This window comes from Eptesicus fuscus, chromosome 8 (genome assembly GCF_027574615.1).
Source record: "Eptesicus fuscus isolate TK198812 chromosome 8, DD_ASM_mEF_20220401, whole genome shotgun sequence".
Classification (NCBI taxonomy): domain Eukaryota; kingdom Metazoa; phylum Chordata; class Mammalia; order Chiroptera; family Vespertilionidae; genus Eptesicus; species Eptesicus fuscus.
In genome coordinates, this window is record NC_072480.1 from 92,056,357 (window position 1) to 92,128,445 (window position 72,089).

Sequence of the window (72,089 nt, forward strand, 5' to 3'; positions counted from 1 at the left end):
TAGGTATTAGACCCGTGTTAGAGGAAAAAGTGAGTTATAAGTGTTAGCATTTTTTAAAAGGTGAGAAGAAATAAGATATTCCAAAAAAAGGGCAAAATTATAACAATTCAAAAAATATTATCTAAGGAAAAGTTAGAGTGATCATGAAACCTGAAAGATAAGCTGAAGCAATTACAAAGCTCCTCAGTTATACAAAATAGACCTATTAATCAAAAGGTTACATCTCAACACCGCCCTCTGTTAGAAGTATTTATGACAGGCAGGAAGGATGATACGTCAAATGTCTTAGGAAATAAAATATGCATCAGGAAATAAAGTAAGTGGGAAAAATGAAGATAATGGGTGTGCAGGCAAAGGGTCAGAGCACTTTTTGAGCTGAGCACATGCATGCTGTGACCAGGAAGTTTTATGTAGATAACCTTAGAGGTCATTCATTGTTCTGTAGTGAATAAAAACTTTCATAGACTAGAATGATTTTCGAAATGGGATAATATCCTTAATATTTATTTGACACAAAAGAAATGTCTACTTCCTGTTCTTCAACAGCTAAGGAAACTAAGAGTTGGACTTCCCCCACCCCTTCATTGCTATATTTTATAATTATCGATTACACGTACCATTTCTTGAGTTATTTTTTATCTTAAATTGCACTGTTCCCTTATTTTGGAAGGTGTTTCTTGCATGTCCTTTGTGTTGGAACTCCAGAGGGAAGCTTCAGGCCATTAGAAACACGGCTTCGTCAGAGTCCCGATCCTTGGTGCTGTCCTCGCTAGGCGCACACTCCCCTCCGCTGGGAGAGCGGCAGCTTAGATCCTCCACTCCGGACTCCTGATCGCTGTTGGCGGACAGGTCTGGATCTGAGCTTTTCAAGTTGTCCTGGGTTAGGATCAGAGCGGAGTCTTCGTCGCCTTGGGAGGGGCTCCTGGACGGGAATGACTTCATGTTCCCACTGTAGTCCTGGGGAGTGTTGGCTGCGCTGTTGTCCGAGGTGGAAAACCCCGAGGGTTTGCTGGGCTCACTTGGCTTGCTCTTCACTTTGGAGCAATTTAACTGGACTTTTTGGATTTTCTCCAGCCTCTAAAAAGGAAATAATTTCAGGGAAAATCATAAATAATCTATCTTTTTTACATATGCATGCCTTTAGTAATCATTACCTTCCAGCTGAGTTTAATGTTAAGGACAGGGGATTTAGGACCTGGGTTCAAAGGTACAGTATGACTTTGGACAAAATAATTAGGTCCTGTGAGGCTTGGTTGTTTCTTCTGTAATATAAGGATGATAATACCTGCCTCAGCGTTGTTTTCTATAAAATGCAAAAACAGTAACAGGAAGGCACCTGGTAGTCAGTAGTCATCCTTTCTATCCCTATATGCCACATTTTGTTTACCCATTGACCAGGTGAGGGACATTTGGATTGTTCGGAATGCATTTTACTAGTCTTCATCCTTTGATGTCAGCGAGGGAGATATTCATTCAGAAAGCATTCATATTAAGTTATGTGTCAAAGTACTGTACAGGCAGTGCTTGGGTTACGTTGGACTCGACGTATGTCATTTCATGGTTACATCGCCATCTCCCATTTATTTTTTAAAAAGTGCCGTTATTTCGACGTATGTACATATGTGCTTTATTTTTTTTTTATTATTTACCACAAGTAAAGGTCATGAATTATCTTTCTTTTAAATTTTTTTTACTGTTTCACTTCATTACTGCTGTGTGTGTGCTCCATGTGAGTGACGTAGGTGCTTATGTAGGTGGGTTCCGACCTAGGGCGAAAATCGCCTATGTCGCGCTATCTCTGATGTAACTCGAGGACCTACTGTACTAGGCAGTACAGATCCAGCTATAGGGAATTTTGTGTAGAGGCAGAGTTCCTATAATGTAGGAATTTAGAAGATGCAGAAATTATTTCAGAGGGCAGGGTGCTGTGGTTAGAGGGAAGAGATCAGAGGAAGCTGCAGGGAGGAGGGAGCATGCACAGGACTGAAGAAATGCAACTTGGACGTGATGGTTAGAGCATTCTGGCAGGAGGGACAGTGAGTAGAAAAACACAAAGGAAGGAAGGTGTCAGTTATGTATAAGAAGCAGAGAATGGTTAAATTTGAGCAAGGGGAGTAGTGGAGAATGAAGTGTAAAAGGTAGGTTAGACTTAAGTGTGGGAAATACTCATGTGTAAGGCTAAGGAAGTTTGTTATAAGGAAAAAAGAGTGAGAGGTTTTGATTACAGTGCTTTTAGAGAGTTAAGTAATTTTTATTAGTATTTTAATAAAAAGAATACTGGAATAGATTAATAGGATCATCAGCTTTTCCTAAAGCTTAGATATCTTTGGGAAGAGTAGATAAAACTGACCCAGTGATGACATGAGTGGACTTTGAATGGCAAAGCTTTTATCACAACTCTGAAATTCTAAAAACCTAACTTGTGCCTCATTATTAACTATATATGTTCTTTAATTCAAGGTCTCTCCGCCCTATGACAAGTCTCAGGGCACTCTAAACATTCCCATCAGAATCTCTAGGCTCAGAGCTCTGGCACCAGGATTTTTTATCTCATTAAGTACTAGTAATTAATTCTCCAGAAATAATTCATTTTAGTGCTCACAAATAACAGCAACAAAAAATCCTGACCTGTTGCGGGAACAGCTGAGTAGTTCAGCGCACTGTGGAAGTGAGCCTCAAACCAGATGTCTGAACGTCTGAATGTATTCAGTGCTGCTTAGGTTTGGGCTCCTGTTTTCTGGGTGCTCACCTGGGGGTCGGGAGGGGTTGTGTTTCAGGTTATCCACTGGCTAAAAATACGAAATGTGTGGCTGCGTTTCACATATCCTGAGTCCTGACAGGCTTCCATGGAGCAGCAGTGGTTAGGAAAGTGCCTCACCTCTTCTAGGGCCTCCAGCTCTTCCTCCAGCTGCTGCGTTTCCTCCTTCACCGCCATGAGGTAGTCGGTGACCGACTGTCGGGGCTGCAGCCCCTTCTCAAATCGGTTGTACATGCCACTCCAGAACCTGGAAGGGACAGCAGGGCTCCATGAGGCAACCATGTCATACTGTGAATTCACAGGCGCAGGGCCTCTCGGGCATCTCCCATCCCCCAGTCCCACAGCCCTAATAATCACCAAGTGCAAGTCCTGGGCTCAAGAAGCCACTCAAGGTAATAATTTCGTGTTGATATTTTCCTTTTGGGGGATCAGTAAACTTCTTTGGACAGAATAAATTCATGAATTTTATATATGGTATTGAGTTAGAAGGCCTATCATTTTTTAAAAAATTGAAGTACCACATGTTACTATTTTCTCTCTTTTCTATTTTTTGGTTTAAGAAAATGGCTCTTTGTTTTGAAGTAAACTTGGAAAAAGAACCTTGTAAATTTGAGGATTTAGCTTGTTTTACCATAACCACCAAAAATTTACATTTGCATTTGCAGTGAATGTTCCCCCTTTTTATCCTACACAACAGTGCAAACTGGAATGCCAGTGAGAATCGGGGACATCGTGGGCCTACTCTTTACTTAGAAAAGTCCTTTGAGGGCAGAGACAGGGTCGTTCATTGTTTTATCCACAGTTCCTGTAACAGGGCTTGATCCTCAGTCATACATTTGCTGACTGGCTGTTAATAAAACGAGTTGATTGCAGTGTGTCAGCAGCCCTCAAAACTACTGTTTTACACAAAAACATGGAGGCAATTCTTTATATGATAGAGTTAATATTCTGCTATAAAATTCTGGGATAATGATGAGCTTGAAATAATTAAGAACAAAAACTAATCAAGGAATAAAAACTATAGAGGAAGAAAAGCTGTGAGTGTTGGGCGTGGAGAGGGAGAAGGAATGGTTTCTCATTCTATCTGCATTTGTGCTGACCCGAGTCATCCTTCTGTACCGTACAAGCCTAGACAAGAAACAAAGGACAAATATAACATACATGCCTCGTATGTACTAGGAGACTGTAGGATGCCACCCTTCTCATCCCAAAGCACACAGTCGATTCAGCAGAGAAAAAAGGTAAACTATGTTGTGAGTCTACATTTAACTTACAAGACACTTGGCTTATTCCATCCATCTTTCCTTTCTCCCCCCACCCCGCCTTTCACTTTCAATTAAATTAGAACTTACATTTCTAAGATATCATTATTACAGAACATGAACTTCTAAGATAATTTCCTATGTAGGGGAAAGTCGAGGGAGAGGAGACACTGGCACAAAACCAGGTCAGATATTAAAACATCCTCCTTTGTTGTATTTTGTGTCCAAAAAAGCCTTGAAGCTCAGTGTTTCCTGCCCTTTGGCCTGCAATATTAAACAGTGCCAGCTCTGAGCCAGAACCCTTCCTAGTAAGGTCCCAGAGGTTCACCTACTTGTACATGAAGTTGCATGGCGTTGTGGGGAGACGAAGGATTCCCTGGGTCTGACTGTGATCAGCTCTAAAGAGAGGATTCATGTAGTCAGCCCGATTCTTCCACAGGTGAGCCCATAAAGAGTATGTTCTTTCTTGAATTCTGTTGTAAAGAAAATAGGCTTGAAAATGACCTATTTTGGTTCTTTTTCTGTTTGCGAGAAAGAAACATCAGTTTGTTGTTCCACCCATTCATGCATTCAGGGGTTGCTTCTTGTATGTGCCCTGACTGGGTGTCAAATCCACAACCTTGGTATATCAAGACGATGCTCTAACCAACTGAGCTACCTGGCCAGGGCTATCTTGATGCTTATAAATAGTAGACTATGCTATAATAATAAAAGCATAATATGCTAATTAGACTGGATAGCCTTCCAGACAAAGCCAGGGCTGCGAGGGAAGCTGGTGCTGGCAGCTGGGGGAAGGAAGGCCTACTCTTGCATGAATTTTGTGCATCAGGCCTGTAGTGTAATAATAAAAGCCTAATATGCTAAGTGTCTGGTTGGCCATTCAACCAATCAACGTGTAATATGCTAATGATAGGCTAAGGCAGCTCAACCGCTCGCTATGACATGCACTGACCACCAGGGGGCAGTCGACTGGTTGACCAGTCGCTATGATGTGCCATGACTACCAGGGGGCAGACACTTCAACTGGTAGGTTAGCTTGCTGCTGGGGTCTGGCCGATCGGGACTGAGCGAGACGGGCTGGACATGCCCTGGAGCCCTCCCGCGGTCCCTCCCTGGCCCCGATTGTGCACTGGTGGGGTCTCTCGGTCTGGCCTGTGCCCTCTTGCAATCCAGGCTGCGGGATCCCCCGCCCCGGGTGCACGAATTTTGTGCACTGGGCCTCTAGTGTAATATTAAAGCTAGAAAGGGACCAGTAATTATCTATCACATGTCCGTGTTCTGTAGCAGGGAAATTGACACTTCGTTTCATGGCGTAGCAGAGCACTAATATCAGCTCCTCTGCTCTCTGTACTGAGTGTAAAATAAAACTACTATGTAATTTTTTTTACCGTAAGTATTCATAAGCTTTTATTCTTTGCCAGGTATTATTTAAATATGTCTATGTTTTCTCTCATTTAATCCTCATGGAATTCCTGTGAAATATGTCTGTCTTACAGATAAGAAAACTGGGGCTGAAAGAGATTAAATAGTTTCCCAAAGTCACATAGCTAGTGAGTGGAACAGCCGGGATTCAAACCCAAACACGTACCACTAAAGTGGCTATCCTATCACAGCCAAGCACAAAACTGTCCGGGAACACAGCAAGCTTGAAGGGCGCAGTCTGCTGCTTCCAAATCATTACCATCGACCAGTAAGCACACTTGAAGTTCCTTGCAGAAGCTAACTAGCATCCACGAGAAAAGGTCATTTTCTTTCTGTTCAGCCCATTTTATGTGAACAGACCATTTCCAAAATGAAATCTGATATTATATAGACCACAGTTAAAATCATTTTAACTTTATGAGAATTTCAAACATTTTCTCTCACTTGCAGTTCATAAATCACTTCGCTGTTTTTAAGTTTTCTACTTTACAATTTATTTAAAGTTTAAATTTCATCTATTTTTTCCCTCTGGATAGGACACTACAGTTTTAGCCTAAATAAGAGAGTTTCAAATTTGCTTTCCCAGTTATATTTACAATCCTTATGTGATTATATCAACCAAAGAGGTCTGTTTCCTTTTAAATGCAAAAATCACTTTCTTTGACTCTAGAAGTTTCCTTTCAATGTTAGTGTGCCAGGTCTGCCAGCCTGTGTGGATATCAGGAAGAAGCTGGGGGAAATGAACTTGTACCTACCTGTGTCGGATGATTCATTTATGAAGCATTATGTCAGGAAAAAGGAAAGAGCTTGAATCCGTCAGTATAGGTGTGTGGCTAAAATGGTCTTCCACGTTATGAAAGGGCATCTGAAGTTCTCAGTCACAAAATTAAATACCCAAACACTTACTTGAGTTCTCGTCTCTCCTTCTGACTGTTACATAGGAAGTTTCCGAACTGGCAGGAATATATGTGATGTTGAATGTGAATCAGAAACCGCTCATTAAACTCAAATGCACAGGGAAATTGTTCCATTAACTGCCAGACACACTCGATGAACTGGTCAATAACTGGAGAGATTTCTTTTGGATCACCGTCTAGATTGCCATATCTATAAAATAAAGTATTAGAAAATTTTTATAGCCAGTTATTTTGTTTGCTTTTTTAATTAGAAAGCTATAATGTAAATACAACACAACCATAAAAGCTACCCTAGTTCCTAAGTAAATCTTAGCTTATAAATCCAAAATCCAGAGAAGTGGAAAAAAAAATTTCAATTTCAGGAGAAACTTAGTAGTGAAAATTTCGGTAAAGAAGGGAAACACTCATGTTAAAAGTACATTAAATTTTAAAAGTACACTAAAGCCTGGCTGGCGTGGCTCAATGGTTGAGTCTCAACTTATGAACCACTGTTCAATCACAGTCAGGGCACATGCCTGGGTTGTGGGCTCAGTCCCCAGTAAGGGTCGTGCAGGAGGCAGCTGATGAGTGATTCTCTCTCTCCTTTCCTCTTTGAAATCAATAAGTATATATTGGGGGGAAAAGGGTACATTAGAACTTTTGAATAAACCTTCACTTTGTTTCAATTAGTGAATTATCTAAGCAACTTTAGAGTTTTTCACTTTTGCATTGTTTTGGAGGGAAGGAATAAGTAAAGACATCTTTAAAAAATTGTGGTTTCCCAAGTTTCTAGGGATATTTCTGTTTCTAGAACAGTACTAAAACAGCATGTAATTATTTCCACGTGACCACAGATTCTAATATACCTTTATATCGCTCACATCTTTGTTTTTTAAGAGTACATCAGAGAATCTTGAAACTACTTTCAAGAGATCAGAATCTAAATAAAGAGTAGTCTCTTACACTGTTGTTTGAATTTCGGAAAGAATACAAAAGGGGTAATTTAACTGTAATCAGGTATAAAATAATTTAGAACCTCATCTCAGCAATGGATGATCAACTTGAGGAATAGAAATGAGTAAGGATTGGTTTACTTTTTTTTTCGAGAATGGAAACATTAGATATTGTCTGGAAACTTCTCGTTTCAGTTCTACTCACCTAAAAAGGATTGCCTAATATACTCTTTCCTCATAAAACAGTTATCCATCTGGGCTTCAGCATTTCCCAATTCTTTCCATATGTCCTCTATCAGAGAGTTTAACTGCTTAGCACATACAGTCAGAACCCCAAAACTGATGGTAACAATGATATTAAGGTTACTTGTTTGGAGGCTTTAGTTCATTTGTAAAATGGAATAATTTTGCTTTCCTGGAAAAGTAAGTACCTAATTAAATTATTAGCATGCTGCCTAAATTTAAACTTTAACACAAAGGGCTAGAGTACACCAGCTATAACATTTAACATTTTGGAGGCGAGAGAACACAAGTCAGGCATTATCATCCACACCAACAAAATGCGGCTGGGGTCTCCCAAAACAGTAGCTTCTGTGCATCTGAAAGCCTAATATACGGGCCAGGCAAGGAGTCAGGCTACTTATGGATACTTTAAAAAAGCCCTTGCTAGAACCTGTGGAATGGGGAGGGTAGCCCCGTTTCACAGATGGGGATGCCGATGCTCAGAGGGGACAGACACTTGAGGATACTCAGCTGGTAAATGCCACAGTCTGCATCTGTCTGGCTGCAAAGCCTTGGCCACTGTCATGCATTTCCTCCCCAGAGACATCACCCAGGACACAAGTGCCTCAGGACAACCCAAATGGACTCCCTTAGTGAAAGATTAAAGAAAACTTCCGTAAGTCTTTCACAACTTGCAGCTTAACGTGCATGTCTGCCCTTCAGAAATGGAATATGTAGCACTAATTCTCATCAGGAGTACTCAGAACTTCATTTATCTGTGATACAACGTATACAACGAAATTTTAACTTTTTTATGAAGATACACAAAGACACTTAAAACTATAAAGCTATTGCCCCCAGTTAATTGAGAACTTAAACATTTTTTAATCCTAAGCATTTAAAACAGATTTTTAAATATTTCTTACCTGTGATTAAACTTATGGCCAAAGGAGATCCAGTCCTTTTCAATTAATACCTACACAAGGAAGAACATAAATATCATGGAGGGAGGCAAACCAGGAAAAATAAGAGATCACAAGGATTCAGAGGTTCTTGGAGTAGAAGTCACTATCTTTGGGTAACCTGCAATTGAATGAGCTCTCTTTATCCATCAGTAGAGATGCGTTTCAGAAGGGCAAAGTTGAAGGTCATCCATAGGAAAAACAAACGGGAATGGATATATGAAAATGTTAGTACCACCACCCACTGAATGCTTGCTGTGAGGCACAGTTCATGCTGCTTCTTACATGATCTCATTTCACTGTAGGGTAGGTATTATCGGCCTCTCTGCAGAAGGGGGAACTGAATAGGGGGTTAGATCCTCACCTAAGCTCACACTACTAGGAAGTGGTGCTTCTACCTCATAACCTAGCTCTACGCCAAAGCCCATCTCAACCAAAACCAACCTTCTTACAAGAAACAACTTGGATGTTTTCCCGAGAGCTTTACTCCACTTGGGAAGAATTGTAAAACCCAGAGATCTTTCCTGTGGATTAGAAGAATTCTAAAATGATGGGGGCATAGTAGGAGTTTCAGCCCTGCTTTGGAGTGAGGGGGTAATATGAGTTTCAAAAATTGTAAATGATACAGAATTATCCCATCAGTATCACCAATGCGCTAAGCTGGCCAGAGGTTTCCCCTTAAAAAAATACGGAGTGGTTGAAGTTTGTCCTGGACAGCTCGCAAACTTAACGGGACAATCTGAAAGGGCCGGTGGTGATGAAGGACGCCCTCTGGTGGCTGTGTGTGTTTCAGCACCCCTCCACTGTCCAAATATACAGGAGGGGTCCAGCCCTCTGACCTCAGTGCAGGGAGGGGCTGAGACGGAAGTGGCCGTTCTCTGACACTGAAAAAGAAAAAGCCCGAGAAAGGAAACCTGCCTCTTGTCCCCGAGTGTCAGCTAATATCCTGGATAAAGGAGATCTTCCCATAAAGACACCCCATGTGGCTCGTCTGTCAGCATCCGTCCCTAGCACGGATTCAGGACCCACTGAAGCACTTCCCACCAGACCATAGCAGGAGGCAGGAGGCAGGCATCTCCCAGTTGCCAGGAGGTCTCTGCGGTCATTTTAAGAAAATGGTTCCAGTGTGGTCAAAGCGTCTCCACTCCAGACAGCTATCCGGACATTCTGCAGTCGAAAGCAACGTGCCACATTCTGATACCCAAAGGCTGCAAAATCTAAGAGGATGTGCTCATAGCTTCAGCAGAGGCCACATAAACACAGATTTTCAACACTGTCACCCAGAGTTGTAAAGGACTACTTAAACAAAAGCAGTAAGTGGGGGAAAAAACACAACAGCAGTTTTTCCTCTCAAGGACTTTTTTGCATGCTCTATATAGAAAGTTTTACCTCCAAATTTTTACAGGTTTGAAAAGTTTTTGTTATATTCACACTACTTCAAACTTGAAATTCCTATGAGCAAGTGCGGTGTACAACTATTTTAAAAACTACTGAATATATTTCATATTAGCCCCTACATTCACATTTAATAGCACTGGTTTTTTTGTTCCAACATCTTGGACATTTACCCCTTTAAGCCTATTTCTCCTTTAATTCATCTTGCCGATCTAAGAGAAAATGATGTTGATGAGAAAGAAAAGAAAACATTGCCCACAGTTACATGCAGGACGCTGCGTGGGAAGGGGCCGACTCACCATGAAGCCCTTGAGGGTCCGGTAGTGCGGGTCCAGCAGGAGGCTGGCCACGGAGCACACCTGCGCCGTCCTGTCCCAGCCGTCCGAGCAGTGCACAAGCACGCTCGCCCCTTCCTCTGCAACTGCCTGCAAAACGGGGCCAGCGGAGCCCACGAAGCACGGCCGTGAGCACGGAAACCTCCTCAGGACGCGGTGCGGGTTCATACTTGCAGCAACGGACAAAGGAGCCAACGACTTCATTCATTTAGGGTTCCTACCCCCATCTGATCGATGCTGGCGGCCAGCGCTCTCCCTTCCCGGGGCACTAGATCCGGAAGCGACCACGAGGCCACCTCGCTGAGCATGTGCACTGCACCATCCATACCGCGTGCGGTACAGACACCTGAGACACCTGCTAGCCCACCTGTGACACCTCCCCCCCCTCCTCTCTGGGCTTCCGCCTTAAGCCTTTCTCCTATTGAAATTAGGGGTCTCCTACTGGCCTTTGCCTTTTTCAAAAGGAAAAAGACAAAAATAATAAATGGTAAAACTGTGAAGTCAGAGATAAAAGGATAAGAGCCAAGTAATGGATCCAGGGTTGGGGGAAGGGAGAGAAAACAGGTAAAAATTATAGCAGCAAGTTTGCTGCGAAAAGTATTTCTATTTGCTATCGCAAATGCGCACGCAGGATTTTAGCTGAGTAGACAGGAAGCGGACTAGGAAAGGGAGATGTTGTCACAGCACTTGGCACTGCCTGAAACTCTCCTTTTGCTCCTTTTTGGTCTCCCACCCCAGAATGTAAGCTCCGTGAGGAGACCGGCTTATTCCGCATTGCCTCCTCAGCACCTAGAAAAGCGCAGTGCAGGACACTAAGGAAACGTCTGCCGAAGAAACAAATAAAGGACTCCATCCCTGAAGTGGATGCACTCGCCTGCACAAAGAATTCTCTCCTCCATCTGGGGCCAAGCCTAACTGCAGAGAATATTCTGTATTTTACCACTTGGCTGCTGTGCTGACATACTGTCCGCTAACTGAGCACAGCGGACCTTGCTCACAAAATCGCATCTCCAGCCGGTGAACTTGGAGGTGTGCACAGCAGCTCCCCTCCGGCGGCACAGCCACGCACAGGGCAGCGGGGGAGGGCAGAGTGCGCTGGCTGGCCTGGCCCTTCGCTTACTTCTCCGCCACCACGTACCTTGGCAATGAAAGTTCCTGCATCCATGATGGCCTTAATGTGCCTTAACCAGCCAGAGTTCTCCAGGCCCCACAGAAAGTCGCTCATGGAGGGAGATTTCAGCTCACACACTGCAAGATAAATTCTGTTGTAAAAGCCAAATCAAGGCACTCTCATTATACATGTGATCATGTTGTCGGTAGTTTAATGATTCCTTCACTGTAGTATTTTCCAGAAGACTTACGTTCAGGTAAATGCCCAAACTTACTTGATTCTATCAAACCATTTCAAGTGAGACTTCTGTTTCCTTTGGCCATGGGGGATGGTGCATAAGTTTAAAAGTATTCTATGTAGCGATTAGACCCTAATATTAATGAAAATCCTGGAATATTACCATGGTGAAGGCCCAGCGGGGGTCTATTTACCCTCTTAGCATTGAAAACGGGTCACCCCGGAGCATGTGGCGAGAGGGCTGGGGCGGAAACGGTCCCATGACTGGCCCCAGCACTTTCCAATGAGCACGCATCCTCCAACCCCTGCAGTTGGGATTACCGAAGAAACGGCAGCTCTCCTCAAAGTCTTAAATGCACGTGATCGAGCAGCTTTGCCAACAACTCCCCGCAATGGGAGTAAAGCGTGTGAACTTAAAAATGAGACAGCGGACTGTGGAACTGCTTCAAGAACCTCAAGTTAGGGGTTTCCCTTTGAAAATGGAGAAAACCGAGGATCCCAATGAGATCTATATTTACAGAGTTAAGGTGTGTACGCACCTCGACGATATTAGCACAAGCAATTAACCTCTGGAGCTTATCTTTTAATTAACATAAAGCTGTAGAGCTAGTGTTCTGACTACATACCACAGATATTACATTCCAGTTATATATTTATGGGTTTTCTACTTATAAAGCCCTTTGAGGAGCCCTATAAATCAGCCACTGAAACTTAAATAATGTTCCACAGGATTTGGTTAAGTGTATTGTCTTCTGTGATGCCGGGAGCAGGGGCCCTGTTTCCTACTCCCAGCGCTGTCCGTAAGTTGCTGTTTCATCTTGCACAAGGCATTCCGCCCTCCCAGCCCCGATTCCATCCTGTTTAAAACGGGGAAGGTGTACGAGATTATGTCTAAGTACCCTTCCAACTTTAAACTCCCAGAGTCAATGTTGTGCGTTTGGAATACATAGCAACCATCAGTGACCACATTTATCAGATACCCTCCCCTAAAATATGCCAGATATGAGGGCTCACCCGTCCTTCCCACAACACAACAGCCACCAATAAAGGACAAGTAGGGAGTTCTGAGTCAGATGCCTGCAGCAATGAAGGGAATAACACGGAGATTCCCAGCAGAAGGCCCTACTTAAGAACCCATACTGCCCAAATCTCGTTTAGGCAAGATCCCCATCTCCCTTCCAGACGCCCGCCTGGAGCGGAAGCACAGCTCCAGAGACCCACTGCGCGCTGGCGACCTCAGTGCCTCTGGCTGGGAGCACTGCCCCTTGGAGTGTCGGTGCTGGCCCCTCCCCACCATCACCGGCAGGTGGGGGTGGGAAATGATCTGAGATACGTTCGTGGAGTGGAATATGGCACAGCTGTCAGATGAGTGAAACTACATCATATGGGTGTCTCAAAGATGAAATGTTGAATAAAAAAAGCGAAAGGCTACATAGTATATGTAAATTTTAATACAGACAAAAACAATATAACGTTATCTGAGGATAACCGTGGTAAGGAGGGCCAGCATACACAGCAAGCAGTCCCTGACAGACAGACAGACAGACAGACAGACGTGCACAGGACCTACAGGTCTGGATCAGCCTCTGGCCCAGGCACTCAGCAGGCTGCTTCCAAGGTTATGGTGTCCTCTGTCCTTTAAATGTGTTGTTTTGAAATAAAAAAGGAAAAAGCAATGTAACAGACACTCTGACTGGCCACAGTTGCTTCCGATGAAAGAAAAAAAGAAAGGAAATCACGTTACAACTAAATTGCATGTTTCCATGCCATCCTGCCGCTTCCCTCGGGTGTGTTAACATTGCCAAGCAGGCTTTTGTCCCTTCTCTACTTACACGCCTGTGTGTGAGCGTGGACAGGTAGTCTCCCCGGACCCCTGTTCGCTCAGCTGTGAAGTGGGGTAGTGACAGCTCTCATGCACACTGGACAACGGAGTGTAACAGGATGGGAGGTGTGGGAAAGGGCGTGCTTGTCTTTCGTAAGGTGGCAAAGGCGAGCAGGCTCCGGACGGAGCAGCCTGCCAAGGCAGGTCACGCGGGTCGGGGAGGAATCCACTCAGACGGTGATGCTCCCGGAGCAGATTCCCAGACAGCCCTGGGGCAGACCTGCCTCCGATGTGCCCCTGAGCTCGGGGAGTGCCCAGTCTGCAGACAGACCGCTGGGTCTGCTGCCCCCCTGAAAGCAAACACCCCCTGCCCTCCCAGCCCGGCCTGCAGAGATCTGGCCTGGTGGCAGCCCAGCAGTCGGGCCAGGGCCCCCCTCTCTGGGCACACCACCCAGCGGGAGGCACGCGAAACCAGCACCCCTGTGAGCGCTCCCTCCCTGGGCGCCTCCCTCCCTGGGCGCCTGCTGTTCGGTCTTTTGGTCCAACCCCAGGCCATGACCCGTGCTCAACCCTAACGCACACACATTCCACCACGTACAGCTCCAGGACTCCACTGGTCCTGCCCACCTTCCACAGGAGCCTTCTCTGGCAAACGGTCTGGCAAACACTCAGCAGGCCAAACTTCCCTGTTGTTATGGCAGGGCGCAGGGCGAGTTGGCATTCTTGCCTATTTAAAAAAACGACCAGGGGGCCTGAGGGATATCTGGCGGCTAAACTCGTAGCTCAGCCCAAGAACAAATGATCCTGTCCACCTTTTCTTCCCCACAAGGCAGGGAAATGATGGCAAGTTAAAAATAAAGACACCGGACTTCCACCTAACCCGGCGAGGCCCTGCCAAAGGTCAGCCGGGGTGTTGGCTCGAAGACAGGGCCCTAACACTTCCTGCAGGAGAGACCGCCCCAGGCCGGCCGCGTGCCCACAGCCCGCTCCTCCCCTCCCACAGTGGCTCCTGGTTCAACATGTCTGCTTTCAGGAACACGGACACTGTGGACAAGAAGTAAAACAACCTCGCCAGGTTCTTCAAGCGAGGTCACCACGGCGGGTGTGTGTGTGTCCCGAACGCTGAGCGGAGTGGTAACAGCAAACAGCTCTACAGATGACTCATATGCAGGGACAGATGGGGGAACACTTGAGACTGGAACAATTAGTGCTTCAGTTTTTAAATATAAAACTGGTGGGTCTGTTTGGATAAACTCAGGATAAGGCAGAAATACTGATTTGTTCACTCTCGTTGCCAAACCCAAACCAATATTTACACACCGTTTTGCTGAACGAAGTTCATTTCAGCTGACATCAGAGGCATATGCCACCGATGAGAGAGCCGTACTTCGTGCCCAGGCCCAATATTTGTTTTACAGAACAGGGCAACTTATTCCACACACATAGAGAGGCAACACTAAAACATGTGTGTGTTATTCAGGAAACCGAGGAAGTATGAAATTTACTTGGAAGGAAATAAGCCTGATGCTCGTCCTTAGGAATTTCCTGCACCCATCGCGTTCCTTCCTCCACAGGTGTTGGGTGGGCCAGGGAGGGACAGTCCCTATTCGAACCCTGGGGATGTCGGTCTTGTCTCCTGAGGTCAGAGTTGCCATGGACATGGCCCTCCCTTCGTGCCCAGGCCTGGCACACAGTAGGGCTTCTGCTGAAGTGAGGTCTGTCCCTTTCACATTGTAGAACCAAGCCCTGTGGAATGGTCTTCAAAGAACGAGCGAGATGATAGCCATCGCCCTTCACTGGCCACCCTCGCAGGTGGAACCACGCAAACAGGACTTCATTGTGGCCTTGAGAAATGGAAATGTTGGCTAAGCCTGGTTTACAGCCCCCCGTCCCCTTCTATTTTACTCACCCACCATGGTGACAGAAGAAACTTCTGAGCCCTGCAGTGAACTGGCCCGGGATCACGGAGGACTAAGATGCTAGCAGCAACTGTTATTCACATGAGTGGTGTTCTTATCCCTGCCTCTCCCAGCCCACATGGGCCCTCTGGTCAGAGACCTTTTGGTGATTATTCTTTAAAACAACACCAGCTTTGTTCATGCTGCTATTTTCTGGAATCTGAATACAAGAATGCCATGAGGCCATTTTTGTATAACCTTGTTTCCTTTTAAAGAATTTGACAATAACATAGAATGGTAAGGTTCAATCAAGCCTACATTCTTATACATTTGCTAGCATTGCCCGAGTCAGTAGCATAGGAAATACACACACACGCGCGCACAAGTGTGTAACAGCCATGTGTGTGATAAACACATCTGCGTGCAAATGCACGCATACACACACGTCCTCATAATGCTAATTACCATTGACCTAAAGAAAATCAAGCAGCAGGTTCACCAAACAAGGCTCTGTTAGCATGAATTAGTTTTGCACATGAATTCTGAATCTAAAGACACGGTTTGCAGCAAATAAATTAAAAAATACATGTGTCCATTTATATTACACTTGCCGTATGGAAGGCTTGGGTCTGTGTGGTTTCCTCTCAGTGACCCAACACAACCTCCCATCCACGGCAGGAATGGTTATCTCAGTGTAGAGAAGAGGCAAGGGCTCAGAACGGGGCCCAGCAGGTGCACTGTGATAGCAATCTAGTTCCCTGGACTCCAATTTCCATCGTATTTTCACCACCAATGGAGAGTAACTAAGTCGGTACACAAACGGAGGCAGGGCGTAAGGGATGATGGAGTCTGAATAAGAAACTTGAAGCAGATGGAACAGGGACATCTGGACTGGGAGAGCATGCTGAGAGGCTAGGGAGTTGGGTGGATATAAAGTGTCAGTGGTAGCCACTGGAGGGAAGGCCGGAATCACGGACGATTAAGATGTTGGCAGCGATAACGGAAGTGAAACAGCAGCACGCGCAGGGACGGAGCAGGAGGGACTCATTCCATGCTAACACACCAGCTAGACCGCTGCCCGACCCACCCGCTCGTCAAATCTTAGACCGCTGTCACTGGCAAGCAAGTACGAAACTGCTAATTCCCAACCACCGCCTCGCGGAAACAGCTCCCCTTGGCACCGGCATTCATCGCGTCTCTCTTTAGTCTCCTGGGAGACACTTCCTTCTAAGCCCCCCTTTCGTACCTGTCCCAGGTGTCCACCACTAGCTGTCCCAATGGACAAAATACAGAGCAATCATTCTGCGGGTGTACATTTTTAAATGCATCTTTGAATGGTCCCCGTGAACATCAAGACAAAGCAGAATCAGGATAAAAACAGCCCCTGTTCTCATCAGACCGCTTGGTTTGTGCTTGTCCTCTCCTTTGATGATGTCGCCCGGGGATGAAGTCTGCAGCTTTGACGCACAATGAAAACGTCCAACCATCCCACTGGCCAGGGATGGACCCCGGAGGCCTCACTATTAGCAAACGCCACCTTCTCTTCCTGCCTGACTGCTGCTCTGTCAAAACCGGTTCTTTCACTTTGTATTAACGAATGAAGCATTTTTCTACCTAATGACAGACTGAGCATACAGACTCGGGAACTGTCTGGTGAGCAGACGAATGTCTGAAATAACTATGGTGGCTCCTAGTTACTCTGTACTCACTATAAGCAGGTATAGTGCCTGGTGGTCTCATGAACTATCTACCACACAATTTTCCAATTGGGAAGGAGGGTTTCAAAGAGTTACTAGGTCATCCATAGTTACACGGCCAGTCCATAACTGAGCTGGAATCCATTCCACAGCACATACACCCCAACGGTCATGCTCTTTCCTCTGTCCCTCGGTGCTGACGATACTATTGTCCGGCCTGGCCTGTGTGGCTCAGTGGTTGACCATCGACCTATGGACCAGGAGGTCACGGTTCGATCCCAGGCTGAAGTGAATCCTGATAGGATAGAACTGCTGGGTCTAGCACGGGTGGGGGACGTCCGGCCTGCGGGCCTTCTAAGGCCCTCGAAATCATTGGGTCTGGCCCTGCCAAGGCAACCGCAGGCGGGACTGGAAATTCAATAAATCTAGAAACTTTCTTCATAGCAACATAAATTCATAAATTTATATCAACACATTGCGGAACAGTAGTCTTACTGCTAGCTTTACCCAGTGGCCAGGTAAGTTTCTATTGAACGAGTACAAAAAAACGTTTTACATAAATGTTAAAGGCACGCTTTAAAATTACCCATTGCATTTTGAAGTTATTTATCACGTGTTCTTACAAGCTAATATCCTTTTAAAGTATGACACTTTGTAAAACACTGTGTCACATGGAGCGAGAATTCGTGTGATCCGTCCGCAATGTGTTAAGTGAAGTATATTACGTGAATGATGTTATAAATCTCCAAAATGGCCCTTGGCAGAGAAAAGGCTCCCCACCCCTGGCTAGCAGAACACTCATTAAAAAGTCCTGAAACTGTTACCGCTATGTGAAGCTCTCTGGTTCCCCTCGCACGGGAAGGCGGGTTTTCCACGGGGAGGCCCACGCCGTGCTGCTAAGCTTGTAAGGTAATGGCCAGAGGCTCAGCCAGGTCCTATTGGCTGTCTCATCGAATAGGTCAGCCATCTGAGGACATTAACAATGGTCAAAAGTCAAAACACGGAGAACTTAAAAGAGATGAAGCCTTCTATAGCCTTTCATGGGCTCATCTCTGGCAGAAGGTCACGGCATAAACTTGTAGTAATGTCATAGAAACACGTCAAAATGAGAAACTTAACTATGAGTGATCTGCAGTGGGTTGAACAGCTCCATTTCTTCCAGGTAGAATGAGGCGTCACCTCACACAAAGACAAGAGGTGAAGAAAGTATCCAACACAACGGACATCGGGACGGACAGCCACAGCCGTGGCTCTCTGAGCAGAGAGAAATGTGTCATGGAAACCTTGAAGCTGGGTATGTTAGGGACCCCCGCCCCCCCCCTCCCCCCTGCCCTTCCAGACTTCCGTGCGCCCACGACAAGCTGTCAGGGAGCCCAGAGCGAGGTGTGGCATGACTAACACCCACTGCAGGGCCGCCTCCCACGACGAGCTGGCAGTTGTCTGCCTTCACCCACCCCGTCCACATCCACGGCTGTTCTGAACCATCGGCCTCAGCACCTTCCCGCAGAAGCACAGATCGGATAGGGTCGCGGGGCCACAAAGCCTTCTCCACAGTCGGTGCCCACCACCCCCGGGCACAGGGCACAGGGCAACAGCAGCTCCACCTCCATCGGAGCTGCCTGTCTCGCCATCGGAGCTGCCCGGCGCCCCCCCTGGGGGCTGCCCACACTGCCGAGTGGACACTGCACCTCTGTCCCTGGCTCGGGACCCACCCCCACCTGAGGGCCAGCAGGCTGCGCTTGCATCTCTGGAAGACCACGTGCCGAGAAACCGCCCACACGGCCTGACATGTGGTTTATTACGTTTTCTTGTATATAAACTTGTGCTGAGTGGACACGGGCCATGTCACAAGGCAAGCACCTCCGCGCCTGGGAACCTTGCTGTTTGCCCCCACGCCTCGTGAATCTAGGAATTAAGGGGAGTCGCCCGAAGGGAAGCACAGACCTACCAGACGCTTGCCCGGCTGAGTCAGTCTACAGCCATCCCCTCCCCGCGGCACTCGGGGCTTGTGTTCAAGCGCAGTGTTGCTTCCCAGGAGAAAGCGTAACGCACCTCCCATTGTTAAACACCTTTTGGTTTGCAAGGAAACCTTTTAATAAGTCTGTGAGTTAGACTGCGCTGATGCACTCCTGCCATTGTTTTTCCAATACAGGAAATGAGGTGTGACCACGCGTTTACTCAGAGACGAAGGCAAGAACCCAAACGCAGGTCTTAAAACAGGTGGGCCAAGGTCCCTTCTACCCAGCCCCCTGCCTGGGGAGGCCGGAAAGCCAAACGGTAAAGAGCGTGGCGTCTGGATTCACACTAACTCGGTGAAAATCTGGGTCCTACCACTTACTGTGGTGAGCATCACAGGTTTCTTAGCCTCTTTGCCTCAATTTCCTCATCTGTAAAATGGGAATATCAAGAATATTGCAATAAAGGTTGCAATAAAGACTACTTGAGTAAATATACCTTAAAATATTAAACAGATTAATCAGTAAATCACTCCATAATGTAACATGACTGTGTAGGGTGGTTATTTGTGAGCCTGTACCATATCGAAGCAACAATCAGCCGAGACCACCGTAAGGTGATGGAAAGTACTAGGCTTGGGTTCTGCTGTGTTCTGTCATCCTGGGAAGGATGTGTTCCCAAAAACTGAATATAAAAATAGTTTTAAATGCCGTATACCGAACGCTAACCAGAGAGAAGCAGGCCTTGAAGAAACAGCCCGCCGTGCTGTGGGCAGCTCTGGCAGCACACATGGCAGCGCACAGCAGCCTGGGACCTAAGGGTGCCCCCCACCCCTCTCGACAGCCACCATGCTCAGGACCCTCACCTGAGTCCTGCCAACATCCTGAATGAGCCTGGGAGCAGATGCTTCCTCATCCGAGTGTCCCGATGATGACGCAGCCAGGCCGACACCTTACCTGCAGCCTTTAAGACCCTGGGCAGGCGGACCCTGGTTCCCTTTTATATACAGGTTTTCCTCTTCAGATTCACCCTTTTGCAAGCAAATTTGCTTTGCAAAAGGGTGAATTTGAAGTGGAAAACCTGTATGAGACAAGCCCAAAATCCTCACTCACAGAACCTGGGAGATAATATGTATTATGTTTGTTTGTTTTTTAATGTAATAAGCCAACCATAGAGAGTATCTATCTATCTATCTATGCATATATAAATAAAAATAGGTAATATGCAAATTAGGCCAGGACTCTGTAACAGGTCACGACCAGACAGGAGGAGGTTGGCACGCGAGTGAGGCCTGGAGCGGAGATGGAGACAGAGGCAGGGGGGCCTGCCTGAGCCGGGGGCCCCGGAGCGGACACAGGCAGGGGGGCTGGGGGACGCTGCGAGTCAGGTGTGGGTCCCGGCCCCCCGAGGCGCCGGTCTGGCCTGACTCCCACGGCGGCCGGTGCTGCGGGAGTCAGGTGCAGGTCCCGGCTCCCCGCGGGGTGCCTCCTTGCACGGCGGGAGGCAGGGCGCCTTCTCACGTGATTGCTGGGCCTCTGCTTTTATAAATAAAGAAGGAAAAATTAAAAATTGGCCTGTCATCCTTCCATGCTAATACAATTATTTTGCTGGACAGTCTCTCCCAGTCTTTCTTCATAAATATGATTTACCATGGAGTAAATCAGAGTAGTCGTACAATTTTACAGCCTGAATTTCTCACTTACATTATCCACATTCTCCCATGTTACAATGTACACATATATTCTTAACATTTATAATTTTTAATGGATGTAAAATTTTCTATCAAGAGAAGGAGCAAAATTGCCCTAACCGGTTTGGCTCAGTGGACAGAGCGTCGGCTGGCCTGCGGACTGAAGGGTCCCAGGTTCGATTCTGGTCAAGGGCATGTACCTTGGTTGTGGGCACATCCCCAAGGGGAGTGTGCAGGAGGCAGCGGATCGATGTTTCTCTCTCATCTATGTTTCTAACTCTCTATCCCTCTCCCTTCCTCTCTGTAAAAAAATCAATAAGAGATAGAGCAAAATTATTTAATTTGTTTACTATTATTAGACATTCCTGTGGCCTCCAAACTTCTACTATTATAAATAAAACACTATTATAAAAATAGGCATGTTATGACTTTCTTTTTTAAAACCATATTTTGGGTTAGTCCCCAAGGGGAGGCAATCTGGTAAAAATACAGTATGTCTCTCTAAACAGAATATATTATGTTTCTTTAAGCCAATTTCATGACACCAGAAATATCTGAAGTACCAGCTTTATCACATATTTTCGTTTTTAAAAGCTAAGTGGAAAATGGTAACTGGAAGTTTTAAGTTCCGTTTTTTAAATTACCAGAGCAAGTTTAAATGTCTTCCTATACGTTTGTTTCCACTTACTCTAAGGTGACCAGATCGTCCCGCTTTTTAACAATTTGTCCCGCGTCCCATGGCGTTTTATTCAAAAATAGGGACTTTTTTAAAACGCCATGGGACGCGGGACAGATTGTTAAAAATCGAGACTGTCCCGCCAAAAGCGGGACGATCTGGTCACCTTAACTTACTCACTCCTCTTTTAAAAATTACCTTAACCTGAGCTGTCTAACGTTTTTGAGACCCAGGTTCCTCACGTATAAACAGCAGACAACACCACGTACTGCACACGATCGCCGTGAAAATCAAACACGATCGTTTCCGTGAAAAACCGAGGAAGCCCGGCACATTCCAGCTGCTCAGTGTTTAGCTCAATGAGTAAGTCAAAGCACAAGTGGTCGGGGACGCAGAACAACACCCTGGCCAACCACAGTCACTCACATTCTAGAACCCGCGTGACACCGCGGTGGGGGGAAGGGCAGCTTTCTCGGCATCACCCAAAAGATGGAGCGTGTCGACTGAAAATCGAAGTCGATGCCGCTGTCTTCCCCGTAAACTCCTGCCTACCTGAAGACGGATTTACACAGGGGGGGTGAGGGCAGCTCAACCTCCAGGAGCCTCGATGTGAAAGCAGTGGTGTGGACAGCCCTGCCTGCCTCCCGCTGACTTCCTCCCAACGCCAAGGATGCCCGGGAGGTTTGAATCCAGTCCACATCGATGGCAATCTCCTCGGCCTGTCCCAGGCACTTCTATCGGCTGTTCTACACCCTTTTCTTATTTGAGGGGAAAACCATTCTCTCTATGATCCAAAGGGAAGCTCCGGTGGGAAGCACTGAATAAATCACACACTTTCTGCCTAACCAGAAGGCATCATTACTATGTCGTTGGGAGGTACGCATGCCACAAAGCAGCTGGGTTTAGAACGCGTAGGTCCAACGTACACGTTCGTGCAGCTCTAGAGGGGACTCGCATAGGACACGCACTTGGTCCAGATGTCAGGTTCTGATGAAATCGCCTGCAGCTCTGGCTCACAGACAGCTGGTTTGCAGCCGGGATGCAAACAAGCCTCCGTTCCTCAGAATCCGTTCTGCTAACACCAGCACCAGTGGTTGGGGGGAGACCGGAAGAAAACGGCCATGAGGGACACGCTACTTCCCTTCCCACCGGGGACCAGCTGTGGGCCTGGAGGCCAAGGCCGCTGTCTGCAGGCGGGGAGGCTCCCGCGGTGGCAGATTGCATCACCTCGGCAGGAGGCTCCACAGCGGTTTATCATTTACTCGGGGGAAACAGATGGACAAACATTGGCCAGGTCCCCGACAGGCATCCAGAGAGCGGTCCTTGCTCCCTGCAGGGACACGGGGCCGCGGTCCCTTACGAAACGGGGAGGAGACTGGCCCCCTGGAACGTGCTCGGCACACATGTCCTTGAGCGAGTCGGGCCCCGGGCATTCGAGAAACGGCTCCTAATAGGAAACCAAATAAACGCTATTTTAAACATGAAAGCCCAGTGGCATGTCATAAGCACTCTCAGGAGCGACTTTCTGTAAAGAAAATGTCAGCTCTCAGAAGTCAGCTTATGAAACCACTAAATGAAGAACAGAAAGAAGGCCCTGGCGGCTCGGTTGGTTAGAGGGTCGTCCTGACCACCAAGGCTGCAGGCCCGATCCCCGGTCCCCGGTCAGGGCACCACGAGAACCAACCAATGGATGCACACGTAAGTGGGACGACAAATCAATGCCTCTCTCTCTCCCCTCCCTCTCCCCCCGCTTCCACGCTCTCTCTAAAAAGTCAATAAATAAAATGTTTAAAAAAGAAACCTAAAAGAACAGCAATGATCTGATAGTGACGAACACGCTTCACAGTACAGTGAGACCACCCTTTCGATGGCAGGGCCGAGCAAGTCCAATATTTTGAACCTTAAAAGCACAGGGACAGCCGAGCTGCCGAATGACCATCTCCAGAGGTCTGAGAGGCTCAGGGGCACGGTCACCATGACCTGACCTGGGGGGTTCCCCGAATTCCCTGCGGACGTCGGAGGAGATGGCTCTGCGGCCGGGATGTTTCCCGATGCAGGAAGTTCTTCTAACCCTCCAAAAGCTCAGTGTGGAAGTGTCTGCGACCAGGGGCATCCCGTCGGAGATTTACAGCGGTCACGGCTGGCAGGGCCCCTGGACATCATTAGTCCAACCCTCTCCTTTCACAGCAAAACACAGCCCCGGAGATGGTTCAAGGTCTCACCGTGACGGAGACGACCCGAGGAATCCAGGAGAGAGGATGGAAGTCAGGCCCGTCTGTGCCACCCACGTCTCTGCAGCCCCACCCTTAGGCCTCACCACACCCGCATGTCCCCATTCAGCGGAGAGCCGCCTACGTAACCGAGAGCACATGTGCCTCCTGGAGAAAACCACCCAGCACTTTCTTCGTCCCAGACACCGCACGTCCTGTTCAGACAGCCTCGGCCCCAGCGCTCAGCGCCGCCTCCCCGGCCTCCCCACAAGGGCCCGCCCAGCGCTCACGGCCTCGCCGGGTCCCCAGGACACGCACCCTCCCTGTTCGCTCGGTTCCGGTTCCCACGAGAACCAGGAGTGGTGACTGTGCCAGCAGATTCCTCCTCGGGCCTTGACGCTCACAAGGAGCCCAGGCAGTAAACGCAGCCGGTTTTTGCTTGAAATGCAGAATTTCTGCTCCTCGGCTTACCGCTTGTTTGGCCACATGAATGATTCTTCTATGTAAGGTGATCTGTTGTCATAATGTCCTTCACTGCGTGTCTGTGTGTGTCCCCTGTGCTCGGAACCGTGCTCGGAACCGTGGGGTGAGTGGGTGTCAGTTAGCTGTGGGCACGTTGCCAGGGGTGCCGCTGTTGAGAATGGGGATCGGGACCCCCCAGCATCCTCCCTTCTATGGGCCCGTCAGCCAGTCGGATTCAGCCTATGGACCGCTTCTCTGCTCCGGAGCCGGGGGCTGCTGCTTTATGAGACTCAAACTGATATAAGGAGGGAGAGGACCTGCCTGCTCACCACGTCCCCGTGACACAAAAACCAAATAAAAGTCCCTGCAATAGGATATGCTTCCCAACGTAACCCACCGGTGTAAACAGCATCTTTGTAGAAACACAACTATAACATGCAAAGGCTATCTTGTTCCGTTTTGGCACGAAAACATTCAACTGCATTTTTTTTTTTTCTCTCAATGCTGTGCACAGGAAGTGGCTTACCTTCCAGCATCTTCTGCAGACTGTTCCTCATGACGTGGATGTTCTCTATCCCGATGAACTGGAACTTGATGTTGGAATAATTGTCTTCATTCTCGTAGCCTTTCCCGGCAGCACGGTTCGCCATGGCGTTAAGCTGCAGCGGTCGGCAACACAGAATAGTCACCCATAATATCCAGGGCAGGAACCGCCGAAGCGTGCCGTGGCTATCCCGAACAACATTCAAAATGTTTTGCATCACGGGAACACTGTACTGAGCTGTGCAGTTTCAGACACGCATGCTGAGCTTGCTCCTGACAACATACATGTATCGACATGGGGAACACTGTCTGAGCTGGGAACAAGCATCCTATGGATACACATTCTACAGACAAACTGCCCCTCACAGTTCCCTGTCACTGGTGCCAAAGCAAATAGGGCGGAACCAACCTGCCCCGATCTAATACCAAACATTATAACCTGTGATCGGCAGAAGAGTCCCAGCAGACACGGATGTCAGTGTGAGGCCCTGCGGGTTAAGTGATTACCTCCTCCGGCCTCATGCTGCCAGTAAGCATGCCATCAAATAGGAACGGTTGCATCGTTCTAATTCGCCTATAAGAATCGTCCAGACGGCCAAGTAAGCCTCAAGCAGGAACCACTGAGTGCGATGAAAAGAGGGCGTGCAGACGCTGCCTGCAGAGGCACGTCCTCCAGCCACCTTACTTCAATCTGGGGGCCTGTTAAGAGGGCTGGGATCATTTTTATTACCATAACTAGAGGCCCGATGCACGAAGATTTATACAAGATGGGCCTTCCTTACCCTGGCTGCCGGCACCGCCTTCGCTCTGGCCGGAGCCGCCTTTCCGCCTTCCCACGCTGCCCAGAGGCCCTGAGCGGCTGGGGTGGTGCGGAACGCCCTTGGCCGCTCGGCGCCTGCATATGCAAATTAACCTGCCATCTTTGTTGGGTTAACTTGCATACTCACTCCTGATTGGCTGGTGGGTGTCGGGAAGGTACAGTCAGTTTGCATCTTACTCTTTTATTAGTATAGATTCTGTATCTGAGAAGTGAAGATTTCCTAATGCAAACAGTTTAACAATCATGGATTTTCAGGAAATTTATTAAGTACAGACTCTGCCCTCATCCTGTGTAACCAAAGTCAAGAAGGGGACAGGTCTTGCCTGAGCTCAGAAATACACAGATTTCTAGAATACCTGCTGGTCTTTCTCTACCCACAGAGGACAGGGGGCTGTCCCAGGCAAGGAACTGACACCAGGGACTCACCACCAGAAAAAAAAACATCAATTTTTAGGACCACAAAGCTATACTGAGAGGATATTAATAAATACTTTCCAAAAAGCTAAGTTTTCTTTGACCCAGGTCTCCTGTTTATGAGAATCTGACACAATTTAAAGTATCAGCACATAAGGATACACGTCCAAGAATATTTAATGCAACTTTTTATATAATAGCACAAAGGTGAAAATCTATGAATATCTCAATAGGACAATGACTGAATAAATTATGATAAATTCATGCCCTGGACTACTAACAGGGCTAAGAGAAACATTAGATTATCTATCTATCTACCTACGTATCTATCTATCAACAGAGACAGACGGACAAACGTGGAATTGGCCCATGGCATGTTAACATGTTAAGTGAAAAGAGTAAACTACAAAATAATATTCTACAATTATCCCATCTTTTGAAAAATAAACCAACCTACAGGGAAGTGTTAATGTTTATGCAGGTTTGAGTCAGCAGAATTAAAGTGCATGGAAGACTGTTTCCAATTTGGAAGCAGAAAGGTAGAGGTGGCAAGTGATGGAAGGCCTGCCCCGCCAGTCCCTATCCACATCGTCTCCAGGATTGTCTTTCTATGTGGACTAAATTATATTAAATTCAATCTATCCTATATAATAATCCTATATAATAAAAGGGTAATATGCAAATAGACTGAACGGCAGAACAACTGAACAACCAATCAAAGAGTAATATGCTAATGATATGCTAAGGCTGCTCAACTGCTTGCTATGACGTGCACTGACCACCAGGGCAGACAGTCAACTGGTTGACCAGCTGCTATGACCACCAGGGGGCAGACAGTTGACCAGTCAACCAGTTGCTCTGATGTGCACTGACCACCAGGGGGCAGATGCTCCTACCGGTAGGCTAGCTTGCTGGTGGAGTCCAGCCGATCGGGACTGAGCAAGATGGGCCGGACATGCCCTAGAGCCCTCCCGCGGTCCCTCCCCGGCTCAATCGTGCACCAGTGGGGTCCTTCAGCCTGGCCTGTGCCCTCTCGCAATCCGGGACCCCTCGGGGGATGTCGGAGAGCTGGTTTCAGCCTGATCCCGCAGGCCACTCCCCTCAGGAGGACGCCAGATGCAGGGCTCATGGCTGGTGAGTGCTGCCGTGGCAGCACGAGCCTCTCCTGATGGGGACTGATTGGGTGCGAGCCCACGGCAGGCACAGTGGGGCCGGGATGAGTGGGAGCGGCAGGTAGGAGCTGCAGGCGGCGTTGGACTGTGGGTTTCGGCCCGATCCCTGCAGGCCACCCAGAGGGACCCCACCAGTGCACGGATTCATGCACTGGGCCTCTAGTAGTGAAATAATAGTCCTCAAAATAATTTCCTGTTTCAGTGAAAACAAAAAAAAAAATCAATACTACCTCAGAGGCTCCTGTAGTCCTTGTTACAAGAAGCTACATGAGGTTCGTAATTTAAATAACAGAAGTCAAGCGTTTCAGAAGTGAAGCGTAAACCAGCGGCAGACACGTCCCATTTCCACAGTGGCCCTGCTCCGTGATGTCGCTCATGTGACATCAGCTGGGCCATGTCAGCCCCTCAGACCCCCTCTTCCAATGCACTAAAGATTGTCCTCTTTCTCCCAGACATGCTATAGGAATAAAGGGTTTGGCCTTAATCAAGGGAAACAATTTTAAAATAATGTTATTTTTAAGACTACATACGTTCATGCTTTAAAATGTTTAAATATTTTAAGGGGGAAAGTTTATTCGTATAATTATTTTCCAAAGCCACTGGCTTGTCCTTTACAGCGAGCTTCATAAAATAAAATGATTCCCAGGGTCATGGTGAGTATCCTCCTGCTACCTGAACCCTAGGGCTATTCTCTAGCTGGAATAATTCAAGTTAATCCTGCTCACCTCATGCCACAGAGGTACTCTTCGTAAACAGTGCAATGAATAAACCCAAAATACTTTTATAGTTATTATTATCATAACCTACAATTAGAGTCTGTTCACATTTTTACACAGTTGATCGCCTATAACCGGGGAGAATGTATCGGTAGTCTTAGAAGCAAAGAAGCAACACAAGGTGACTTCTTGAAAGTCCATGGTACTTCTCACAGTGAACAGAAGGTGGCACTATTTAGCCTCCCATCCAAAGTGTACTTTCTCAAGGTTTCTACATATTTCACAGGACCTAATATGATAATGTGGCAACAGCTGAACCCTCAAAGCAGGAAATACAGTTTTAAAATTAATAAAAATTCAAGAAGCTATCCTGGACCACTGGACCAATTATACATATAATTTATGTAATTATATATTATATATATTCAGATAAAATGTCCCTTATATAACAAAACACTATTAGTCAATCTAATTTGGTCTCCCATCTCTTTGGGTAAGAACTTCATTTCAGCTCGCGCTCTCTCTCTCTCTCTCTCTCTCTCTCTCTCTCTCTCTTTCCTCTCCCCCGCCTCCTTTCCCTCTCCCTCCCTTTCACTCGCTCCAAAAACCAATAGAAAACATATCCTCCAGTGAGGATTTAAAAAAACACACAAACAAACAAAGGAAAACCTACTTATTTCAGCTCCTAAAAATTCCCCAGTAAATAAAACAATGAAGGGTAACTACATCTCAGTTTCAATTTATGCTCAAGAAACACAGCGGACAAATGAAAAGTGGAACTGGAAAAAGGCACCCTGTTTCTAACCTAAGATCACGCGGCTGTTGGATAACCTCAGCCTCTTTACATTCAGAAAAGCTCCTAAACGAAACAAAAGGAGCCTACTCACCCCTCAACAGGCACTTAATGAACACCTACTGTGTGCCAGGCAATGAACACAATAAAAAGATGAGCAAGAAGCTGTTCCACCGCCATACGCTCATCACCGAGTGGAAGGGAAAGCTCATAGCAGCACATGGCAGGGCTGGGCAGGAGCTGAGTGACTGGAGGCAGCGGCAGCAGCAGGAGCTCAAATCGGGAGCAGCCCCAAGTGGCCCACAGGATCAGGGGGGATGTTTCATGAAAGAAGGAAGACTTGAGATGGACGGTAATAATCTGGAAGGATGGAGAGAAAGGGATGGGCATTCCAGATGAAACACTGAGGACGACAGGAGGTGGGGAGTCAAAACCAAAGGAGCAGGTGGGTATTGTGAGCCAACCTGTGGCAGCGAGGTGGGAGGTGCATGTACGGCGGCAACAGCAAGGGAAGAAGCTGGAAAATCTTTCGAGAGCCTAACAAACGGGCAGATGGAGATGCTTAGACTTTATCTGTGGCCCTGGAGAGCAACGGAAGGCTTCTAAGCAGGTTTAATTGAAAACTCTGCGAGTTAGTGTCCATGACACCAAGACCCACTGGAATGGGGGGTGGGGGAGAGGGGAGGACACGAGCTCCGGGAGCTGTGGGCCTTGTCTATGTCCTCGACCTGGCACAGGACAGGCCCTCGGTGAGGAGCTAATGACTGGCTCGCCCCCCAAATGAATATCAGTAGTGGGATGACACTGGCAGGTGAGCAGTCTAAACATGTAAAGAGAAAGAACCCGGTTCTTCCCCTCATCTTAAAACCAACCCATCGAACAAAGCAAAACCATAAAAGCTTCGTCAACGACCGTCTTGCTATTGAGTTAAAGGTCAGCCTGGTCACTGTCTTAGCTCCGAGTCTCAGATTTCAGCTGAGCACTTTCGACACCTGAATCCTAACAGGAGCCGGGCCTCTGCGGTTGGGAATGGAGAACAGACGTTGACCTTGGCAGGAGGGTTGGGCCCCGTCCCAGCACGGAGTGTCAAATGATTGTCCTTTTCTCCCCCTCCCTCCGTCACTGCTGAGATAAAGAGCCTTACATTGCCGAAACCGGTTTGGCTCAGTGGATAGAGCATCGGTCTGCGGACTGGAAGGTCCCAGGTTCGATTCCGGTCAAGGGCATGTACATTGGTTGCGGGCTCATCCCCCGGTGGGGGGTGTGCAGGAGGCAGCTGGACGATGTCTCTCTCTCATCGATGTTTCTAGCTCTCTGTCCCTCTCCCTTCCTCTCTGTGAAAAATCAATAAAATACATTTAAAAAAAAAGAGCCTTACATTGTACTACAAACATGAAAACATGGGATGCTTTTACCTCTGGCAGCTACCGCCCATCACTGCGCTGGTGGAAATCCTCCCTTCTCTCCCCTAAGGACATCCTCAGAGAAGGAAGAGCTTCCGAATTACACTCAGATGGGAAACCTCGGTCCAACTCCACCTAAAACTCCCATCCCATATGTGACGCGCAATGACCTGCCCCTCGTTACAGGCCATTTGGACTGGGGAGGGGTCTGCCCTGGTGCACCCCCCGCCTTCTCTGCTTTCTTCCCAGGGCTCGGCCTGTGCCCCGGGGAAGGGGGATTGTGAAGGAGTGATAAGAGGTAAACATGTCTTTATGAAGCTGGACAAGACTGCAATTCTCTCTCCGGTGGTAGTCACTGCTTTTCTGGATAACACTTACTGACCATCACTGCCCTCCTGGCATAAGAGGCCAAGGGCCAAGTCTCCTAGCCCAGTGGTCGGCAAACTCATTAGTCCACAGAGCCAAATATCAACAGTACAGCGATTGAAATTTCTTTGGAGAGCCAAATTTTTTAAACTTAAACTTCTTCTAACGCCACTTCTTCAAAACAGACTCGCCCAGGCCGTGGTATTTTGTGGAAGAGCCACACTCAAAGGGGCCAAAGAGCCGTATGTGGCTCGCGAGCCGCAGTTTGCCGACCACGGTCCTAGGGCATGTTCATGTATGTGGGATCCTGGGGGAGGAGGTGAACAGTTGGCTAACATGGGAGATCCATGCTGACTTAGAGTTCACTCTAGCATCCCACTTGCCACTGCCCACCCGCCGTAACAGACATGGACTCGGTCTCCGGGCTACCGAGGATGACACTCTGAACCAAGATCGACAGACATGGTCTTGGAAAGTATGAAAGCTCTCAGCAAGCAGTTCCAACCTCATGTGAAGCGTGTGGGTAAACATGCCGAGAGGGCACTCCTTGCAGCGACACCGATTTTCTTTAATGGATCAGCATGAAACATCTTATCGTAGAGAGTAAACACACTCACTGCTAAATATATCCTTCCAATCAAATCCTTCGGATTAATTTGTTTTAAATCTGGCCTATGCCTGGCTCACCAGCTGCCACATTTCCCGGAAGGTTTACATAACACAGTATGTACACTTGGCTCACTGGCCCTTCAACGAGTAGGCAAATCTGTTTGCCTTTAGTTAAATCTGGGAAAACAGCACAGGAGAAGGGCACCCCAATTCAGTCAAGCCCCTGTCTTTCCTTCCTTTTCTATCTTGTCTTCAGTGTACGTATCTGAGAAGCAGACATCCATGGAGTCTCTCCTGACCGTTAGGGAGAGCAGAACAGCTGTACTTGCCCGGCTGATGAGGCTCAGTGGTTGAGCATCGACCTATGAACCAGGAGGTCACGGTTCAATTCCCAGTCAGGGCATATGCCCGGGTTGCGGGCTCGATCCCCGGGAGGGGGTGTGCAGGAGGCAGCCGATCAATGATTCTCATCATTGATGTTCTCTCTCTCTCTTTCTTCCTCTCTGAAATCAATAAAATATACACATACATATATAAAAGAATAGTTGTACTTGACCTTCACAAAAGGCACAACGAAGGAGGGAAGGCAGTCCAGCTGAGAAAGGAGGGGGCAGAGCGCAGTGAGCCAGAAGGAGAAGCACATCTCGGACAGGAACAGCAGGTCAGAGAGTTTCTGGCATCGTCAGGTGAAAGCCTTCAGGCAGAGAAACTGTCCCCCGCCCACCCCGGCCCTCCCGTCTGAAGCTCGTCTACATGAGGTGCTTTGAGGATGTATCTGAAAAGGAGGGACCCTTCCGTATCCTCTGCTGGGACGTGGTCTGGCTGGGACACCCGTCTTATACCGGGGCATCCTCTCTGCTCCGCCACACCTGTCCTGCAGCCGCACTCCCGCCAGAAACGCAGGGGTGTGCGTGGGGCACCGACCTCACACTAGGAAAACGTCCAGTGGAGTGACCCAGACCACGAGGCACAGCACCGATGAAAGGAGACTCAGGGGAGCACGGAGAATGGCCAGCGTCTCGGTGTGTACGCACAGGACAGTGTCCAGTTCTCATAATGTCTCACATCACCCACGAGTACAGACTATGTCTGTAATGACCTGTTCTTTTTTTTTTTTTCTTCTTTTTTAAAAAAATATATTTTATTGATTTTTTTATACAGAGAGGAAGGGAGAGGGAAAGAGAGTTAGAAACATCTATCAGTTGCCTCCTGCACCCCCCGCACTGGGGATGTGCCCGCAACCGAGATACATGCCCCCTGACCAGAATCGAACCCGGGACCCTTCAGTCCGCAGGCCGACGCTCTATTCACTGAGCCAAACCGGCCAGGGCTATAATGACCTGTTCTTAACCTCCATGTAGACTTTGGTTAATAAAAGTCTACAGGTTTCGGGTGCACAATTCCACAACACATCATCTGTGTGTTGTATTGTGTGTTCAGCACCCCAAGTCAGGTCTCCTCCCATCAGCTTTATCCTCTCTTCACCCTCTTCCACCCCCCTCCACCCCTTCCCTTCTGACAATCACCATACTGTCTGTCTGCGTCTGTGAGGGTGTGTGTGAGGGGGTGGGGAGAGGGGGGTTGCTTCATCCCTTCACCAAGAAAAGGCTGTTTTAAACATTTTAGAAGCGTGATCTATAACATTAAACACACACGTGGTGCGTGCTGTGTGCCCAGCACGAGGGGGAGTATCAGAGGGCCTGAGGCGCGCACGCAGGAGCCTAGGACCCCGGGCAGCGGCCTGCAGAGCAGAGCAGAGCAGCGGGGTGCTGACTGTGCAGAGGGGGGAGCCCCTTCGCAGCGAAGCCGCCTCAGCGGGGAGGACAGCCCGTGGCTCTGCCTTGGTCCAGTCCCCGACTCAGAGCTGCACAGGCGCGCACCCGAGTGGCGGAACGGCGACACTTACTTTAGGCCGCGTGTCCACCACGTAAATGAAGTCGCTCCCCGGGTTGGCTTTCCTGATGGCCTGGAGCATCTGCTCGTCTTCCAGGCACCGGGCGCTGAAGCCGGACAGGGGCTGGCTGCTCCGGCAGATGGAGGCCTGCGGGGAGGGCCGGGCGACACAGCAGCGTCAGACAACTGAGCAACGGACGGACGAACGGACGGACGGATGGACGGACGCAGCGGAGACCGCCAGGCTGGCTGCCCGCCAAGGCGCCCCGGCCCACGTGTGCCCCCGCCATGGCTGGCCGTGCAACAGTTTCTGTGGGAGATCAGAATGTGTACGGATGCTCGGATGGGACCCTAAATAACCTTTCGTTTTCCTGCGGAAGTAGAAATAGAAAAGAAACACCTCTGCCCCTGCCATGTATAGGATCCTGCTCATGGCAAGACTAGTAACAGATACTTTTAAATGCCTGCCGTCGTGTCTTACTGGCCCCTTTAGAAACATCACAAATACTCAAGACCACGTTCAGTCCTGAACGAGGGACTTCTGAGTGTGAGGCGAGCCCCGGCTGCCGCTGGCGTGGGCACCGAAGGGCAGCGGGCACGCACCCAGGCTCACCCAGGGGAGACGGAAGCAAGGGGTTCCTTTGGACTCAACCTGCCTTCTATTCTGCAACCTTCCTACTCTTCCATTCCCACAGAGCACACTGTATTGTTCGGTAATGTGCATAACGGCACGCACATTTCCGTGTTAGTCATAGGCAAGTACAGGTACAGCCTCGCCGCTAAAAAACTTACGTTTTTGTGGCCAAGTTCCTTTTGTGGATTGAGATTATGTTTTAATATTTAAACTAAGCTGGAGTCACCAAGTGCAATCAATATAGGAATGACCCAAATCATCTACCCCGAGGGCGTGAGCCCGCTCCCCCGTGGGCGAGGATGGAGGCGTGGGGCCCGGTGGGAACCGGTAGCCGAGAACAGTCCCGGCGGAGCCCGCTCGGGGTGCCACGCTGCGGGCTCTCCAGGAAGAGGCGCCCAGCTCTGAGGCCAGGCACGGCTTAACTGTCCCCAAGCTCAACCCAGGACGAGTCAGCTAGGGTTTCAGTTTCTCCATAAAACGGGGAGCTTGGCACTCCTCCGCGGGGAGGCGGGTGCTTCTCACTGACTCTGCCATCCTTCAGGCGAGGACCGCGGCCGGACCAGCCTGCAGAGCCGCCAGGCACGTAGCTGGGCAGCTGTCTCGGGCTGGGCGCCTGCTGCAGCGGAGCCGAGCCGAGGCGGCTCCAGGAACTCCGGGCCTGCAGCCAGGGAGGGGAGAGTGGGAAGGAGAGGGAAGGGCCCGCCGGGTTGCTCCAGCTTAAATCTTACTTTTTTCACTGCAGCCAAATAATGTCTTTAGTGGATGCTGTTAAGGATTCGGTTGCTGTGGAAACACAGGATCTCGACTCTCCAGGTTTGGCTGCCAAACCTGAACCGTGCCTTTTCCTACAAGCTGCTGGAGGACTGGGGATGCTGGGAGGAGAGAGACAGCCAAGCTCCGAGGTCATGCTGGAGTCTTCATAAGGCCCCTCCTTCAGGGGGTGGTTGCCTCCTCCAGAAAGTCCTCCAGGATTCACACTTCTCCGTGTGCCACCCACTCGTCCCCCCGCTCCACCCCACCGTCGTGTTTCCCTGCTGGCCTGGCTCTGGGGCCCCTCCACCAGCCTCCTTCACACAGGTCCTGGACTGTCTGGGGGTGTTGTCTCCGCTCTAACATTCCTAGCTGGGTGACTCTAAGCAAATCGCATAGCCTTGCAGCTTACATCCTGAGTCCCTGGCAGCACACGTCCAATGGCCGTGAGGAGGGGGAAGGGACGGAGGGTCTGAACATGGATGAGAGGATCGCCAGCTTGGGGGAGGACCGGGGGAGGGGGGAACTGAGGGAGGAACCGAAGGGGGTGGAAGGGCAGGTACGTCCAATGGGGGGAAAGGCAGTCCCCACACCTGGCCTTCACGGAGCTTGTTCCTCCCACCGTTAGGGGGTCAGCTCTGCTCCTGCTTAGGGGATGCTGACTGCAGAGAGCACCTCTGAGCTGCCTTTACCCGATACCTGATCTGGGCTAAAGAGCTAAGGACAGCTGCCACTGGGCAATTTCTTAGGTCCTCGCAGAGGAGTTCGACGGGGAGGGAACCATTTAAATGGTGAGAATTTGTCCGAGGATGCACACACCGCCCCTGAAGACTAGCACGCGAGGGCACCCGGGGAGCCGGGAGGGTCTGGGGAGTCAGGGGAAGCCGGGCTCTGTGGTTTAACTGTGAAAAATTTGATCCGATTCCGAGACATTCCACACTTGCCCTTTATAATGCTCACCCTTTCCCAAGGATCTCAGACAGCACTACGCTCACATTTTAAATCCCCAGCGCATCCCTACCACCTCACAATAAAAGAATAAAAGACCCCTCTTGTTTATCAATGGATGCTACAAAAAAAACAACAACAAAAAAAAACCACACCCAAAAAAAGAGGTAACTGCTACTGGCATCCTAATTTCAAGTACAGCATCGTAAACGTCCCTGTTCATTCCATCATTTTTTTTCTTTTACAAAAAGGATTCATATTTTCCTTTGCCTCTCACCATTGCTCCAGTTCTGTAAAGGTTGAGCTATATTTGGAGTGAAATAATAGGGACATTAATAAAATAGTTGCCATTTTTAGACCCCAGTTCAGAGCAGCGAGTGTAACTAAAAATACGATCATTTATGGCCTTTCAACTAACGGAACTTACCCCGCTAAATGAGTATTTTCCTTTAAAGCGGGCCACGCCGGAGGCTGCTGCTCGCTCTGGAAACAGCTCCAAGTCACTTTGCAAAAGCCTCCCTTTAGAACCTGACGGACCCTACCCTCCTCCCCGCCTGCAGGTGCATGCATATCATACATACTCACACACACTCTCTCACACACACACACACACACCTGCTGCAACTGTCTACAGCACGCATGTCAAACTCAAAGGCTAACATGGGCCAAATACTAGTAAACGAGGCGTGCGGCCCGCGGGCCGCGAGTTTGACATGCTTGGTCTACAGCCTCACTTGGCTCTGAACCGACGGACATGTTATCTAGCTGGAAAACCCACCTTTTGCACCTGGCTGAAGTCAGTGGGTGGCAAAGACCATTCTCGTCTTCCCACATTTGTTTTCTTGTCCTCCACAGAAACGGAACCACAGCTTTGCGTTGTTCGCATGGTTACCCATGGACTGTATTTTCTCACCTGTCCTGGGCAGCTCTGAGGAACGGGTGTGAGCGGAAGTGTCACGTGACCGTTTCAGAAACCACCCCCCAAAGGCTGTGACGGCACCACGTGGAGGTGACGGCTGGTACTAAAGTCGTCTCTTACACCCTACGATGAGGCCAAGCCCCGGGGTGGCAGACCAGACAGGTGCGAGGGGCTTGGGTCCCTGACAGGTAAGTGGTGGAGAGCCACCACATCAGGCCTGGACTGCTCACCTTTGGAGGTTTAGGTGAGAAAGAATAAAGTTCCATCCTGTTTAAGCCACTGCCACGTGGTTCTGTTGGTGGCAGACACACCTAACTGTAGCATTTACAAATAATGTTTAAAAATAAACCCATTCTTGCCCTAGCTGGTTTGGCTCAGTGCACAGAGCATCGGCCTGAGGACCAAACGGTCCTGGGTTCGATTCCGGTCAAGGGCATGTACCCCGGTTGCAGGTTCCTCCCCAGCCCAGGCCCTGGTTGGGGGCGCATGCAGGAGGCAACCAATCGATGAGTTTCTCTCACATGGATGTTTCTCCTTGTCTTGCCCTCTCTCTTCCACTCTCTCTAAAAATCAATGGAAAAATATCCTTGGGTGAGGATTTTTTAAAAATTAATTAATTAAAAAATAAACCCACTCTCCATAAACAAATATTTCATATGTGGGAGACATTAAAAATGTGCCATTAAAAAGAAGAAGGGGGGGGGCCAGTGGATTCGGGGGGCTTTTCAAAGAGAGGCGTTGCAAAGGATCTGTGTGAGCAAGCATAGCACCTCCCCTCCACTCACTCGGATGGTTAAGTCGAGGCACTTTCTGACTCCGTCCCATTATTTTATTGTCAAATAAATGCAATGAGCTAAGGGTCCCAGCATAGCTGTGTTGTGTCGTACCACACACAGCCATACCCGCATGCCTCTGGGAAGAAAGCAAACACACACACAGCCGGACGCCGCGAGGAATGCCCGCTGATGATAACGCAGAGCGCAGAACAAAGGCATGCCTGGGGACTTACGTGGTTATCTTTACTGTAGTAAGACAGGGCAGGAAACCGCCGTCTGCTCCGGAATTTGGAACTCCCCACGATGATGTGTGCGGTGGCCGATTTGGGGACGTACAGCTCGGTCGGGTAGGAGTCACAAACCTGTTACAGGAAGCATAGCGGGTTTTTAGGCAATCTAGTCACGCTCTGCAGACCGCCACGAAAAGCTCAAGTTCCGCCCGCCAGGCTTACAGGTGGGTGTCGACGGAAAGGTCCCAGAGGAGGCCATTGTGGGGAAACCCAAGGCCGCTGCAGAGGAAGGAGGGAAGGGCTGCTGCGTCTACGGCGTCGGAGCGAAGGGAAGCGAGATGCTCCTGAGCACCCTGCCTTGTAAAAAGGAGCTTTCCCAAGGGCTCTCCGTGGGAGGCGAGACAGTGACAAGTGAGCAGTTCTTCCATCAAAAGGGACACATGGCAATTCTGCATCCTGGCAGCTGAGAAAACCTTCGCTGCCTGCACTGATTGAAAGAGCCTCGCCCGGCCCTGGCCGGGTAGCTCAGTTGGTTAGGGCAGCATCCCAATGCAACAAGGTTGTGGGTTCAATCCCTGGTCAGGGCACATAAAAGGATCAACCAATCCTATCTAATAAAAGAGTAATACGCAAATTGACCATCACTCCAACACAAGATGGCTGCCCCCATGGGGTCAAAGATGGCTGCCCCCATGTGGACACAAGATGGCCACCATAAGATGGCCAGCAGGGGAGGGCAGTTGGGAGGGATCAGGCTTGCAAGGGAGGGCAGTTGCAGGGGACCAGGCCTGCAGGGGAGGGCAGTTGGGGGTGACCAGGCCTGCAGGGGAGGGCAGTTAGGGGCAATCCGTCTGGCAGGGGAGCAGTTAGGCATCAATTAGGTTGGCAGGGGAGTGGTTAGGGGGTAATCAGGCTGGCAGGCAGAAGCGGTTAGGGGCAATCAGGAAGGCAGGCAGGCGAGCAGTTGGGAGCCAGCAGTCCTGGATTGTGAGAGGGATGTCCGACTGCCCGTTTAGGCCCGATCCTATCCTAAACGGGCAGTCAGACACCCCTCAAGGGGTCCCAGATTGGAGAGGGTGCAGGCTGGGCTGAGGGACAACCCGCCCCCCTGTGCACGAATTTCGTGCACCGGGCCTCTAGTGATTGCATAAATAAGTGGAACAACAAATCGATGTTTCTCTCTTTCTCTTCCTCTCTCTATAGAATCAATCAGTCAATATAAAGAAAGATAGTCTGACTGTGGGAAACGCAAGCACCAGCAGCACTGTCCCGTCTCTGTCCCAGCACACACTGTGTGCACTCTTGCCCCCGAGGCCTCCCTCCATACTCCTTCCTTCCACCTTCCCACCTCTCATCCATTCTTCACGGGCCAACCTCATTCCACCTCCTTCAAGAATCCTCCCCCATCCTTCACCACGCCCCCCACCCCAGCTCCCAGCTCATGTGGACTTCTGACTCCCCGCACAATATAGCAGCTTTATTTTTGTTCCTCATGTGCCGATTTTATAAGAAAGGATTCGCTCGCTCTGTGCAGCCCTGGCAGTGATTCCCACTGTGGACACTGGCGCCTTCAAAGGATCTTGCAGTTTAGTCGGAAATCAGCGCTTTAGGACCTGGCTCTGACTTGCCGACCTCATGACCTTTGGAAGCCCCACTACACCGAGCGCTGTGGTTTCTGGTCCCTGAAACAGGAATATCACCCCACGGGGTTGGTATAAGGATGAAATCCGGTGACGCCAGGACAAAGGACTTCATAAGCCACTGCGTCTGACTCCAGTGTTAGAAGCGGCAGCAGCAGCAGCAGCCGATTGCTTGCCGGACACACTGTGCTTCGACATCAACCAATCAATCTCTTGGCAGAGTGAAGGCGGCTCCGAAGGCAGTTCTGGGCTTTGCCAAAGCAAGTGGCTATTTCCCGGAAGTCAAGCATCTTCCTGGGCGTTTCAAGAGGACCCCTCGAGCCAGGATAGCAACAGTGGAAGTGCTTTATCTGCATGGCCTCTGTCCATTGTCCCCCCACACCCCGCCTTCCGCACTGGGAAGATGGGACTGAAGTGAGATCCCAGCCTGCGAAGCTCACACCCTGCTCCCCGATGGCCCTTCCCTCGCCTGCCTGCACTGCCTTTGTCACCAGATTGGAGAACAACATTGAGCAGGAGGGGAAAATAAAGGACCCCAAATGTAATTTCAGCATCTTGTCAAAGACATTTTAGGGACGATCACCAGACCTTAATGTGGGCTTTGGTACTGACGCTCTGGAGGAAAATCCGCTCCTACAACATAGGGCCCCGCCCACGAGGACCTGGGGAGCTTTTCCTGGAATCTCTGCCACAGACACCAGGCTTCCTTCCCCGTGTCTCACCTCCCTTAGTCAGTGGGTGAGGACATTACAACACAGACCACACCTGCTTGTCTGAGGTTCAAGAGACATGCAGTCATTGCATCCGAACAGTAACATTTTCTTAAAATAACAGTTTTAGAAGGGAAATTGGTACGTTTTCAGTAAGTTGGGGATTATCTACTTTCTTCTTATAACAACACCATGGAATTGCAAAGTTATTTATGATTAAACTAGAGGCCCAGTGCACAAATTCGTGCATGAGTGGGGTCCGGCAGGCCTGCCCCTATTGGGGCCGATAGGGCGGGCAGGCCGGGGGGTGGGGACATGGGAGGATGGATGGCTGACCCCGCTCCTGATCGGGGTGGGGGTGGGCCGATCGGGGGGGGGGGGTAATTGGGGGACAGGGCCGGCTGGGGGGAGGGGCTGTGAGCGGTTGGCCAGCCAGCCCTACCCCCTGGTTGAACTCCCGGTCGAGGGGACAATTTGCATATTAGCCTTTTATTATATAGGGTGGATTAAGAATAAGGAAGTAATGGGTGAGATAAGCATAAGGAAGTAATGGGTGAGATGCCTTAGCATGCTTATTACATACAGCCTTTCTTTTTTTGTTTTTCTTCTTTGTTAAACCTCACCTAAGGATATTTTTTACATTGCTTTTTCAGAAAGAGTGGAAGGGAGGAAGGAGGGAGGGAGTGGGGGGGCTAGAGAGAGAGAAAGAGAGAGAGAGAAACATTGATGTGATGGAGATACATTGACTCATTGCCTCCTGCCTGTGCCCCGACTGGGAGCAGGGAGCAAACCCACAACCCAGGTACATGCTGCTGACCAGGAATTGAACCCGTGACCCTCTGGTGCACAGGCTGAGGCCCTATCCACTGAGTCACGCCGGCCAGGGCTACATACAGCCTTTCTAAGGAGCAAGAGATGAGCTAGGAACTTGGGAGCTTCTGCCAGGTCCTCTGATGGCCTCCCAAGGTCGACAGATGCCCAGCTTGGCCCAGGTCATGGCCCTGATGTGGACCATAACTGGGACGGCACCCAGAGAGAAGGCAGACACCCAGAGCTCACGCTCCTTGATACTCAGCCCCGCCCTACTCAGGGACCCGGCTGTTGTCTATCCACCCAGGTTCCTCTCTCTCCACAAGGAGAGGAAGACTCTCCTGCCCTCTCCTGGTCCCTGGGCTCTCTCTCCACAGAGCAGGAAAAGGCAGACCTTTGTGGCTGGCAGGTGCAAGGCCTGGGAGCTCACCACCCTGAGCCCAGACAATAGTGGTCAGGCTTGTAGCAGCCTCAAGGCCACCCCTCCAGGAGCACAGCAATGCCAGCCACAGGGCCTCCTGCTCTCCCGTGGGGCCTCGGGGGAGAGACTCCGAGGGTCAGAGCTGGAACTGGGGGCATTCTGATGAGCACTTGCATGAAAAGCTCTAACTGAAGCGAAAACACCTTTGGAAAAAAGTCAGACTCGCGATGCCCGGTAACTCGGGTTTCAAGGCACAACTACTTAACCAAGTTGGAAAAAGTACATTCATCCCGCTTTCACAAAAGTCAACAGCACTGTCAGTTGGAAATTAAAACAAGCCGAGGTAGCACTGGCTGCTGCCATTTTTGCAACAGGCTCACGCAGTTATAGCCAAAATCCTGACAACGAATGATGTACAGCACAGCACAGCGTCTGCCACCAGATTCTGAAACCCACTCATTGCAGTTCCCAAAATGTTGCCTGGTTTGGAAAATCATATACAGAAATTCGGAGAGAATATGAGAAGCTCAGAAAAGTAGCAAATGCTTTTCTTCTCCCCCCCCCCCCCCCGCCTCCTTTTTATTGAATTTATGGGGGTGGCACTGGTTAACCAAATTACACAGATTTCAGGTGCACCATTCTGTACCACATCATCTATACACCGTACTGTGTGCTCACCACCACAAGCTCTTCTGTTGAACTTTCTTTACCCTGACTGCCATAGCCAATGGAAGTAGATTAGGTTAAAATGCTTTCTGCATAATTTTTTTATTAATAAGGAAACAATTTTCTTTGACCTGCACTAAATGAATTAGCCTGCCTGCAGTGCCTGCATGTCTGGGTTGGCCTTGCCAAGAGGAATCGTTTTGGGAATTCTTTCACTCACTAGACAAGTTTTACTGAACACTTACTACCGCTAGGCATTATGTTAGGTGCTAGGGCAGCAATAAAGACAAAAGAGTTGTTGACTTCAAGGCCTGATCTTTGTTGGCCTGGTTACAATCTTCCAGTGAATGTATTTTGAATTGCAAGATAAGATCCATCTGAGGTGCCATTCCAGGCATCTTGCTCACATCTCTGTATTTCCTGAGGACGAATCACTCAGCTGAGCACTTTGAAATAAGAGTTGGTTGTCAAAAACTGAGATATATCTACATAGATAACTTCCTTTTTCGACATTTAGGACCTAAAATTTATTTCAAGGACTTTATGGTGTAATGGGGAGAAGAAGAAGAGTATGAGCAGCATAAAATGATTTATATATAAATCAAAATATACATAAAAAATAGATGTGGAGAACAAAAATAAACAAATTTTTAAAAAATTACTGGTTTGGATTATACTTTAAATTTTATTCCAAGAGAAATAGATTAAAAATTTAGCCTAGCAATGAGTGTTAATTATGTTATATAATAAAAGATAATTTCAGGAGGTAGGTACAAAAGAAAATCTTACTTTAGAGGGTTAGACTACCATGCACCGTGTCTTATAAATAGGGGTAATAGAGATGACAACAGAGATGATGATGACAATAATAATAATTAGCCTGCCCAAGAGCAGTGAATAGAAAACGGCAGAACCGTCTTTGTACTCTCTGGGTGGGGCCATTCCCACCCTGGACAATAGCTTCCTCTCCCTCAGATGGCACCTCCAGCTCCACTGACCTCAAAGAATTTGTGAGAAGAAATAAGTCATGTAAAGGAAGGAAGAAAAGTTAAACATCTTCTCAACCATGAGGTTAAAAACCAAAATAATAGATGAAGACATAACCTTCTCAATGCAGTATTCGTCACAAATTTTTGAAAGAACCAACTTTTTTTATATTTCTAGATTGGTAATAAATAAGGGTGCATCATCTTTCCCCCTATTTCAATGATATTTGTAAAATCAGAAAATTCCCTGGGTTTTCACCTTTTCTGTTTCAACACAATCGGTGTATTGTTAGTTTTGGTTTGCTGTGTGTTACTTTTGAAAAGCAATGCTAAGGGACTCATGTTTTGCAGCCTCTACCGTGTAGGACTTAAGTGACTAAATCTGAGTCATGTTTGTGGGGCTAATTCCAGATGAAAATCTCATTAAAAATAGGAAGAATCCGGGTTCCCAAGAAAATATTATGCCATAAAATTTTCTTCCTGACCCAAGGGTGTGTCCCGTTAAAATTTTTTCTTTGCTAACCTTGGGTTTTCCTTCCTTTCGTTTCCAGGCTAACCATCCACTGCAGCGGTTGGCTTCAGTGTGAGAACCGGCTTTCCGGTCACATTAGCCAGATACTTTATAATGATAGAGACCAAAAGGCCCCAAATGTCTACTTGCAGTGTAAGGTTATGGTTGTTAGATTTACGGGTCATTATGAAGAAAATTCAGTATCATGAAATCATCCATCCTATCCCAACTAATCTATGAATTCGAGATATTCAGAAGAGCAACGTCCAAGGGCCTGGCCTGTAGGATATCCAGATTTATTACAAAGCTATAACAACCATAATTAATAAAATGTAATTACTGAAATTGTACAGTGTCAAACTGTGTTGTTAGTAAAAAGACCCGAAATATTGAAAAAACAATATACTAACTCATGAACCAAATTCGGAAAGATTGACAATTCAAAACTTCTGAGGATCAGAGGATACTCTGGGAACAGCACAGAAATACCTTCTGAGAGGAGATAATTGCAACAGCCATACATGATAACAGATTATTATCTAGAATACATAAAAAATTTCTACAAATCAATAAGAAAAGGACAACCTTAGAGGGGGAAAAAAGGACCAAAAATATGAATAGGCAATTCACAGAAGAGTCAACTTGAACCGTCAATAAACACAGGCTCAGACTTGCTAGTGATGAAGGGGATGGAAATAAAATCACACTGAGACCCATTTCATGCCAATCAGACTGGCATTTGTTCAAATTTAACAATATGATTAATTAACAAATTCACATGGTTTTTAAAATGAGTAATTTAAATATCTAATAATGGGAATACTTAAGTATACTATGGTACCTTCATTTGATAAAATGTTATATGATCATTTAACTGACTGATACACATCCTGTGTAGCAATACAGAAAATCCTTATAATAGGATGAAGAAAATATTCAAGATTCAAAATATGTAACCAGAAATGTTATCAATTAACAGGAGATAAGCTATAAATGGTCAGTCAGTACATACAAAGCATGCATATGAAATTAAAATGAGAAATCACCTGTCCTCACTATCAAGTTGTCCAAAGATTTTTAAAGAAATAAACTCTTTACTGGTGAGAGTACCAAGAATCAAGCATTCTCATACACAACTCCTGGGAATTTACAGAAACTGGCACAACTTTTCTGTAGTTCTGTTGACAATATGTCCAAAAACTTGCGTAAACCTTTGGACCTAGAAATTCCACTGATAGGAAACTTTCTTTAAAAAAGGATTTTTCAATGTGGCAAAGGTATACTTACCAGAATATTCTCACTATGTTATTTAAAATAATGTTAAATAACAATAATCTAAATGTCTAAAAACTGGAACTAGGTAAACTAACTATGACATAGACCTATAATGTAATAGTATATAATGTTTTAAACAATATAAAATATATTTATTGGCAGAAAAAAATACTCACGTTCTGCCATGTGAAGAAAGGCAGAATACACGTAGTATGATTCCATGTTTGTTATAGGTATTTGAATGGTTCCTTTCCGCTGCATTTTCCAATTTTAAACAATGAAATATATCACTTATATAAAAAAGTTATTAAATTATGCAGATGAGAAAAACATCTGAAGGAAAATGTTAAATCTTAACAGAAGAGTGTTAGGGCAATGGGGTGGTGGGTGTGTTTTCTCTTTTCTCTTTTTCTTTTGTAAATTCTCTGCAATGTTCTTACATTACTTTTATTACTTAAAATATTTTTTTAAATGAATAGGAACAACAGTGTGGTGATTGCAAGGGTGGGGGAAGAGGTGGAAGAGGGCATGGAGGGGATAAATGGTGATGGAAAAAAATCTATCTTTACTAATAAAAGGGTAATCTGCAAATTGGTTAGGACTGCCTCACAGTAACCACTGAACAGCAGGCTGCGTGGGGCGACAAGGCCGGCAGGGGGGTTAGTGAGGGATGACCAAACAACTGAACAGCAGGCGGCATGGGGCGACCAGGCCAGCAGGGGGTCAGTGAAGGGTGACCAGGCCAGCAGGGGGAGCAGTTGGCAGCAACCAGGCCAGCAGGGGGGGCAGTGAGGGGCGACCAGGCCAGCAGGGGGGGCAGTTGGAGGTGACCAGGCCGGCAGGGGGGGTGGGGCATGAGGGGCGACCAGGCCAGCAGGGGGGGCAGTTGAGGGCAACCAGGCCAGCAGGGCGGGTAGTTGGGGGCGATCAGGCCAGCAGGCAGAGGCAGTTAGAGGTGATCTGGCTGGCAGGGAGGGCAGTTAGGGGCGATCAGGCAGGTAGGCAGGTGAGCAGTTAGGAGCCAGCAGTCCCGGATTGTGAGAGGGGTGTCCGACTGCTGGGGCAGTTGGCAGCAACCAGACCGGCGGGGGGGGGGGGGGGGGGGGCGGGGGGGGGGGGGGGGGGCAGTGGGACAACTGGCAGTCAGACATCCCCCGAGGGGTCCCGGATTGGAGAGGGTGCAGGCTGGGCTGAGGGGACCCCCACTCCCTGTGCACAAATTTCGTGCACCGGGCCTCTAGTAAAAGAATAATAAAAACTAAAAATGAATGGGGAAACCAACACTGATCTGTAAGCCCACCATTAGGAAGAACATGGGATTGGTCTGCCACTCCTGCTTCCCTTCCTCCCCATTCTCCGTTCTGAGCGTGGAGACACTGTTCTCCACATTTCTCCAGGGAAGCCTCCTGGTGACCTTGTGTACCAACCACGAGTTCAGTGAGTACAGAGCAGAGCTGGTGCCAAACTGCCATCGGCGTCGCTGTGGCCACCCCACTCATCACTTGCTGCGCTATAAAAAGACTCGGTGGGAGAGACGAGGTCCTGGCCGGCGCTCCCACCACATGCTGGGCCAGGGGTTCCACCATGGGGCCTGTCGGGGTTCCCATTCCCTCAACCGTTAGAGGAAGGGTGTGGAGGGGATGGTCCCCATGGTTTCCTCATGCAGACTTTCTGATTCTAGGAACGGGTAGGACATACACCCAGCCATCACCAAGAGAGACTTGGAAAGCCACACATTCGCATCTATAAAGAGCGACGGAAACGAAAGGAGGGCGAGCAGGAGCCACGCTAAGCTGTGTGCAATCACAACTGCATTTGGACCGAGGATCAGCTTTCACTAACGCCTCCCTCCACTTACTCTGTAGTCTCTGTTCACATCGCTGAGCTGCCAGTGGTCGTCAGGGAGGCCCATGCGCTTGTACTCTTCGCTGAGGTCCAGCAGCATCCAGCCCTGCTCTCTTTCTTCTTTATCCAGCTTGGGGTTGAATGAAAAGCAGTATAACTCCTCGTATTTAACTGCAAGGAAAGGAGAATAACGCCTAATCAAGCTCAGTCACTGCCAGAACCAAAGCTCTTCAAAGCATCTCTGTCCGGCTGGGGCACACGGAGAGGCCAGCCCAGCCCTCGCCCCTGGGAACCCAGCGGTGCCCTGTCCTGTGGGCAGGGCCACCCACCTCCTCCCAGCAAGGACAGGGAGACCTGGGACAGCCGGACTCAACCCTGCAAGAGCTTCTTTCATGTTAGAAACAAGGTCTTCTCCATTTTGTGCTTTCTTTTTTTTTAAATATATTTTTATTGATTTCAGAGAGGAAGGGGAAGGGAGAGAGAGAGAGAAACATCAATGATCAGAGAGAATCATTGATTGGCTGCCTCCTGCATGCCCTGCACTGGGGATCGAGCCCGCAACCCAGGCATATGGCCTGACCGGGAATCGAAACCGTGATCTCCTGGTTCATAGTTCGATGCTCAACCACTGAGCCACACTGGCTGGGTTGCACTTTCTTTCTTTTTTCTTTTTTAGTCGCTTTTGAAAGCAAATATATTTTCCGGACCACATAAAATACAAAGCATAAATATTAATTAAGAACGGTTGCATTCATTAGAGGTCAAGGTTATGTCTACTGAGCTTGGATTCGGGAGGGCCTCTGGGAGATGGGCCGGTGCCCAGGCTGCTGCCACATTTTGATGCTCTACGGTATTAAAAAAGAAAACAGTTGGGAAAGCTGTAGGATATATTTATATGTTTGCACTGAAAACATTTGAGCTTTTTACGACCACATAAATGTCATGATTGTACTGCTCAGACAATATTTATAGGATCCCTAAAAAAATATCAATTCAGAGGGCATGGCACCCTGGTCAAGAGGGGCAAGTTGAGGAACATGTAATGAAGTTCTTCTTTCAGTTCTGCCAGGATAGCTTTGCCTTTTATGCCTCCGCGGCCAGACCCATTCCCCTCTCCCCCAATAATAGCTAGGATTTGGTTTGTGGGCTCTGCTTTTCTCTGCGGGAAGCATCGAGGTCCGTGCTGTCCAACAGAAATCTAAACAAGCCATGTACGTCCTGGTCAGTGTCCTCGTAGCGATGTTAAAAAGCTGAGAAGAAACAATGACATTCATTTTACTAATATAATTTATTTAACCCAATATATCTAAAATATTGCTATTTCAACATGTACATATTGTAAAACTTATTCATTGATAGCTTATATGTTTTGGGTTGTACTGTCTTTGAAATTTCTGTGTATATTTCACACTTACCAACACATCTATTTTTTTTTTTATTGATTTCAGAGAGGAAGGGAGAGGGAGGGAGATAGAGAAAAACATCAATGATCAGAGAGAATCATTGATCAGTTGCCTCCCGCATGCCCCCTACTGGGGATTGAGCCCACAACCTGGGCATGTACTCTTGACCAGAATCGAACCCAAGACACTTTAGTCCGCAGGCTGACGCTCTATCCACTGAGCCAAACCGGCTAGGGCCTTACCAGCACATCTTAGCTCATTCCAGCCACACGTCAAACTCTAGCAGCTACCCGTACATATGGCCAGCGGCTCCCACACTGGACGGTACAGATCTAAGCACTTCCGGTGATAGTGACTCGTGGCTGATAACTCACCAAACCCTGTTTCATCCCGCATTTGTTCTAGTTAAATGTATGAACCCACCTAGCAGGCACCATGATGGGCCTCATCTTACAGAGGAGAAATCTGAGCAAAGGGTCACACAGCTAGCAACTGGGGAGTCTGAACTTGAATTAGGCAAGCTGGCTGTTCAGTACATGTTCCTACCCCCCACAGTGCTCCTCCAAGGCAGCTCCTTCTCCCTTCTGCCCTGATCGGCCACCTCTGTATCTTGTCTTTCCTTGTTCCATATCCTTAATCATCCCGTTTTTCTCCAATAGATGTCTTGCCCCTCACCGTTGGCTCAGGTCCCACCTTATTCCTTAATCTGTTGAAGTACGCGGTGTGGACAAGGCGGTGCACGCGGTCTCAGTGACACGCAGGCATCCTGCGATGAAAACTCAGCTCCCAGCGCCATGGTGACCGAGGAGCTCATGTACGAGGAGGAAGAAAGATAAGGGTCCTATTGAAATACATACGTTCCCATTAGGCGCATACCCTGCCTCATAAGAGCGAAGTTCAAAGATTGTGGGGTACCAGTGAGATAAGCTACGTTCTGTCTCTGTCTCTCTCGATGCCGTATTTCTACACGTCAGAATTTAGAACAACGGTGACTTCAGCGAACAAGAAAATGCACACACACAGACACCTGCACACACCAACACGAAGCAGCTGCCGTCAGTAGAGTGTTGCTTACAATCTTAGCTGATTGAGCCGACGGCATAGAAAAGTGAGATTCTGTTCTGGGAACAGCCGACTTGACCCTGACACATCGTTCCCATCGCTAAGTACCATTTTCATGAGTCAGGCTCTGACAGCATCCTGCTAACCGCAAGTGCAATCGGCTGAAGATGCCAACAAAGTCCCTTGAGAAAGCCAGTTCCCTGAGGGAAAGAAGAGCTCAGGAGTGAGGAGTAATCGTGGACATTAAGTTCCCTCGTTCCGTATTTACAAATGGGCCTATAGGATAGAAGAATTATCATCTACGATCAGCGAGTGTTCTGGGCATGGGCTCACGCTTGTCATCACTGGCAAGAGGCAAGGACGCTGTGCATACATGAAAGCAAGGGTAATCTGTGACAGGCGTCAAGAAGATTGCTCTCCAGTTGGGAGACAGGAGAATGGGTTTCTACTGGAGTTACGAGATTTTTGCTTCCAGTTATTTTTCAAGAAAAAGGGTGACCCACCACCCGTCCATCCCACTTTAAGTCAAAGCCTCGATGAGGGCAGAGAAACCTACATTTCTGTCCGTCAGAGCACAGTCTTGCTCATGTGGGCAAACTCCCCACCCGGAGGCCAGCCCAGGAGAAGTCTACCGGGAAAAAATGAAAAAGTGCCATTAGCGCAGTGACAAATGTCACGGAAGAGTTCCCATCCGCAATATTCTCTTCCCCGCCCCTCCAGCTCCTGCAAAATACCTCGCAGACTGTTTAGTAAGTGGCAGGGAAGTAAGTTAAAAACAAGAGGAGGGCCAGAGAAATCTCTAGTCTTGACAGAATCTGAACTGAGAAAACACTTATCTGTCCCCTGGAGGAAGGTCAAATCCCTGATGGGTCGCCCCTCTTAGAACAGACGTGTTCAATACTCCGCTGGCTTTTCACATCCCAGAGCCTGGGCCGCCACAGCCCACATGGGACGTCTTTAGCTGTCGGGGGCGGCAGGTTTCACAGGAGGTGCCCGGAAGGCCTCACCCCAGGGCCCCATCACTAGGGGACATCACTAGGGGACACAGGAGCTCCTCCCACGAGAAGCAAACACTCCCCGAGCCTGGGACTGGGGAGGTAGACGGAATGTGCGCCTCTCATTAAAACTTTCTTCCAGAAAAAGGTACCGTATTTTCCGGCGTATAAGACGACTTTTTAACCCAGGAAAATCTTGTATACGCCCAGTCGTCTTGTACCCCGGAAAATACGGGGTAAGTGTAAATTATTCTAGTATTTATTGACCTACTTAAATCATGTAATTGCTCAACAAAGACAGACTTGAAGGTGTTTCTATCTATTCAGAGAGGAAAATGGTAATTTCTGAAAATATACCACATTGAATTTGGAGTGAACAGCACTTTGCCTATGTTTCTAGAAAAGCCAAATCACTGTCTCGGGACTAAGCAGACAGCATACGCTCGACCCAAGTCCAGAGATGCGTGTTTCACAGACGTGGCTCTGTCAGCCCTGCCGCTCATCATTAACACAGCCTGTGTCACCACGATGGCTTCAGGACCCGCTGCCCTCAGCAACTCCAGCACTCTCAGACCATCCCACTTCCTGCCTCCCAGAGAAGATGCACGCCATCAGCGGAAACCCTTGCGACTTGGAACCACCAAGCCCACAGAAGGTCCTTCCCGGGCACCAACCTCTGCTGCTTCCCTCCCATAAAGAGGGATCGGCTGTGCATTCCACCCAGGAAGAGAGCTGTGGGTAAAACAAGGCACTTGGGGAAGAAAGAAAAATAACCGCGCTTGTTTCCCAGGAATCAGGATAAAGGTTATGAAAACAGAATATTTAGGGAAAAAATATGGGGACAATTTCCTCTTATTATAGACTACCTAGGAGGAGAAGTAATTGAATATGAAAATAAAAAGTACTTTACAAATCAAAAGGAAACGTGTAACAACCAATGTAAAAACCGGATGATATAATCACACTACTGATTGTTTCCCTTACACATTTTTTTTTTTTAACTGAAAGGAAAAACAAACATGAATCAGCAGCAGCTGAATGGGAAGGGTGGGTGAGGGGAGGGAAAGTCACCAGAAGGACACAGAAATGTGGGCTTTTTAGATTCAAAAGTAACAACCGAAAGTTCAATTGCTCCAAATGGTCTGCTTAAATTGGGCAACTTAAAATAAATGAACCTGAAAACCATTTAAAGAGGGGTGAGAAGATAACACAGCTATTATTGGATTTTGCACTTAAAATAAAAATGAGACTTTTCCTGTGTATTTTCAACAAACAAGCGTTCAAATTAAACATCAGGATTGCTGAAGCTCACACTTAGGAGAAAAGAACTGTGGACTCAGAGGTTAGTATAATCAATAGAAAGGAAATGGCCACTGTGAAATCTGCTGACGCTGTAAGGACAAGACAAAGACTGTAAAAAATTATGTTAAGCAAATGACTATATCAATTATGATTTTATTTTTTGAATATATATATATATGTATATATATATACACACACACACACACACACACACACACACACACACACACACACACACACTAGAGGCCTGGTGCATGGGTGGGGTCCGGCCAGCCTGCCCTGATCGGAGCCGATTGGGCCGGGCCAGCTGGGGGGTCAGGGGGGACTGTGGGAGGTTGGCTGGCTGGCCCCACCCCCTGGTCGAACTCCTGGTTGAGGGAACAATTTGCATATTAGCCTTTTATTATATAGGACATATTTTATTTCAGAGAGGAAGAGAGAGAAACATCAATGATGAGAGTGAACCATTGATCGGCTGCCTCCTGCAGGCCCCCTACAGGGGATTGAGCCATCTGGGCATGTGCCCTGATTGGGAATTGAACCATGACCTGCTGGTTCATAGGCTGACGCTCAACCATTGAGCCACACCAGCCAAGCATTATGAGATTTTAAGAATTGGGGACGAAGATAAAATGAAAAAATAGTTTAGTAAAAATGGGGAAATAAAAAAGATGTTTTAAATGTTAAAGGGCCCACAAACACTAAAGAGAGAAAGATAACTGCTACAAAAATAAACAGTAGGCAGCAAATTAGAGGAAGAAGAAAATAAAGAACATGGGGAAAATGGAAGTTCTCTGAGAAACAGGGGTCTTCTTTTAATCAGAAAAGTGTATAACCTGATTTGTACTTTGAATCTAACTTATTTTCTCACTTGGGCCACGCCATTATTTTAACCTAAGTTATTTCTTGACTAAGAATTAACGAACTCACTGAATTAGGCTACATTATTTTTTTTATTGAAATCTTTATAGTCCATGACCAAATTCTTACCAGTCTTTTTTGTTGTTGTTGTTGTGAATCCTCAACTTCACATCAACTGGTTGCCTCCCCCATGAGCCCCAACCGGGTGGCGGGGAACCTGCAACCCAGGTATGTACCCTTGCCTGGAATCGAACCCATGACCCTTCCATTTGAGGGCCAGCCCTCTAGCCACTGGGCAACACCAGCCAGGGCAAATTCTGACCAATCTTAATTCATTAAAAAGGCAAACCAACAAAATGTCACCAAATGTGTTAGTCATTTGGCTTACCCTTCCCCCAGAAATCCTAATTCAGGGGAAAGAAAATCTCAAGGTCTTTGGAAATATCTCCCTCACAGGCCTTGACTTCAATGGACTCCCAACATTTCTTCTTTTATTAAAAAAAAAACATGTCCTCTGCAGGACCTTGTGGCCAGCTATGTCCATAAAGGAAGCTGAAGTATGTGATTTGTGTTGGCGACTAAGCACAGAGCTATATTGTACCACTAGAACTCAAAGTATACCACACACACACACACACACACACACACACACACACACACACACACACTCTTTTCTGATATACCTGGAGGAAGGGGAAGGTATTTTGTGAAAGATCCTTGAATGATTCTGATAAGCCACCCCTGGCCCCAGCTGGAACCCCCTCCACCCCCATTTCCCACTTCCACCCAGATTCAAAACCCTACTCCCAAGGCTATAGGCTGTAATCTGTCCTAATTTTAGCACGGCCTTGAACAGTCAACTGTGAAACTGCTTGGGCCCTACTTCATCTTCCCACACTTATTAAAGTACTGTGGTTTATGTAAACTGTCACTTCTCATTCCAATGTTTCAAAATGCTGGTGGCTTTTTAAAATCTTCTAAGATAACGGTTTTAATTCAATTAATTACTATGGTTTCCTTTTTTGATCTGTGGCTGTCTAATAACTAACTCTCAAAAGTTCATTTTTAAGAAAAAGTGTGCATTTTTTAAAACCAGGGAACGCTGTGATTTCCCCCCAGTGGGGATCCTCACATTGTGGGTCCCGGCACTCGCCATCCTCGGGGCCGGAGCCCGCACCGCCCTGGGATCTTCCAGCTGCGTAGCCCTTTCCCAGGTCTCCAGGCTATTCCTAAACCCCATTAATCCGGTCGGAGCTCATTTGTTATCCAGCACACCCATTAATCAGTGACACAGAAACTGCTGGCCCACAACTGTCCTCGCATTCTCGGCTGCATGCAACCTCATGTCCATCTTCCCAGACCTCTGTTCCAATTATAGTGCCGCCTCCCAAAAGTTCAACCGCTTTCCTGGCTAACTCTGCAGTTCTTCTCAACATAGCAAGATGAAAATGCTCCAACCAGCTGCCTTCAAAGAGGAGCACACAGAATCATCAGGTTCTGACAGCCCCTGGCACCGTTTTCATGACCTAACTTTAGCTCTTAGCTATCTATCTACCAATGATGTGGTCAGGGCCCAAGAAACTGAGGACCCGACCCACTGCCTTGAGGGGCATCATCAAACCTCTGGTCCTGAATTGCAAAGCATTCAGCAAAGTAACTACAAGCCCATATCCTATTTCCTTACGAATGACTTCTGGGTAGCACTACCACGAATATGACTTTTACATCAAGGACCTCTTTTCACTGTATTCTCCTAAGAAACTTAGGCATGTATTTCATTTTATTGATTTCAGAGAGGAAGGAAGAGGGAGAGAGAGAGAGAGAGAAACATCAATGATGAGAGAGATTCATGGATTGGCTGTCTCCTGCATGCCTCACACTGGGGACCAAGCCCACAACCTGGGTATGTGCCCTGACTGGGAATTGAACCGTGACCTCCTGGTTCATAGGTTGATGCTCAACCACTGAGCCATGCCAGCCGGGCGATATGTATTTCTTTTAAGCAATAAGAACCCACAACTCACAGAGACCACACAGGGAGACAAGACACACTTCTATAGAAGTAGGTAATAGGCTACAAATCGGAAGACCCAAATGAGGGATATATCACAACTAGAGACCCAGTGCACGAATTCGTGCACATGTGGGGTTCAGCCGGCCTGCCCCGATCGGGGCAGATTGAGGTCTGATGGGCTGCGGGGAAGGGAAGTGGGAGGTTGACCGGCCAACCCCGCCCCCAATTGGGCTGGTTGGCCGGCTGTAGTGAGTGTCATAGCAACCAGTTGTTCTGGTCATTCCATGGCTTGGCTTTTATATATATAGATACTTCTCACATCAACCAAACTATCTTCCAAGGGCATTTAAAGAGCTTCTGTTTAGGAGATTAAACAGATCCACACTTTGAATATTCAATGATGCTAACACGGTCTAGTTATACCAACCTTGGGACACGTACGTTACTATCAAAAAGGAACAGAAACCAAGCCTTAAAAGCCCCAAGATGGGGAGACTGCATTGGAATTGTTTGACAGCAATGTTTTCCATAGGAAACAATTTGTCAGTTTGGGCTTAGACCTCAATCCAGGTCACTTGATTCTCACAGTATCAGAAGGGCATAATTTTAAGATGATTTTACCCTGAAGGGAAAATAAACACGCTTATAACCCCCAGAGATAAAGTGAATGCTCAGAATAATGACAGAGGGAAAGCTATAATTCCGATTTCTTGGCCTCTCCGGAGGCCTGGGGTATCATCTGATTCCTAAGACACTATAAATGCTCAAGCGCTACATGCACTGGCTGGGTGTGATTTGTGAATTTCTGAAGGTTGGGTGGTCCACGTGCAATGCCGAGCTCCTCTGGCCTACCTGGCCTTGTGAGGCGTATCAGAGAGATGTACACGTCGTGGCAGTCTCGCTCCTGGGGTATGATGAGTTGTAAGAGCTGGAAGTTCTTGCAACGAATAAGCAGATGGCATCCGGTGGCAGTTGTTGCCTGTTTTTCGATGGTGGAAATCTGGCTGTGAAGAATCTGCAACCGAAAGTGAATGTGGATAAGCTAAGCACCAACAACTGATAAACAGGACGAGGAGTGACCCAGATCCCAGAGCCACACAGACAGACCGGCAACACTCCCCACCCTTCCGCTAGCTCAACACCTGCACTCAGATAACAAGAACTGAGATGTTTTGGGAAAGAACCAACTGTCTAAATTTCCCGTTTTGTTTTTTTTTCTACGTTGAGCTTTCGGATACCCAGGCTCATGATTTGAAGCCAACGATTCAGCATGCTCTTTTGCACAAGGCCGGGCAAGGGAACATTTTGGTAGTCAAACGTTGATTGCGGTTAATAGCTCAAATGAAAGAAGGTCATGAGAAGTTAGTAAAATAAATCTTGCAATCAACAAAAGTCAGAGATGACTCCGCTGGGAGGGGCCACCGTGCTCCTGAGTTCCGCGTGGAATGCTCAAGTTCACTAGCAACTTGCACTTGTTTTCTAAGTTGCTGGGGGTCAGGCTGGCTGCAGAGGAGATTTATTTTAAGGGAAATCATGCTGAAGGGCATGTCTGTTGTCTCAGGAGTGTCTCTCCTCAGTCCTCCATGGCAAACATTTTATTCTTTCATTTTCTCTCCAGTAAGTAGTGCCTGCCACCTTCAGCTGCAAACAGAACAATGTCTGTGGAATAGAGAAAAGGCCAATCTACAATTCAGCGGTTCTGGCCTTGGTCATGGTGTCATGGTGAGCGGGCTATATAAAATAAGGAATATCGAGTCTCATGATTGTGTAGCAGAAATACCTGATGATAGGACGCTTCCCTAGCTTTCCTTTCTCCCTTCCTTCCTTCCTTCCTTCCTTCCTCCTTCCTTCCTTCCTTCCTTCCTTCCTTCCTTCCTTCCTTCCTTCCTTCCTTCCTTCCTTCCTTCCTCCCTCCCTCCCTCCCTCCCTCCCTCCCTCCCTTTTAATTATCAGAAAAGTGGAGACAACAGAATAAAATGACTGTATCTGGGATTGACATTACGGAATCTCTACTCAAAAGCTGTGACATGAACAACTTATATCTCTGGCTCTTTCTAGGTCTATCTTTGATGATAGTCAAACAATTAGTGTTTAAAATGAATATGTAGATGAAGAAGATTGGACTCTGTACAGGAAAAGGCCAAGGTCACATTCCCCAAACAGTCCCCTGAATACCCACATACCAAGAGTCCACCCACCTCACCCTGGGGACAAACAAAAGAATGGAGGATGAAGCTCTCTACTTCAAACAAGGTAAACAAGGAATGCATACCCATGTTTCCTTTCTTGTGTCAGGTGCATTTTCCACGAATATGACATGAGTAGCTGTCAAATACAGAGTTCCCAGGGCTGCTTTTTTGGAAGATATTCGATCTAACAAGCGGACATTTTCGACCTAGGGAAAGCAGTTTGACACAGGCATGGTTAAAGCACCGGAGCTAGTCAGGAAAGTGAAAAACAAGTAGGTAAGCTTGTACTTAATCCAAAATGCAATTTGAGAATTTTCCCAATAAGAAAAAAAACAAAACTTTCCCCTTAAATTAATTAGATCTCAGAATATGAATCTGTATATCAAAAGATAAAATTTCTTCAATTACTTAAATATAACCTTTAATGTACCACAAAATATTTGTAAAACCTCTTCTTTAAGATTACCCTTTCTATATCTGAAATAGGTCAGTGTTTTCATTTCACTGTAATTATATAATTCTAATTTAAGGCAGGTAGTGTGTGTATCAAAGTTCAGCATTCACACAATAACTATGTATGGATTATTTTCTATTAAAAAGAAAACATACTTTCCTATGTGTTTCACGGTTGTAGAAATTGTCTCAAGGCTGTTAGTTCCACATAAATGAGCAGGAAATAGAAATACACATCTGGGAGCAAAAAATATCAGAGAAGTGTTCTGTATATTTCCAAGGAAAACCTCTCCAATTAAGATGCTCACGTTCACTTATAGTAAAATCTCTCTAACAAATGGAATTCTCACCACTGAGCTAATTTGAACTGTTAGGAGAGATTTCTTGGAAATAATTTTTTATCAAGCATATATTTCTTACATGCAAAGCAATTTCAAGGATGTGTGCACCAGGATCATTCCAATACGAAATGTAATGGAAATGACAAGACAGTCTCTCCAGGGCGAGTGAAAAACTGAAGATGGACGATGGCTCTTCCCTCATCCCTCAAGTCAGGATGGTCACTTGCCATCCATGAGGCAGCTTAGGGACTAGTGGATCGTATTTGCCCCCTTCTTTAGCCCAATGGAGCAGCTGTGGTCCTGAGGTGACTGGAGAGCCCAAGTCAGGATGGTCACTTGCCATCCATGAGGCAGCTTAGGGACTAGTGGATCGTATTTGCCCCCTTCTTTAGCCCAATGGAGCAGCTGTGGTCCTGAGGTGACTGGAGAGCCCAAGGCTTCTCAACTGCTCCAAGGAAGACCTAGGTGGGTATGCAACCTAATGAACACTGCAAGGACAACTCCAAGGGCAAACAGCACTCAAACACCCATCGTCCAGTCTCCTCTGAGCTCTTAGAACCAAACCAGTCTTCCAGGTCCCATCCCATTTCTTCCCAATTTCCAGGGATCTAATGAGGTAAATACAGCATTAGGTACTTAAAATATTTTCTTTAGTCAGACCATTTACGCCAGGGTGGTTGCATATTTCTTGAGACTTGGTGAATGGTTGTTTCTTAAAGATGTTCATTTAAGAACCTATCAGCTTCCGGTTTTTAAAAAGTACTTCTGTTGTTACTGATACGCTTCACATTCTTTCAATGGGTCTCCATCCCTCTGTCTCTTTCGTCAATGGTCTTCATATAGTTGGTTTACTTTCCTCCTAGGTGACCATCATTCCTTACATATTCATCAGAACAGTTTATACAGTAAGGATAGTAACCTATGACCTAACTTTATGTTTTATAACTGATTCTTTACCAAGCTCTTTTATTGATTCTAATGCTTTTTTTAATAAAGTCACTTGGATCTTCAATAAAGTCACTTGAGTAGAGAGGAATATTTTCTATAATAACTTGTCTTTTCCTTTCCAGTATTTATACCACTTTCCCCCCTTGTTTAATGACATAAACTAGAACCTTGAAAATAACAATGACAGTGGTGACAGCCGCCACTCTTGTGTTGTTTTCTTCTTTTAATAACAGCTTTATTGAGATATAATTCACATTTCATACAATTTATACTATTCAATGGTTTTAAGTATATTCACAGCATTGTACATATCATCATTGTGCAAACATTATCACAATCAATTTTAAATCATCTTCATCACTGCCCCCCGCCAAGAAAAAAATAACCCTGTACCCATTAGCATTCTTTCCAAACCACCTCAGCACTAGGCAACCATCAATCTACTTTCTGTCTCTATGCATTTGCTTATTCTGGACATTTCATATAAACAGAGTATGTTACACTTTGTGACATAGTATCATATTCATTTTGTTTTATTGCCAAGTAACTTAGCATCATATTCATTTTGTTTTATTGCCAAGTAACAATTCATTACATGGATACTAGAGGCCCAGTGCCCGGATTCGTGCACTGGTGCGGGGATCGGCCCGCTGTGGGAGCACTGCTCATTCCGGTCAGCCGAGCGGTGCTTGAACCCACTGTGGGAGCGCACTGACCACCAGGGGGCAGCTCCTGCGTTGAATGTCTTCCCCCTAATGGTCAGTGCGCATCATAGCAACTGGTTGACTGGTCGTTCCACTGTTCAGTCACTGGGCTTTTATCTATATAGATACCACACTTTATTTATCCATTTGTCAGTTGATAGTCCTTTGGATTGTTTCTACTTTCTGGCTGTCATGAATATTGCTGCTATGCACGTTCTAATACAAGTGTTGATGAGGGCATATGTTTTCATTTCTCTTGGCTGTATATACCAGTACCTAGGAATGGGATTGCTGGATCAGATGGTAACTCTTTGTTTAACCTCTATAGGAACTCTCAGACTGTTTTCCAAAGTGGCTGTATCATTTTATATTCCTACCAAGTATGAGGGTTCCAATATTTCCACATATCTGCCAATGCTTGTTGTAATCTCTTTTTTATTACAGCCATTCTGCTAGGGGTGAGATGGTATCTCACTATAATTTTGATTGGCATTTCTCTGATGATTAATGACGTTGAGCATCTTTTCCTGTGCACTCCTGTTTTTAATGGGAACACTCCCAATATCTCACCATTGAATTTGATATTTTTTATCACATTGTGGAAGTGATCCATTCTTAGTTTATTGAGTTTTAATTTTGAAAATCAGGAATAAACAGTATGCCATTTTAATAGTACTTGGATGAATTATTTGCTTTCTAGCATTAGTCCTGTGTTATCAATAGTAATAGATTTCTTAGTTATTAAAGAAGTCAGATTGTTGGTGTATGACCAACTTGGAATTGGTGTATTGATGTTTTAATATTGCTTACATTTTATCTGTGGTAATTATTTTGTTTTGTTGGCAGTATTTTTGTTGTTGTTTGTTTTGTTTGGGGCTTTTTTTTTTGCACCTGTGCTTTTAAGAGAGACTGGCTATTTGTGCTACTTTTATTAGGTGAATTCATCATGGCTATGATTATATCAATTGATTAGAAAGATTTCAATATACAAATAATTTATTACTTGAAACACTCTTTTTATTCAGAAATAACTCTTTAATAATTATTTCAATGTCTTAAGTGGTTATAAATATTTCAATATTTCCATTCCTTACTAAATCTCATTTGATATCTATTTTACTTACAAATTATCTCCTAATGGCTGATTTTCAATTCTTACAATGCTTTAATTCTTATCTATGAATAAATATCTCTCTCTTTATCTCTTCTCTCACTCCTAATATTGTAAATTATGTTCTTCCTTTTCTGTGGCGAGATATGCAAAGGTTTTTCTTTTTTATTTATTTTAAAATATATATTTTTATTGATTTCAGAGAGGAAGGGAGAGAGAAATAGAAACATCAATGATGAGAGAGAATCATTGATTAGTTGCCTTCTGCATGCCCCACACTGGAGATTGAGCCCATAACCCAGGCATGTGCCCTGGCCAGGAATGGAATCGTGACCTCCTCCTTCATAGGTCCACGCTCCACCACTGAGCCTCGCCAGCCAAGCACAAAGGTTTTTCTTCAAAGTAACAGATCTTGGACTTATTAATGTAATAATTTTTCTCTTTCAAATTTTTAATTACTGCTTGTGCTTGTTAATGAATGTTTTAACCCTTTGCACTCGCTTGCTTTTTTCTTGATTCCTTTACTCTAATGCTAACCGTGTCGAGTCACACTCGACATCCGAGTGCAAAAGGTTAACTTGCTTTCTGCGGGTATATATATGGTTTTTGTTTTTTTGTTCATTTCCAAAACCTCAGATTTAATAGTCAGTTCATTAAATTTTATTCTTCTTGTTTAGTAACAAAATTTTAAGTCCAATAATTTTCCTCCAAAGTAAATTTTTGGCTGCATGTTATGAGTTTTGCTTGCAGTATTAGCATTCTTGCTTTCCAGATAGACTATAACTGGAGTTTTATTTCCTCTTTGACCCAAGAGTTTTTAAGGAGAATATTTTTTAATTCCCACATGATTGGATTACTTTATTCAAACTTTTGTCATTAAACATTCTATTTTAAACTAACTCCAACAAAGATATTATGAAAGAGAGTTGTGGGAAGAGAGGAGCAAGGGGATATATTATTTTTGGAACATTTCTATGGGAAAAAACTAATTTGCATGCTAAAATGGGCCTAACTAAATTAAGCATCGGTCCAGGGCCTAACTAAATTAACATCGGCCAGTTAACAATATCTAAAAACAAAACAAAACTTTATTGAGATAATCCTACTGAACATAGGGTAATATTTTGCGACAAAACGATCTAGTATGAATTATTCTCCCTATGGAAGTGAAGGAAGCCACACCACTTAGGTTATTTGTAGAAAACCTCAGTTGGTGGTAGAACAGAATACTGAATGTCTTCCTGCTACCTGTGGAGGCCTCTGCAGGGGAGTTGCTTTTCAAAATTTGGCAAAAGTTCTTACCCATCCCACAGCTGTCCAGAGTATTTTGAAGTAGAAGAAGGAAAAAAGAGACAAAACACAATTAGGGAAACACCAACAGCATGATTTCCCAGTACTGTGTCACAACAAAAGAAACAACTGGCATGTCATGACATGTAAAGGTCAAAGTCACTTATTATCCAAGAGATGCAAATCAAAACAACAATGAGGTACCATCTCACACCTGTCAGAATGACTATCATCAATAAATCAACAAACGACAAGTGTTGGCGAGGATGCGGAGAAAAAGGAACCCTCGTGCACTGCTGGTGGGAATGCAGACTGGTGCAGCCACTGTGGAGAACAGTATGGAGTTTCCTCAAAAAACTGAAAATGGAACTCCCATTTGACCCAGTAATCCCACTCCTGGGAATATATCCAAAGAAACTAGAACCACCAATCAGAAAGGATATATGCACCCCTATGTTCATAGCAGCACAATTTACAATAGCTAAGATTTGGAAACAGCCTAGGTGCCCGTCAGCAGATGACTGGATCAGAAAACTGTGGTACATCTACACAATGGAATACTATGCTGCCATAAAAAAGAAGGAATTCTCATCATTTGCAGCAACCTGGATGGAATTGGAGAACATTATGCTAAGTGAAATAAGCCAGTCAATGAAAGAAAAATACCACATGATCTCACTCATTTATGGATAGTAAAGAACATTATAAACTGATGAACAAAAAGATAGATACAGAGACAGTAAAGCATCAAACAGACTTTCAAATTACAGGGGGAAAGTTAGGGAGAGGTGGGGGAGATAAGAAATCAAACGAAGGACTTGTATGCATGCATATAAGCATAAACAATGGACGCAAAACTCTGGGGGGTGAGGGCATGTATGGGTGTGGGGTGGGGGAGGCAATGGTAAGATATGTACACATATAATACCTCAATAAAAAAAAAAAAAAAAAAAGAATGAAAATTCTTGGTGGGTGGGAAGAGATCAACCTAAGAACTTGTATGCATATATGCATAACCCATGCACACAGGGTGAAGGCTTGGAGCCGGTGAAGGCTTGAAGCCGTGGGTGAGGTGAGCTAGAAGAGGTCAATGAGGGGAAAAGGGGACATACGTAATATTTTCAACAATAAGGGTTTTTTAAAAATAAGTAAAACAAAAATTAAAACAGAACTAAAATTCAGTTGTCTGAGAAATTCTGTGAAGGTCAGGACCCTGCTCAGTTCCACCACGTGGCTTTCACTAAGGTAGCCAGAACATTCTTGACTGCTATTCTAGAGCCAGTCAACTGGAGATAAAATGAAATAAATCTTAAGAACTTTGGCACCATCTCGAAGACCCACTGGCTCAATTACTCTGCCTCGTTGTTCAGCGAACTTAATGTTATCTCATCGACACTTATAATGAGCTCTATGATAATAAAGCCTCTTGCATCCTTGGAGAGAGATGACAGCTTTCCCAGACAGTGTTACTGCAATTCCTTTACATTTTCCTAGGAACCCCATGCTGAAGACATCCTAGGTGTTCCTGCTCTGCAAATGGCAGCTCATCTGTGCAAAACATTACAACAGGTCACCAATTCTCGGGTATATATTTTCCACATTCTGACATTTCTGAAAATGCAATGCATCTTATGATTAATGTGGTAAGAAGCCCTGGTGTCATTTCCTTGGCAGTGCTTTTGTCTTTCTTTGTGGAACATAAAATCTTGGGGCATCTTACAATCACCGATGTCCCAGATTTGCTGAAACACAGTGAAGTTAGTAGTCATTGGCATACAAATGGCACCTGAAACCATGAGACCAAAAGAAGTTACCTAGAGAGAGCATGTGGAGGGAGAAGAGAGGAGATCTGAAGAAATCCAGTGTTTAAAGGATGGACAAAAGAGAAGGAATGAGAAGAGCAAACTAGGAAGGAATGGCCCGTTAGGAGAAAAATCGGGAGAGCGTGATGCCAAGGGAGGGTGTGCAGAGGTAGAGGTCTCAAAGAGAAGGAGTGTTTTTGTTCGTTTATTTGTTTTGTGGTTTTTAAAATATATTTTTATGGATTTCAGAGAGGAAGGGAGAGGGAGAAAGAGACAGAAACATTAATGATGAGAGAGCATCATTGAGCAGCTGCCTCCTGCCCCACACTGGGGACTGAGCCCGCAACCTGGACATATGCTCTGTCTGGGAATCAAACCGTGACCTCCTGGTTCATAGGTTGATGCTCAACCACTGAGCCACGCCAGCAGGGTGAGAAGGAGTGTTTACTAGTATGTCAAACGCCGATGAGAGATCCAACAAGACAAGAACTGAAATATGCCCATGGAATTCAGTAACGGGAAAGACGCTGGTCACCTTAGGAGTGGACCCGGGACCATTGGCATCAGAAGCCATAACACAGCGGCTGGAGGAGTGAGCTCCTGGGAGCTGAGAGAGTAGAGGCCCTTATCCTAGTACGAGGGAGGGTGGGACAGGGCAAAAGCCAGAGGGGAGCAGACTGGCCACTCAGACTCCATCCCAAAGCAGCCCACGGCCAAAGCACACAAGGAGCTTTCCAGAAGCAACTGGCATGTCAAGACGTTTTCAAGAAAGGAGCTCAGTAATGTTGCCAATGAGGGGGCATCTCAAGTCGAGATACACGCGGGGGCAAAAATAACTCCCGTTAGGAGGAATTCGTGGGAAATGGGTTTTAAAGGACGGGAAAGAGAAGATGAGGACCACTCGGCAGGAGTTTATCCTACCGATGCCGAAGTCTCCCCAGTCCTAAGAAGCTTTCTCCCACAGCTTAAAAAACCGGTCTTTTAAAAAAATGTGGATACATATACTTATTTACGTAATGTTTTAAGATTCAGAAATATAGAAGGAAGGAAAGAAAATCACCCCTAGTCCCATAATTCAAACCAAGCACTGTTAATCTTTTGGTGTGTTTTAGAAATTATTTCTACCTCATTTTAGGTGTTGTTGGATGAGGTGATAATTCCAGGGTATATGATGTCCATATACTTTGCTTTATGAGCCTCTCTTTTGCCCCAGATCCTCAGCGGACTGGGCTTTATACCCTAATGCCTTGAGGAGCTGGAGAGGGCTGTGCAGTTAAGCAAGGGGCGGGTTCTGATTCCGCAGAGCTGTGTCATAACAGAGATGCACACGTGTGTGCTGAAACAGTCCCTGACCGGAACAAATTCATTAGAAACGGAAGATCCGTGCCTGCGGCGACTAAAGATGCAAACCTCCAGAGGAGGTGGCAGGAATTCTGGGGAGGGATTTGGACTTCCAAAGGGGATGGAATGGGGTGTTCAAATAACTTTACCAATATCTCCTGGAGAGGGCCAATCCTGGCTGTCATTTGGCTTATGTAAAAATTACCAAATTAATTTTTACATAAGCCAAATAATAATAAAAGCAATCACAAATAGCTGTAGAGTACTAGCCTCTACGCCATGCACTATGCTACCACCTTGCACATCTGACCTCAGTGAATCCCAGCAATCATCCCAGGAGTTGGGTCCTTACATAGCCTGGAACTAACATCTGTCTAACCCCACCGCCCAAGTTCACCAAGGCCGTGGGCACTGGTGAATGCCTTGGAGGTCTTCAAAATCAACATGTTTAAGATGATCAGTGAACAATTATTTTAAGCAGTTTTATACATGAACTGAGTATGTGCAAATACAGTGCTTTCAAACGAAGTTATTCTGCAAAACTATATGCACAAACCACTATCAGAATGTGCTTTGAGATAAACCCCGAGACAGAAAGCCTGGGAATGGGGTACAGGAGCCCCAGTGCTGGCTAGGGAGACAGCCAGGATTCTCAGGGCTGAGACCAGGGAGGACCCCAAGCCTCCAATTCCATTCAACAAACGCCGATGAGCGGCACCGTGTCAGGTTCTGGGAGGAACAAAAGGGTGAACGGATCGAGTTGTCTCTCGTCAAGAATCGCTCAGACTCAGTGGCAAACACTGTGCCCCAGTTTCACAGCCTTTTCATTCCCATCCCTGCTCGGTTGAGGTTAGATGCGGGTGGAGGGGGTGGGGAGGGGGAAAGATTCTGTTGGCTTTTCTAGGCCAAGGCTGAAAAGCTTTAGTGTGAACACCAGGCCCCGCCAGGCCACGCCAGGCCTGAAACGGGACACCCGCTCCGGGACACAGGCCCAGCTGCTCCTTGCTCGTCCCCTGGAATCAGGAGGCCCCTGTGAATCACGGAGCCTTGGAGCCTCTGAGCCATTCCCATTGCGCCACCGACTCATCGCAACCTTCACAGGATAGGCCTTTACTCGGGCCCCTGCAGGCCGGACCCTGGACTGCTGGACATCACGGGGTCCGGAATCATCTGGGACCATCCGGAAAAGTTACAGCTTCTCCTGCAGGACAGGAAGCCCAAGGGGCAGGGCAGGGTTGCCTTGTCTGCGGAAGGACGGATGGCACTGGCCACCGGCTTCCCATGGGCCGAAGACGCCCAGCACCACATAAATGAGGCTGGAGTCACTGCCTTTTGCGGGGAGAGGGCCAGAGGTTGTTGAACAGGGGAAAATCAAAACGTCTCCAGCGGCCAAAACCTGAGACAAATTTATGCTCTAATCTAAGAAAAGCAGCTAGATAAATAGTGTGTCCTACTAAATTTGGTATCCTGACATTTTCTGACTCCACCAACACGAAGAGTCAAGGACTTGTCTGTGAGTCAGGAGGCCCGGGCCTCCTGGTTCTGGTTCTGATTTGGAAACCAAACTGCTGGGCGCTGGCAAGTTGAGTTACTGTCTGTGGGTTTTGACGTCCGTAAGGCCCTGACGGGTCCTTACCGGCTTTCTCCCCTCCAGCAGGCCCCAGTTCTACCTCAGTGGGACCACGTAGAGAAGCTAGAAGCACACAAAACAGCCACTGTGAAAAAGCAGCGATGACTCAATGCTAAACCCTCCGGAAGTCCAGCCACGCAGGAACGTGGTTGGCCAACAAAACTCTTGTGATTTTTCCCAGGACGGGAAGGACCAGCCTCCACAAGAACAGATGCTGGCCAAGTCTCAGGACGTGGCTCTGAGGCTGCACTGATAGCCCGGGTTCAAGGGCCAAAGGGGAAAGATGAGCACGCACGCCCCAGCACACCGCTAGCGAAGTATCTGGCTGCGGAGCTCGAAAGGAAGTATTCTGGTTGCCTTTCTTTAACGACGGACATCCGATTGCATCTTTTTAAAAGTCCTACTTCACCTTTACGCGCATACAATTCTTTAAGATAAAGAATTATGTAAAATGATGTATGTATACATCAGAATACCAACCTGATTTCTGAAACCATAATATTTTAAAATCTATCTACCTAGCCACCCATCTTTTTCTTTCTTTTTTACAGTCTAGTGATGCTATTCATGCTCCATGGCGTACAGACTAGCCTGGCTTCTCAGCGCCCACTCATCAGATTCCCACACCACTGGCCAGACAGTGGCTATGTGACAAGGAGGCCCTGTGCAGCCACCGACCTTGAGACCGTGACAATGATGCAAAGCTAAAAGGAAAGCAGAGGCCCCCTTTCCTAAAATGTTCCACTGTAAGCAGAACACAGCATGAGCCACAAAATGCATACAACACAAACAATGTGCGTGAACACGGCAGTTTAGAATTCACGATAATGAATGTGGGTCTGTTACAGTGTGCGTGACGTCAGCACAGTGATAAGGAGACGGTGGGGAGGGCGGCACAGCTGGGCTTGGGTACCCACGGCCTTGGATGCGGAGGCTGTTCTGGCTTTGAGCAGTGCCCACTCCCTCACCCCCACCGGCTAAAGGCTGAGAACCACTCAGGCCAACCCGGGACTACTCTTCCAGAAATGCTGGTGGTGAAGAAGGAAGCAGCTGTGGCGGATTCCTACACACTAAGGTCTCCCTGGAGCAGAGGCGTGGAAAAGGGAAGAGCAGTCATTAGAACAATACTCACTACCTTTACATACACAACTACTGAGTGTCAGTTGTTGCCCTGAGTGATGTCCATATACTATTCCTAACCCCGCTGGAAGGTAGACTTGGTTATCCCATTTTACAAACGATGGAATAGAAGGGCATGAGGAGTAAACCAACTGCCCAGTGTCTCCCAGACTGAAAGTGGCAGAGCGAGATTTCAAACTAGGGGCTTCTACTCTTGTATCTGCTTCCCTAGACTTCTCCCAAACTTGACCTCTAGCGTCCAGGCCTCATACTGTAGAGTTAGAAAAGGCGTCATGGCTCAAAGCCTATCCTCCATTTCCCCTAAACTTTCAATTACAAAGGAATGTGGTGGACAAGTAAAAGCTCTGGCTAGAGCTAAAGCGTTGATAATTGGTTATACAGCAGCTCAGTGGGACATCTGAACCCCCTGCCTGTTCACTCGTCTGATCTGGAGGGGCAGCCCCCCGGGGAATGGAGGTGGGCCTGGAGAGCCTGGTCCCAGGTCATCCCAGGACTAGCTGGCCTGTCTTGAAAGGTGCACTGGTGAGAGTCAGGCCAGAGGGTGCAATGAATGACCTGCAGCGTGGGGAGATCCACTTCGTTAATGGAGTTTCACTTCTCACCAGCTGTGTATTGGTTATAGACACGGCCACCCTGTTAGAGATTCGGAATGGTTTTATTATGGTAGGTGCCCCCGTGTGGCTAAGATGTTTTCAGTTTGAATCCACAGCTCCTGGACAATGGATGAGTCCACCCAGGAGGAACTGCATATGTCAGAGAAAACACGTCCATCTCAGGAGTGACCAATGAGCAGTCATCACTGGGAAATCCACAGCAAAGACTTCAGAGATTTAATTCTTGCTGCCACCGAACCATCACCTCCTGCCTGTGACTTCATTTCCCCTTAGAGCAGTAAAAACGACAGGGGATTCAACAATGATGGGTTACCCAGGGAGTGTGGCAAAACACCTTGACATACAAGGAACAGTGAAACAATAAACAATTCTTAAGAATATTAGAACTGTTATAATCTCTTACACTAGCAGAAAAAACCCCACACATTTGATTTTCCGATTTAGAAAGAAAGTACTTTCAGTTCTGGATTGTAAGTTGCTAAGAAAGTAGACATTAAAAGTTCTCATGTCAAGAGGAAAAATTTTACTGTGTGAAGTGACAGAGGTTAGCTAAACTTATTGTGGTAATTATTCTGCAATATATCAAATCATTATGTTGTACACATATTAAACTTACATGTCTCAATAAAACTGGAAAAATAAAATCACAATGTAAAATGTTACATAATAAACTTGCTTTCTAAAAATTAAAATAATTAAAATACTTTTTTTTCCTACTTACGTAAAACTGCTTAAACAAATAAAAGGGGGTAGTCATGAAGCTTCAGGAATTTTCTACTCCCGCTATTTGGTAGGAACACCAATCCTCCCAAAAGGCAGATTTAATCAGTTTAAAACTATAAAACCAATGAAAATATTTTCCCAGGACCGCTTATTCCGAGGTCAGATATTGAGGGAAGGGTGAAAATCACAAAGTGTACTCCAATAAAATATATGACATGCAACCAAAAGAAATACAAGATTCTGCCCTTCCTAAAATCCATAAAGTATCTTGGATATAACACAGAAACCAATGTCCGTGGCTATACACATTGAGACCGCAGGAAAAGTATCCTATTTTCAAGCTGCCTGGAAAACTCACTCTTTTCAAATGTATCCGGCTTTGAAGCTAAATTATTTTTTTAAACACAAGGTACCTATGACAGAACCCTATGAAAATTAAATAGTTGCCATCCATCAGTTCAAGCCTTTTAATTTAATTAATTTATTCATTAATGTTATTAGTTAGTTGTCTACTCTGTGCCAGGTACCCAGACTATTTATCAAAAGGCTCCTAACTAGTAACAGATTACCTGACTCCACTGCTACCTGTTAGGATTCTTCTAGGAGCAAGAGAGAGAAATCTCAACCTCATGTGCTCTAAGTCAAAAGGGTTTTATTGGAATAACTATACTAATAATAGAGGAATATGCAAATTGTCCAGGACACCATCATAGTAACAACTGAACAGCAGGCTGCATGGGGTGACTAGGCCAGCAGGGGGGTTAGTGAGGGACAACCAAATGACTGAACAGCAGGCTGTGTGGGGCGACCAGGCCGGCAGGGGGGTTAGTGAGGGACGACCAAATGACTGAACAGCAGGCTGTGTGGGGTGACCAGGCTAGCAGGGGGTGCAGTTAGGGGCAACCAGGCTGGCACAGGGGGACAGTTGGGGGTGATCAGGCCAGCAGGGAGGGCAGTAAGGGGTGACTAGACTGGTGGGGGGGCAGTTAGGGGGAACCAGGCCGGCGGGGGGCAGTTGGGGGTGACCAGACCGGCAGGGGAGCAGTTGGGGGCAACCAGGCCGGCGGGAGGGGGGCAGTTAGGGGTGATCAGGCTGACAGGCAGAGGCAGTTAAGGGTGATCAGGCTGGCAGGGCAGGGGGGACACTTAGGGCAGGCAGGCAGGGATCAGGCCTAAACCGGCAGTTGGACATCCCCCAAGGGGTCCTGGATTGGAGAGGGTGCAGGCTGGGCTGAGGGGACTCCCCTACCCATGCACAAATTTTGTGCACCGGGCCTCTAGTATACCCACAAAGATCAGTGGTGGGGCTGGCTTCAGACTGGCCAGGGGTTCAACACAGCCAACTCCTCACCCTCATCTCGCAGGTCCCTTCTCCGCTGGCTCCCAGCTCTCTGCTCGCCATAGTTCCAGCAACCCAGCCTCCTCTCCTACCACATCCATGGCCATGGGATAGATGTAGCACCCGCTGCTTCCCCCACGACCAAGCAAAGACCCAATGCATTTCACTGGGTCACATACTTATCCTTAAACCAGTTGGTGTGGTCACGGGAATGACATGATGAGTGGGTGGATTGAGGTGTGTGCCACAGCGAAAACTCAGGACCAAGAGCAGAGCAGCTACAACCCCTCAGAGGGAGAACAGATGATGGCCGTCCAACCCCAGCACACGGCCCCCCTGCCCCCCGATCTACCAGAATGCATGCATGGAAGATAATCCTTCATTCTGTTTCTTTCTCTATCAACATCTATTTAGCCTAGAGAACCCGCATCTTCAACCTCATCTCCTCAAGCACCATCTTTTCTCTGGGCAGAGCCAGTTTCAGCCTGGATAACAGAAGTAGGAGGACTGAGATTCAGAGAGACTAAAACGAAGTATAAGGGTTTGAACAGACCAGGGGTAGATATTGGTGAAAAGTACATCCTAATAATCTTGATCTAATTTTTACAGGGAAGGTGGAAAGGAAGGAGGGGCTCGACCAGACTATTTGGTTACACTGGCTGCACAAGAACATGTGGAAAATGAATGAAGATTCTGGGATTGTATGCATGTTAGAAGGCTATTTAGTGTGTCCGCTTCTAAAGTGAAGAATCCACATGTTTCCCAATTTGCTGGAAAATTTAAGTCCTTTCTTCACACAGAAAATAGGTATTTGATGCACAAATTTCTATAAGTTTCTGAGCCATCTCCAAATCTCCAAATTATTCCAATACATAAGGCCATACTCTGTAAAAAAGTAAGCTTTGCAAAACTGGCTTCAAAAAAAAAAAAAAAAGAAGAAAAAATCAGTCCAATTTCCTAAACAGATAAGGATCTTTTTATCCAGCTTAAGTCAAGGTGAAGAAAATATCTGGATGATCTCAGGTAGTCAAGAATGCCTACAAATGGGCAGGTTGTTGAGTTCCATCTACCTGTACAGTTGTCAAAACTGGAGCTCTGGCTGACATTTAACTGAAGTTAAAAAATTCCCCGGGAAGGATAATAAAGCTAAAATAGTTAGGGACACAGTGCCGTGGCTACTTAAGAAACGAGAGTGCTAGGGATTCTTGGAAAAGGCAGAGGAGAGAAAGGCAGCCCATTGGTGCTCGGAAGACTCTGTAAACATCATGCCAGCAGCCAACAGTCGTAAATAAAGGTCCGGGCACTTGAGAGCTCTGCACAGGGCCCATGCCGTTTATTTTGGTCGGCTGACCCTGGATGTGTAGGCTTCTAAGAACACGCACACTTGAACAAGCGGACAGTCCCGGGGTCGATTCCAACACCACCTTAAAATAACCTCGACCAAAAATACCATGTCCAACGAGCGCAAATAAAAGAAAAAGAGGAAGAGAGATGCTAAGAGGATAGCAAATGAAGAGCAGATGCTGGGCCCACCGTAACCGAGAGAACAGATGTATAGAGTGACCTAGCAAAGAATAGCTGGTTTAAAAACAAGTCATTTAAAAAAAAAATAACAAAATCGTACGGAAGACTAAGACCTCGCTGCGGAGCAATACAGAAAGTCAAAGGCTAACTTTATTGTGATGACGATTTCCCTGTGAAAATATTCCTAAAATTCTACAATGCTTCTGAAGTTGACATATTTTTTGACAAAGGCACTCAACGACGAAGTCTACATCGTCTACGGATACAGCTCCTGCGGGAACTATAAGAAAACATTTGTCTAAGGCCAGGTCGTGCCAAATGGAACTTACTGCTGGTCCAGAGAGAGGAGGCAGCTTGGGCACAGACAACCGAGTCGCCTACACATCCGTCCCACCATCCCCTGGCGAGTCTCAGTCAGTGCCGAGGACGGAGGGGTACAGCCCGTCCACGCAGGGCAAGGCCAGGTTCCGCCTCATTTACACATTCCCATGCCTCGCCCCCGGGCTCCAAGTCCCCAAGGACAGGCTTCATAATTGGCACCACATTTTTCTCCTTCTCCTCTTGCAGGACAGCCCTCTGGAGCCCATCAGTCCTGTTCTGGGAAATGAGCAGAGAGCAGACACGAGGACGGGAGGCCTCTCCGGAGGCCCAGGAAGAAGGGCTGCACTACTGCTCTGTGAGCCCCGAGTTACCCAGAACACGGAGGACTCCACTCACCCAGCACCACGCGTTCCCTCCAGCCTGATCCCAGGACCCGCCTCCTCAAGTCCACCTTTCCTCCACCACCCCAGTCCACAGTGATCACTCTCTATCCTTTGAATCGTTGTGGCACCCCTATCATTACGATCTATTTCCCATTTACCCTACCCTGCCTATTCCATGCTACTCCTATTGTACCACTCTAATTGTTTCTAAGGACATACAGGGCGGGGCAAAAGTAGGTTTATAGTTTCGAGTACTCGAAAGAGAGTTTATTCTTGTATTATTATTTATTACTTATTGTATTATTTTCCATCAGAACAATTGTAAACCTACTTTTGCTTCGCCCTGTATATTCTCAAGGATGGCAGCAGTTCTTTTCTTTCTAATACTCCCTGTGGCACCATGAAGAATGCTGGGCCCACACTTATATTAGAATTTACATTAAAAGAAGGAGAGAGGATACAGAGTCCTTGGCTTCCTGAAATAATGGACTTGTACAATGCATCAGAGCAACGTAACAACCTTTATCCGTAGGATCTTTGAGGACAGACTCCACATTTCACCTTTGTATCCTAATGCCTAGCACGTGCATGGGCTGAGATATCTGTCCAGTGAATGAAAATGAACAAGACTATGGCAAAAACAAAGCATGTGAGGGCTCTTAGGTAGATCAGATACGATGAGCCAGGAATACTTTATTATTGAATTTGAGTTTTCAGACAAGAAGGTTAGGAATATTCAACTGTGGAAGATGTTGCAAGTACAAGAAACAGAGATGGAAAAAAAA

General features: G+C 46.9%; 1 protein-coding gene across 1 annotated transcript; it reads right to left on the minus strand.

Annotated features, from left to right (window-relative positions):
* Positions 1–507: 507 nt before the first annotated feature.
* MTMR7 (myotubularin related protein 7) lies at positions 508–45,929 on the minus strand. The gene is made up of 11 exons (XM_008146228.3): positions 45,828–45,929; positions 36,954–37,082; positions 32,707–32,841; positions 24,491–24,623; positions 11,344–11,453; positions 10,170–10,295; positions 8,440–8,489; positions 6,349–6,549; positions 4,353–4,493; positions 2,879–3,005; positions 508–1,077 (listed from the first exon to the last, which is right to left on the minus strand). The coding sequence occupies exons 1-11, from the start codon at positions 45,912–45,914 to the stop codon at positions 715–717; spliced, it is 1,602 nt and encodes a 533-aa protein (XP_008144450.2). The 5' UTR covers positions 45,915–45,929; the 3' UTR covers positions 508–714.
* Between the last annotated feature and the right edge of the window lie 26,160 nt (positions 45,930–72,089).

Coding starts and splice junctions, on each gene's coding strand:
- MTMR7 (XM_008146228.3), bottom strand. CDS start 45,914: ATGCTGCTGGACCTCAGCGAAGAGTACAAGCGCATGGGCCTCCCTGAC. Junction 11,454..24,490: donor TCTGCAGAAGATGCTGGAAG/GTAAGCCACTTC, acceptor TTTATCTTGCAG/TGTGTGAGCTGAAATCTCCC. Junction 4,494..6,348: donor AAGGAGAGACGAGAACTCAA/GTAAGTGTTTGG, acceptor TCTTTACAACAG/AATTCAAGAAAGAACATACT.